This window comes from Nicotiana tabacum, chromosome 3 (assembly GCF_000715075.1).
Source record: "Nicotiana tabacum cultivar K326 chromosome 3, ASM71507v2, whole genome shotgun sequence".
Lineage (NCBI taxonomy): Eukaryota > Viridiplantae > Streptophyta > Magnoliopsida > Solanales > Solanaceae > Nicotiana > Nicotiana tabacum.
This window is the reverse complement of record NC_134082.1, coordinates 155,516,237-155,588,325: the sequence shown is the minus strand read 5'-3', so window position 1 is coordinate 155,588,325 and position 72,089 is coordinate 155,516,237. Positions and strand designations below refer to the sequence as shown.

The 72,089-nt window shown below is 37.0% G+C and overlaps 2 protein-coding genes across 5 annotated transcripts; both read right to left on the bottom strand.

Annotated features, from left to right (window-relative positions):
• Positions 1-28,242: 28,242 nt before the first annotated feature.
• Positions 28,243-38,659, bottom strand: LOC107809550 (uncharacterized). Of its 4 annotated transcripts, none has more exons than XM_016634209.2 (9): positions 38,300-38,659; positions 37,162-37,407; positions 36,756-36,844; positions 36,541-36,679; positions 33,570-33,644; positions 31,404-31,525; positions 31,235-31,310; positions 30,709-30,768; positions 28,243-28,781 (listed from the first exon to the last, which is right to left on the bottom strand). In XM_016634209.2, the coding sequence occupies exons 2-9, from the start codon at positions 37,318-37,320 to the stop codon at positions 28,653-28,655; spliced, it is 849 nt and encodes a 282-aa protein (XP_016489695.1). In that variant the 5' UTR covers positions 37,321-37,407; positions 38,300-38,659; the 3' UTR covers positions 28,243-28,652. The 4 variants fall into 4 exon arrangements, with proteins under 4 accessions (XP_016489695.1, XP_016489708.1, XP_016489700.1 ...); XM_016634222.2 differs by lacking the exon at positions 38,300-38,659 and adding an exon at positions 37,984-38,101; XM_016634214.2 differs by lacking the exon at positions 38,300-38,659 and adding an exon at positions 37,921-38,037.
• A 23,836-nt stretch (positions 38,660-62,495) lies between these two features.
• LOC107816483 (putative RNA 3'-terminal phosphate cyclase-like protein) lies at positions 62,496-65,429 on the bottom strand. The gene is made up of 6 exons (XM_016642206.2): positions 65,137-65,429; positions 64,895-65,044; positions 63,656-63,837; positions 63,362-63,537; positions 63,043-63,256; positions 62,496-62,935 (listed from the first exon to the last, which is right to left on the bottom strand). The coding sequence occupies exons 1-6, from the start codon at positions 65,339-65,341 to the stop codon at positions 62,726-62,728; spliced, it is 1,137 nt and encodes a 378-aa protein (XP_016497692.1). The 5' UTR covers positions 65,342-65,429; the 3' UTR covers positions 62,496-62,725.
• Positions 65,430-72,089: the final 6,660 nt, after the last annotated feature.

Here is a 72,089-nt window from a genome sequence, read left to right as displayed (position 1 = left end):
TAGGATGCTACCGCTCGCCGATCTCCTTGTTACATTGTTCCGAAAGGAAAAACAAGAAGCTAAGCTAGACTATGGATCATGAGATCTCATCTATCTTCAACTTGTTCTTGTTGCCTTGCTTTCTTGTCGGCTAGCACTTTCCTCCGATGCCTTTATTTTGTGAACTTGGGGGATGATACTGGTCCTTTGCCTTTTCTGAATGCCTGTTTTCATCACTTCGCTTGATCTGCTGGGAACATGGCCCTCTTCTTTAAGCCTTTCAATGGTTTCTTCAGTGGTATGGCTTTCTTCATCAAAATTGTTATGCTGGGCATGCTATAACGTTCCCAAGCTGCTTCTTTCGAGACGCGTTCCTTCTTCCTTTCGAATCGCGCGCTTGCCTTTGCAGCCTTCTGCTTTTTGGTGCTGGGGATTTTATTGTTTCCTGCTTGGGGATCTCTGTTGTAACCTTCCGCCTTCAGGTGGGGTTACTGATTCAAAAATCTGTAATATAAGACCAAAAGTTGCTTAAATGCAAAATTATGAAATGTATTCCCGCATTTTACTGGTGGGCGACCTAGAACTTAAAAGTATTCCCGTATTTTACTGGTGGGCGACCTAGAGCTAAAAGTATTCCCGCATTTTACTGGTGGACGACCTAGAACTTAAAAGTATTCCCGCATTATACTGGTGGGTGACCTAGAACTTAAATGTATTCCCGCATTTTACTGGTGGGCGACCTAGAACTTAAATGTATTCCCGCATTTTACTGGTGGGCGACCTAGAACTTAAATGTATTCCCGCATTTTACTGGTGGGCGACCTAGAACTTAAAAGTATTCCCGCATTTTACTGGTGGGCGACCTAGAACTTAAATGTATTCCCGCATTTTACTGGTGGGCGACCTAGAACTTAAATGTATTCCCGCATTTTACTGGTGGGCGACCTAGAACTTAAATGTATTCCCGCATTTTACTGGTGGGCGACCTAGAACTTAAATGTATTCCCGCATTTTACTGGTGGGCGACCTAGAACTTAAAAGTATTCCCGCATTATACTGGTGGGCGACCTAGAACTTAAATGTATTCCCGCATTTTACTGGTGGGCGACCTAGAACTTAAATGTATTCTGCATTTTACTGGTGGGCGACCTAGAACTTAAATGTATTCCCGCAATTTACTGGTGGGCGACCTAGAACTTAAAAGTATTCCCGCATTATACTGGTGGGCGACCTAGAACTTAAAGTATTCCCGCATTTTACTGGTGGGTGACCTAGAACTTAAATGTATTCCCGCATTTTACTGGTGGGCGACCTAGAACTTAAAAGTATTCCCGCATTTTACTGGTGGGCGACCTAGAACTTAAAGTATTCCCGCATTTTACTGGTGGGGGACCTAGAACTTAAATGTATTCCCGTATTTTACTGGTGGGTGACCTAGAACTTAAATGTATTCCCGCATTTTACTGGTGGGCAACCTAGAACTTAAAAGTATTCCCGCATTTTACTGGTGGGCGACCTAGAACTTAAAGTATTCCCGCATTTTACTGGTGGGCGACCTAGAGCTGAAAAGTATTCCCGCATTATACTGGTGGGTGACCTAGAACTTAAATGTATTCCCGCATTCTACTGGTGGGCGACCTAGAACTTAAATGTATTGAAATTATTTCCTCGTTCTTCCGAGAAAATTTTTTGACAATCGGCAGAATATTTTCTGCCCCGGTTTTGGTGATTTCTCTGGCATCGCGTCCTGCTGCCATCATCAATCCTTTGTGTTCCTGCAGCAGACAAAAAGTATTGAGTTAGTTTTAAACATGGTGGGAGGAGGTGCCTTTCCGGTGGATGATTTTTCCTCTCTTTCCCTTTTCTTGCTTTGTGCCTTCATAACTGGTTGGTGGACAGAATTGCTTGCTGGGGGTTTCCGTCCTGCTGGGGATTGGTTTTCAATTTATCCCCTTTTCTGCTTTCTCTTTATAGTACATGTTGTGGGAGTCTGCTTTTACTCCCGAAAACACTCCCTTTAGGAGTTTACTTCCTCCAAAACTGCAGGGCACAATCATTGCATTGCCTGGGGCCAGCCTTTAGGACTGTTGGTGTTATCCTGCATTGGATGAATCCCTCTTCGGTCTCTGGTAGTAAGCTTTGAAAAATCCTTTTCAAGACAAATTTTAGAAAGAGAAATAAAAAGGAGCAAATCTTTCTGAACCAATACTTGGTGGGAAAAGAAATTCAGAAGAACTTATCTGGGCGACATGACTGGTCCCCGTGATCATGACATATACCATAGATTTCCGACCCAGTCTATTTGTATCAATCGACTTGCCCGATGGTCTGATTTGCTGGGGATACATGAGTGTCCATTTCTTTGCGAATGTGGACGCTTTTGTTGATCTGTCTTGTCGCCTCATAGTGCCCTTCGAGGGGTTTTCACTAATGAGACTCTCTCTCTTTTCTCTCAACTCCTGGCGCCTTATGGTGCCTGTGAAGGTTTTCACCAATAAGACTCTCTCATTTTATATCTCTCATCTTACGTCGCCTTTCGGTGCCTGTGAAGGTTTTCACCGATGAGACTCTCTCATTTTATTTCTTTATCGAGGAATCGGAGGGTTGTCGATACGACCCTCTCTTCTGGAGATTCCTTTGACCATCAATTCATTCTCAGTCTTATGATCCTCTTCTTTGCTGGGGATCCGTGTATTATTCTCGGCTTTTTTTGCCTGACTTGGCATCTCTTGGATATTGATCGGGAGGTCTTTTTGGACGTCGATGTTGGTTTTGGTGTGGGGCTAGAAGAAAGGCTTATGAAATAATTTCGACGGGTGACTTGCTACAACTTTTGGAATCAAACCTTTGTTGGAATTTTAAAACATAGCCTCTGCCCCATTTTTCTTGCTTGGGGGATTCTACTTTCACTTTATGTTGAGCTATGTGCGTTATGTACATTGTGCCTTATTATGCGTATTTATGTACACTATGCATCCTATGTACACTACGATGCACACTATGACCGAGCCGCGAGGCGCCTACGTATCCTCTTTGAGGAATCAGGTCAAACGTAGTTCCCACGGTTTTGTATTTCTTATGATTTTATCTTCTTTTTCTTTTCTTTATCCTTCTTTTTCATTTTCCTTTAAAGATTTTTTTTCTTTTCTTTTCTTTTCTCTTTTTTTTTCTTTCTTTTTTTTCCATGTCTTTTCCATTAGTGATTCCAAAAGAGGGGTATGAAAGAATAACTTAAGGCTCAAAAGGGGAAACAAGGGTAAAAAGTGTTTGGATAGAAGAAAGAATTGCCTATGTCATCTCATTATCCAATAAATACCAGATACAAACAAACGAACCAAAAATTGCCATAATTAAAGAAATTACGCATAATATCTCTTGACTGCATCAGAATTGATAGCCATGTCGACACATCTCCCCTCGATATCTGTCAAACACAAAGCACCATTGGACAATACTCTGGTCACGATATAAGGCCCTTGCCAGTTTGGGGCGAATTTGCCTTTTGCCTCGACCTGATGTGGGAGGATCCTCTTCAATACCTGCTGCCCTACTTCAAACTTCCTGGGGCGCACCTTCTTATTATATGTCCTCGCCATTCTCTTTTGATACAGCTGACCATGGCACACTGCTGCCAATCTCTTCTCGTCTATCAAGCTCAATTGTTCCAATCGAGCTTTGACCCATTCATCATCATCAATCTCGGCTTCAACGACAATCCGGAGGGATGGAATTTCGACCTCCGCTGGTATTACGGCCTCAGTTCCGTACACCAACAAATAAGGAGTTGTACCTATAGAAGTCCGGACGGTAGTGCGGTAACCCAACAAAGCAAAGGGTAATCTCTCGTGCCATTGTCTGGATCCTTCCACCATCTTTCGCAGTATCTTCTTGATGTTCTTATTGGCTGCTTCGACCGCTCCATTCGCCTTGGGAAGATATGGGGTGGAATTGCGGTGGGTAATCTTGAATTGTTGGCATACCTCTCTCATCAGGCTGCTATTAAGATTCGCACCATTATCCGTGATGATTACTTTTGGGATCCCAAATCTACAGATGATATGGGAGTGAACAAAATCTACCACTGCCTTTTTGGTTACCGACTTGAAGGTTTTAGCCTCAACCCATTTGGTGAAGTAATCAATGGTCACTAGAATGAACCTATGACCGTTGGATGCTGCCGGCTCGATAGGTCCAATGACATCCATGCCCCATGCCACAAATGGCCAGGGTGCTGACATCGTATGTAACTCTGTTGGCGGAGAATGAATCAGATCTCCATGTACCTGGCACTGATGGCATTTCCTCACGAAAGTGATACAGTCGTGTTACATGGTGAGCCAATAACACCCTGTTCGAAGGATCTTCCTTGCCAATATATATCCGCTCATGTGTGGCCCACAAACTCCAACATGTACCTCTGCCACAACCGTCGTGGCTTGACCGGCATCTATACATCTCAACAATCCCAAATCCGGGGTTCTTTTGTACAACACTCCTCCGCTGAGGAAGAAACCATTCGACAAACGCCGAAGGGCTCTTTTTTGGTCTCCAGAGGCCTGTTCTGGATATATCCCCATTATGAGGTATTCCTTGATATCATGAAACCAGGGTTCGCCATCTGCTTCTTCTTCTATGGCGTTGCAGTAAGCGTGCTGATCACGGACCTGGATGTGCAGAGGATCAACATACATTTTGTCAGGGTGGTGCAGCATTGATGCTAAGGTGGCCAAGGCATCCGCAACCTCATTGTGAACTCTCGGGATATGTTTGAACTTCACCGATCGAAATCGCTTGCTCAGATCATGCAAGCATTGTCGGTATGGTATGAGCTTTAGATCTCGCGTTTCCCATTCACCCTGAATTTGATGTACCAAGAGGTCCGAGTCTCCCAAGACCAAGACGTCTTGGACATCCATGTCCGCAGCCAATCGTAGACCCAAAATGCAAGCTTCATACTCGGCCATATTGTTGGTGCAATAGAAGCGTAGTTGAGCCGTAACAGGATAATGGCGTCCTGTTTCAGAAATGAGTACTACTCCTATTCCAACCCCTTTCGCATTTGCAGCTCCATCGAAGAAAAGCTTCCAACCCGGTTCTTCGGGTAACTTCAGCTCATTTGTATGCATTACCTCTTCGTCAGGAAAATACGTTCTTAAGGGCTCGTATTTTTCATCAACGGGATTCTCTGCCAGATGGTCGGCCAGCGCCTGGGCTTTCATGGCTGTCCTCGTCACATAGACGATATCAAACTCTGTGAGTAGAATTTGCCATTTTGCCAACCTTCCCGTGGGCATAGGTTTCTGAAAGATATACTTCAATGGGTCCAAACGGGATATGAGATAAGTAGTATACGAAGACAGGTAGTGCTTCAACTTCTGAGCTACCCAAGTTAGGGCGCAACATGTTTTCTCGAGTTGAGTATACTTGACCTCATGTACTGTGAATTTCTTGCTAAGATAGTAGATGGCCTCCTCCTTCCTTCCCGTGTCATCATGTTGCCCCAGTACACAACCGAATGAATTTTTCAGGACCGTCAGATAAAGAATTAAGGGCTTCCCTGGCTTAGGCGGGACCAATACGGGTGGATTAGACAGATACCCTTTGATTTGGTTGAAGGCCTCTTGACACTCCTCCGTCCAACTTACCGCAGCATCCTTTCTCAGCAGCCGAAATATGGGCTCACAAGTTGCTGTGAGTTGAGCGATGAACCTGCTGATGTAACTGAGCCTACCCAGTAAACTCATTACCTCAGTTTTGTTCTTTGGCGGTGGCAAATCTCGGATGGATTCAATCTTGGATGGGTCTAATTCAATCCCCCGTCGACTGACGATGAATCCCAACAACTTTCCTGATGGAACCCCGAATGCGCATTTGGCCGGGTTAAGCTTGATATCATACCTTCGGAGTCTTTGGAAGAATCTCCTTAGGTCTGCTACATGGTACTCCTGACGCCAAGATTTTATGATCACATCATCTACGTACACCTCAATTTCTTTGTGTATCATGTCATGAAACACAGCAGTCATTGCTCGCATGTACGTTGCCCCAACATTCTTCAGTCCGAACGGCATTACCCGATAGCAGTAAGTTCCCCATGGCATGATAAATGCTGTCTTTTCCGCGTCTTCCTCATCCATTAGGATCTGATGATAACCCGCATAGCAATCCACAAATGATCTGATCTCGCGCCCAGCGCAATTATCGATCAGGATATGAATGTTGGGCAACGGAAAATTGTCCTTGGGACTTGCTTTGTTGAGATTGCGGTAGTCGACGCAAACCCTGATTTTCCCGTCCTTCTTCGGGACTGGTACCACATTGGCCAACCACTCGGGATATCGAGTGACCCGAATGACCTTCGCCTGCAACTGCTTAATCACATCTTCTTTGATCTTTACACTCATTTCTGTTTTAAATTTCCTTAGTTTTTGCTTGACCGGAGGGTATGCCGGGTCAGTGGGCAATTTGTGAACCACTAAATTGGTGCTTAATCCCGGCATATCGTCATATGACCATGCAAAAACATCTTTGAATTCCATGAGGGTTTTGATCAATTCTTCCCGGACACTCGGCTCAATATGGATGCTGATTTTGGTCTCTTGGACGTTATCAGCGTCTCCTAGATTCACAGCCTCAGTGTCATTTAGGTTAGGCTTGGGTTTCTCTTCAAATTGGCACAGTTCTCGGTTTATCTCTTCGAAGGCTTCACCTTCGTCACATTCAGATTCATCGTCACAAACGACCTCTTGCATCATTGAGTCGGATTCAGATTGATTTATTAGACTAGGTCGAAGATCCGCTGTGCATGCCATGTCATTAGAACCAGTAAAAAGAGAACTGTTCAGAAAGGAAAAGAACAAAACAAAATTAAAATGGGCAAAAGAAGAGAACTTTATTAAACTTGCGGGATAAAAGGGTTCACACTTTTACAAAACAAAAGTAAAATTTGGATTACACCCTGGAATAATCCGAACAAAACAAAACAAACAAAACATAAATCAAAGCCTACTACCAAGACTCCCCTCGGACAGGAAGAGGAGTAACTGTCCAATTGTTGGTTTTGGCCTCCGGCCCCACAAACTGTATCTCTGTTTTGCTAGAACCTTCTCCAGCTTCTACCATACTGACATCAGCGAATAGCCTCTCGAAATCCTGATTCAGGTTCCCATCCATACCAATCAATGGTCCTAGAATCTTTGGGACTGGCGACCCCTTGGCACTTGCTTTGACAAAAGACCTTGAGAGACGTGGCACCGGTTTGGGCAGAAACCAAACCCTCTTCTTCATTTTTCGCGCCTGCTTCCTATCTGCTGCGGTTGGTTTGAACCCCAATCCGAAAGTTTCCAGATTTTTAGGAAGGGAGACAGGTTGGACAATCCCTTGAAGCTCGACTCCCAGGCCTTTTCCTGGCACAAATCCATTACCCAGCATTTCTGAGACCATCATGACTGTTGCGGCAGCTACCCTAGGGTGCGGGATGATTTCTCCTTCAGAAATTTTGTTGGCTGACCCTGTATCGAAAATCTGGTAGACCCAAGGACCTTTGTCATCAGCGGTCTCTATGAAAGGTACAATGGCTCTGCCCATGGTGCACGTTGTGTCCTCGCCGTGTAACACGACCTCTTGTCTTTCCCACTCGAACTTCACCATCTGATGTAGGGTGGAGGGCACTGCTTTGGCTGCATGAATCCATGGTCGTCCTAACAGCAGGTTATAAGATACTGTGGCGTCTAACACCTGGAACTCCATGGTAAACAAGACTGGACCGATGGTCAGTTCAAGTACAACATCCCCCACAGTGGCTGTTCCGTTTCCGTCGAACCCTCGGACACAGATGTTATTCTTGTGGATTCTTCCGTGGTCGATCTTTAACTGGTTCAGGGTAGATAGTGGACAAATATTGGAACTTGAGCCGTTATCCACCAATACTCGAGTTACCACCGAGTTTTCACATTTGACAGCTAGGTATAGAGATTTATTATGCTCCGTACCTTCCACCGGCAGATCATCATCTGAGAATGTCACCCTATTCACCTCGAAGATCTTGTTGGCAATGGTTTCCAGGTGGTTTACAGAAATCTCATTGGGTACATGAGCTTCGTTCAATATCTTCATCAGGGCCCGCCGATGCTCCTCAGAATGGATCAGTAATGATAGCAGTGAGATCTAGGCCGGTGTTTTTCTCAGCTGTTCAACCACGGAATAGTCCTGCACTTTCATCTTCCTCAGGAACTCCTCAGCCTCTTCTTCGGACACAGGTTTCTTGGTTGCAGCTGGGTTGGTTCTCCTTAGTTCCACCGGAGCAAAACATCGACCTGATCGAGTCAGCCCTTGCGCTTCACAACTAACTTCTTCCACCTGTTTTCCTTTGTACATCACCACCGCCTTTTCATATTTCCAAGGCACAGCCTTGCTATCAATCATCGGCAGCTGGACTACAGGCTTTATGGTGACCAGTTCTTTATATACCCCTTTCAATACGACTGCGGGTGTGGGCGGAAATCCTGATATTACCAACTTGTTTGGCTCGGGTTTGCTCGTTATGGCGGACGGGCTCTTTCCAAATATCACTATTGGCTTGACGCCTTCCCCCCACGACTGTACCCTCGTTCCCCCACTGGTTGAGACTTCTTTTGGGGCGGCCTGGATCATCATCACTGTTTGTGAGGGTTTTCTCAACTCTCCACCCTCATACACTAACTCAATCATGTGAGTCTCGTGGTGCGCTGGCAGTGGGTTCTGGTTGATGTTAGGAGCTTCCGGTGTCTGGACCTCGATCTTATTGGTGTCAATAAGATCCTGTATGGCATGCCTCAATTTCCAACACTTCTCGGTATCATGCCCGAGCATCCTTGAGCAGTATTCACAACTTATTGATCGATCCAAATTCTGAGGTGGGGGATTTGGTTCTCGAGTCTAGACAGGACTAACCAAACCCAATTGCCTCAGCTTGTGGAACAAAGCGGTGTAGGTTTCTCCTAACTCCGTGAAAGTTCTTTGTTTCCGAAACCTGTCATTCCTAGCATCTGGATTTCCCCAAAAGCCTGCCCCTGAAGGGTTTCTATACGCCCTCGGTGGAGGGTAGGTGTTTTGTGGTGGTGCATATATGTTCTGGGGAGCCGGCGCGCGCCATTGCGGGCGGACCGGAGGCGGAGTGTATGCCTGGGCCTGGTGTACGGAACAATGTGGTTCTCGAGGTGGATAGAAATTTTGTGGTGGATTGTATGGGTAGTTTGACCTGTGAGGTCTGGGTTGGTTGTAGTGTGGCCTGCCAGCCCTGGCCCAACTGCCTGCCTCGATCGTGGCAACCTCTTCTTTCTTTCTTCTCAGCGCACCTCCCGTGCCGCTCTGAATAGCCTGAGTTGTGGCCTTGAGTGCCGAGTAGTTCAAGATTTTGTCAGACCTCAGACCCTCTTCTATCATGACCCCTATCTTGACCACCTCGTTGAAGGATTTTCCAACCGTTGTCACCAAGTGACCAAAGTAGGTTGGATCCAATGTTTGCAAGAAATAGTCCACCATCTCTCCCTCTCTCATGGGAGGATCGACTCTAGCTGCTTGTTCTCTCCAGCGGAACCCGAACTCGCGAAAACTTTCCCCGGGTTTCTTCCCAGTTCTTAATAATGTGAGACGGTCAGGGACTATCTCGAGATTGTACTGAAAATGACCTGCAAAAGCCTACACCAGATCATCCCAAGTATACCACCTACTGGAATCCTGCCTGGTATACCACTCTAGCACAGATCCGCTCAGACTTTGGCCGAAATAAGCTATTAGCAGCTCATCCTTACCGCCTGCCCCTCTCATTTTGCTACAGAATCCCCGCAAATGTGCCATGGGATCACCGTGCCCTTCATATAAATCAAACTAAGGCATCTTGAACCCAGCTGGGAGTTGGACGTCTGGGAAAGGGCATAGATCTTTGTATGCTACGCTGACCTGGTTGCCCAAACCGTGCAGGTTCCTGAAGGACTGCTCCAGGCTTTTGAACTTTCTCAATACCTCATCCTGTTCAGGGGCTTTAACCGGCTTTTCAATCTCTGCCGGTGCTTCCAAGAGCGGATTGTAGGCCTGTGGGTCGGGGGCATGGAATGTGGGCTCAGGGGGATAGTATTGCGTATCGTGAGCCTGAAACAATGGCTCACTGGTCGTTCTTTGCAAGGGGGCTGATGTGGGTCCCACAAAAGTGGGAATATTGGGTATTGGGAGAGGTTGATGGGGTGGTGGAGCTTGGGAATCATGAGGGCTTCTTTCTTGATGATAACGGGGATTTGGGAGGCTTGTGGAAGGGCCGGAGTGAGGGTATTCCGGCATGTGCCCCAGTGGCTCAGGGCTCTTTTGTGCTTTGGCTAGGGCTAGCTGCATTGCATTCATCTCTAGCCCCATCCTTTCAATCTTTTCCATCGCTTCTTTTAACAACTGGCTCATCGGCCTTTCTTCCTCATTACTATTCTCTGAAGTAGTCATGTTTGTTGCTACCGGTCCTTTGGATCTGGTTTGGTAGGAGTGTGTTGCCAGAGTTCTTTAACAACTAACTTGTCTGGATTCAGACAACAACAAACTTTGTTAGCGTTAGAGCTTAACAGATTTGATCATAACACATAGAGGATGCAATGCTCCTAGGCAGTTAACCGTTTCTACATGCTTTGCTTCGAACAACATGCGTCATCCCGGCTTGCTCATTTATCCCCTTTTTTAAAGTACTTTGGGAAACCCTGCGTTTTTATTTTATTTTTGTATTTTCTTTCTTTCTTTATTAAAAATGGTCGAATCTTATGGGGATTGCCTATGTATCACGTCCCCGCGCGAATCAGACCAGGCGTAGTTCTGCCATAAAGTAAAGAAACGCAAAAATTCTTTTGGGATCATTAAATTCATTCTCAAAGTTTTTGCTATTACAAATTACTTCAAACAAAGAATAGCAATAGTACAGACTCCTCAGTTCTTAATCTGATTTGACTAAAGGAAAAGAAAACACCATATGGGAAAACATCAAAGCCTAAATAAACAAGACTCGACCAAAGGCTAATTTCCCAACTTAAGGACCCGCGAGGCATCATTCGGCCTTTTCGCGGTTCTAGGTGCGAGATCCCTTTCGAGCTGCTCCAACTCGTGCATGGTCTGTTTGACATAACCCATCACTGCTGAGAGAACGGTAACGCTGGTCATGTTCTCACACTGCCGACACCGTCTGATGATGGCGTGGGCAATGGCCCTGATCTTATCTCTGGTTTGTTTCTTCTCTATGAGTAGGTGTCTTATCTGATCACTGCACGTCTTGAATACCTGTGAATCCTGTATATGCTGATTCTTCAGCTGCCGCACTTCTGTCTTCATTTGGTCCAACAAGTCGTAACGGTATCTACTCTCCAATTGGAAATCCTTGGCCTGCTTAACTGCTTTAAAATCGAGTGTAGCCATCTCTCTCTTTATTTTGGCAACAGTCTTCTCGTGGTCACGTTTCAATTGGTTCAAGTATCGGCGATGCTTATCTACTCTTGTTCCCCACTGTGCCTTGAGCTCTGCCATGACCTTTTCGGATTCTTCTAACCCATCTCGCCATTCCGTGATTTCTCTTTTCAAACCCTTTATCAACTGCTGGTCTGATCGACTTCTGGGCTGCTCATCAAGAGACAATCTCAATTTTTGGATTTGGGCCTTAAGTTCTTCATTCTCTTGGATCAATCTATTCTTTTTGCTTCGATCCGCCGCGATTTGTACGCTGTTATCGAATTTCAGACTGTCCATTTGTAGCTTCAAATCACCGATCTCTGCTCGATAACCCTTCTCTTTTGCTAACCAGTTCCATTGCCCTTGGGACGATTCTACGAAATCTTTGAGATGCGGTCTCTTAGCCGGTCTTTCGTAGGACAGGCTACCTCTAAACCAAGCGTGATATCCCGGGGCGACTTCCCCTTTTATTGTATCAATCACACAAGTGTTTGCTGTCAGATGTTGGCACTCACTCCAGATTTGGCGAACTTCTTCTTCAGGGAAATGACCGTTCGGACTGATTTCAATCACTTGGGTACTCAAATCTTCATCTTTCGGCACCACTTGATACCTCCCAAGTTGCCTCAAAACCCGATACGGTGCATAGGGTTGGATGCTTTTCAGTCCCATCAACAGAAAGTGAGGCCGGGTTGCCGGCATGTATATGATTTCCTCAATAGGTGACCATCCGAGCGTCCACTGGATTTGGCTGGCAGTGAGAGTTCGGAGAAATGAGGTCCATGATGTGACTCCCTCAGGTAAATTGAGCCCTTTGATTCTCGTGTAGAATTCTCCAATACAAGTTTTCTCGGGCGAACCATAACCCAAGAGCGAGGAGCGATGGCATAAATGATCGGTCATCCACATTTGCAACAGTAGGTTACATCCTTCGAAAAAGTCACCCCTGGCTCGACAAGCAGTGAGAGCCCGGAAAATGTCAGCCATAATCATAGGCGCCAGAGTACTTTTATCTTGGGTAAGCAAAGTATTGACGACCCCGGTTACCTTTAGATCAATGTTTCCATCTTTCCTTGGGAACACTATAAGACCCAGAAAGGCTGTCATAAAAGCAACTAGCTTGTGTTTGTCCCACTTTTGTCGGTTGCCTCTACTGCACAGTTTGAAATCCGGCTTATTGAATCCGCCCACGTGGCCGTATCCAGCATATATGAGGTGGAGACTGCAGAATCCTTTGGCAAGATCTGGATGGTGGAACGTTCGAGGTATTTTTAGGAAATCCAGAAACCGGTGTACCGTGACAGCTCTAGGTGCAATCAAGTATTTGAACCTTAAAGGGGCTTCATCACTTCCGATGTACCCTGCTATTTCTTCCAATGTCGGGGTGAGCTCGAAGTCCGAAAAATGGAACACGTTGTGTGCGGAATCCCAACAAGTGACCAATGATCTGATAATATCACCCTGAGGCTGAACGTTTAGTAGGTCCGGGAGACCTTTCAGATATTTCCTTACTTTGTCTTGCCCTTCTTTGCCTAAGTCGTTCCACCATAATCGCAACTCAAAAGGGATCTTGGTCATTACTGAAAAAGGTTCGTTTTGTATCGTGCTCATCCTGCACATTTATTAGGGTGATTATGCCAAGTGAATAAAATAAAATAAAAACTTTATTTAGATTTTTTTTTCTTAAAAAAAATTTTTTTTTTTGAAATTAGGGGTCTAAAAACTTTTCAAGACTTTTGGCAAGACAAATATTTTTGCAACAAATAAAGATATATATATCTTTTGGAAATAAAAAAAAAACTTTTCGGATTTATTTATATATATATATATATTTGCGACAAATAATGAAAGACTCTTTTTCAATAAGACTCTTTTCATCTTCATTTTTATGACAAGACAAACTATATATTTTTTTTAAAAAACAAAACAGAAAAACGACCCTTTTTTCTCTTCTTTTTTTCTATTTTTCCTTTACTTTTAATAAAACAAACTAATAAGACGTTTTTTTTTCTCAAAATTTCGACAGAGTTTTGACAGTATTTTGGCATTGGTTTTTCCCAAAAATAAACAATTAGCTCCTTAACCGCTATTTCTTCTTCTTCTTTTTTTTGTTTCCAATTTTATTCAATATTCAAACACCGGTCAGCATGCGGGCGCGAGACAAATAAATGCACGGAAAACAAATAGGATGCATTAGGATGGTCCTTTCATATCAGGTTGCTAGTCCTAGACGGACCCAACCCCTGTGTTGAGTCCCCTAAGTCAAATGCAACGTGATGCAAATAAGCGTTCCTACTAGGGATCCGGCATGGAGTTTCGTTATACTAGGTTTATAACCTGGGTATATGTTCTAGACTGTGTACCCGAGCGGACAACTCGAGTCGAGGAGGGGCAACTTACCGGGAACCAAAAGGCCGTCCGGCTTCGTAACTTATCCGTCCTCTTTCTTATTTTGGGTATTGACACTAACAGAATAGGGAGCCTCGACCAGCGAGCTTCTCCCCGGAGGTGAGAAGAGAGAGGTTTCGGCACAGTTTATATACAGTTCAAATAATATCGAAGCGGTAAAAGCGACATTTAGCACATTGAGCCCAAACATATAATAAAATCAGATAATAAGTAAAGCCAAATAATAACAATTATTCTAAGCTCAAATTCTTAACCCTGAACCAGTGGTTCTGGGTAAACCAATCCCCAGCAGAGTCGCCAGAGCTGTCACACCTCCTTTTTACGCACCCGTGGGGTGCAAGGGAGTTTTTCCAATTAAAGGATAATCGAAACGGGATTAGTTTAGTTACTTCAGAGTCGCCACTTGGGAGATTTAGGGTGTCCCAAGTCACCAATTTTAATCCCAAATTGAGGAAAAGAGTGACTCTATATTACAGTCTGCGTACCAGAAATCCGGATAAGGAATTCTGTTAACCCGGGAGAAGGTGTTAGGCATTCTCGAGTTCCGTGGTTCTAGCACGGTCGCTCAACTGTTATATTCGGCTTGATTATCTGATTTTTATACAAATTGAACATATGTGCAAATTTTTAACTTTTAACCGCTTTTGTCGTAATTATTATTTTACAAGAATTGCAACGTCGTGAAAACATATCTCGAACCACGTTACATCAATGCACCCGTGGTTATCGACATATCTCGACTCGGTTGAGATTTGGATTTGGGTCACATAAATGTGCACCCGAATTAAGGAAAATAAATTGTTAAAGGCGCGCCTAAAGCACTAGCGTCTTGTTATTTTGGGGAAGGTCGTGAAAATTCGTTAAACGGCACATCCCGAATTCTAAATACTTTAATATATACATACATTTAGAGGGCCCCGCAGCTTTGTACATTTTTGTTTGTCGAGGCTCGTCTCATTCTTATTTTTAAAAGGAATTTGCGACGTCATGGACACGCATCTCGAACCACGTCACAATCAATGTACCCGTGATTAGAAACACATCTCGAATCCGTCGAGATTTGGATTTGGGTCACATAAATGTGCACCCGAATTTAAGAAGGTAAAATTATTAAATACGCGCTTAAAGAGGCTATCGCGTTATTATTCTGGGAGGGTCGTGAGATTTGCTAAACGACCCACCTTGGAAACTGAATGCTTCGATATATACACTTAACGAGGGCCCCGCAGCTTGTGCATTTTTTTTTTGTTTTTTTTTTATTTTGTCGAGGCTCATCTCGTCCTTATTTTAAAAGGATATCCTATAGCAACTACGTTTCTTGTCGCGTTTGTCTCTACTAATTGAAAACAGAGATAGTCCTAGTTAATTACATGCTTGCGGGTTATTTATAGCTGGATTCCAAATGCTTGCGCAAAATCAGAAGCACGGCCACGTACACAGTTAGCCGATCAAATATTAAGGGCCCAAACCCAACCCACACAGTATCGGCTGGGCCTGGGCCACTGTTTTTCCGATGAGAGCCTGCTTGGTTCGCTCGACTTGGGCTCAACCTTCGTGAAGTTGAGATTGTAAGCTTTGTGTTCTTTTTCTTAAAGTATGGTTTACCAATTACATGAAATAATTTATCAGAAGAGAAAGAGCTTAACTAGTAGTGTACAGTTTTCATGCTTGGCATACATTAAAGAATATACTACACAATCAAACTAAATCTAAGATACAACCTACTGCATTGGGAATACTTTTATCTACCAGCCTGCATATACAAACCAACATTTAATCACCCTACATTGATATCTACTAGGCATGCAAGCTATCTTCAGTATCCAAACAAAATTGCACACTATCATACGTTACATGAGGTTAAACATAACAGTATATGTATGAAAAAAAAACATCTTCAGATCTTCTCTTTTGTATTCATGCTCAGCTTTCAAGTTACATTGACAATGTACTAATCGTGTACCTGGTATAGCCAAGCAAAAGAAGAAGGGGAATGATCAACTGAGTAGTATGCAACAAACACAGCAACAGCAGATACACAGCAACAACACAGCAACAAAAATCAACCAACAATGATGAAGCTCCCGAGTAGTCGAGCAACAAACAACAATCCCAGAAACAGAGTAATGAACCAGCAGAAATAGCAGAGTATTCAATGTAAACACACCAGCAGTTCAACAATCACAAGCAGCTCAAACAGGCAACCAACAGCAATTGGCCAAGACAGCTAGACCAACATAAACTCTTATGTAATTTTCAGACAGTGTTTGGTTACAATATTCTGAGACTTTATGTTTCTTGTTTTTCTTCTCTGAAGACTAAAAATGTCCAGCCCCTTTTAAGTTCTGAAAATAGCTTATTTATAAGCCAAACAAATCAGTGCAGTCAAGCTGCCTGGATTCTGCCAATTGCAGACTGCCCATACCTATTAAACCCCATGCCTAAGCATCTTCTTGATGCCAGCCATTTTGTTCCCCACGCCTGGCTTATTCCTTTTGTTCAAGAGTTATGGGTTCATTTAAGTATTCATTTTAATTCCCATGCTCTTATGTCTTGTTCCCCATTGACATTAATTTAATCCTAATTCAGTACCCTACTTGTCAGCTCACTTAAACTAAGCTTTTTCTGTTCTTTTCGAACCCCAGACTAACCTTGTTAAACCTTGATTATTACTGCCCTAAACCTATTGCAGCATCAGGGCATTTTGAACTTCTGAAAGTTCTAATTCAGAACTACCCTGGACTGAATCTTTTCAGTCGTTTTGCAATGCAAACAAACCCATTTCAAGCAATGTTGGGCATTCAGTCAGTGACAGGGCTCAATTAGTCATGTGAAATTATCAATCCATTTGATCATTTAGTCATAGAAAACTAATCGACGACGCTTATCGAGTCGACTATACTAAATACAACAGGTAATAATCAATCGTTCACATAAACAATACGTACAGGGACCCAAAGGGCTTCAGTCAACTTTTGTTCAATTACTAGGAACCTATATGAATTATTTATGCGACGACTATCCTAATCAAACATGTTTATCACAGGATACGTTCAAAGCATACACAGAAAAAAATCGACCAAATAAAAGGTCTTTGACAGAGATGGAAGAAATTAAGAAAAATACCAGACAATAACAAAAAATCACAACAAAGCATGCTAACAACTTAATTATCACTCGAATAAAACAGAAAGGCAAAGAAAAACTTACCGAAAAATGTTTAGACCAAACTGACCCAAGTCTGACTCAGCTTTGACCATTCGAGGCCGAACAAACTTTAATCAGGGTGTTCTCACACGAGAACACCTTGATTAAGGTCTATTAGACCTCAAACCCCAGTTAAGACTGGCCGGTTTCCAAGGCTATTCGTGTTCTAGGGTTTGGATCTTCAGATCTGGTTTTTTAGGAGTTGTGGGTAGATTCGGACCAAACCAAGCCTGGTTTGGTCATGATGGGGGTCGGGGGAGTGTCTGGTATGAAGATGGTGAGGTTTGGTATAGGTCAGAGTTCGACTCGAATCTTCAAATGAAGATTCGAGACGAAGGAAGGTGATTCGAGGCAAAGCGATGGCAGATCCATGTTCAGGACAGTGAGGTGGTCCTAGGGTGTTCGGGAGGTGGCCATCGGCGTTCATGCCGCCGGGTTCTGGTGAAAGGGAAACTAGGGCGGCTGCTAGGGTTTCGGGGGGTTCAGGGCTTGGTGAAGGAGATGAGTGAAGGGGGGTTCGGATAGGGGGCGTGGGGTACGATAGAAGGTTTATATACGATCTAGGGGTTTAGATCCTGGCCGTTGGATCAAATGAGATCTATGGCCAGGATCCATTCACTTAGGGAAGACGGTGTCGTTTGGGTATGATGGTGGGTGAGACCGGGTAAGGCCGGATCGGGTCAGAATTTGACGGGTTTAGGGGGAAGTCCTGGGTCCATTGGATCAAGGGGTTGGATGGCTCAGATCAATTTCCTAAGACGACGTCGTTTGGGGTCGAATGAGTGGCTTGATCGGGACCGTTCATTCGAATCAAATCAAAGGCTCCAATAAGGACGCTGATACGGCGTCGTTTGAATTAATGTTTGGGCAGGCCGGACTTGGACTGGACTTGTGTGCCGGTTTTGGGCCTATTTTTGTTTCATTTCTTGGGCCCAAACCGATTTTCATCACTCTTTTCTTTTGTTTTCCTAATTTTAAAACAAAAATGAAATAATATAAAATAAAATGAAAAATAAAAACAAACAACAATGTAACACTTCAACACAATTATCACACCATATTAAAATGTTTAAGTAAGTTAAATCACAACCTAGAACGAACGATGCATATATACATATTTTTTGAATTTTCTTTCAACGACCGAATTACGGTTTGATTACCATGACAGACATACTTTGTATTTTGATTGATAAGATTAAATGCAAAATGGGCCGAACCACAAATGACTAACAGCACATGTCATGAAAAATTGAAAATTTGTACAGCGAGGTCACTGGTCACTATTTTTGTTTTCTTTTGGAGCGATTGTCCGTGAAGCAAAAATCACGTGCTTACAGACCAAGTCCGCACATTTTATTCCAATCGGTACTATTTATTCTGCGGAGCGGTTGGCTGAGATTTATATTGGCGAGTTGCCTTCATGCTGTGCCGGTGTCCATCATTTCAAATCGGAGCATCTTCATTAACTTGAAAGTTTCCCTGGGCTTGAATTAACCCGGTTCCACGACAACCTATTCATCCCTCCGAGTATTTTCCTGGGACTATTCGGGCTCGACCCTGTTAGGGACGTGGCTTTAGTTCTGCAACTGTGCTATCACCTCTTGTTGAGCCTGTAACATTCCGAAAATCAACTGCAGGCTCACCCCATCACTTTCACCTTCATCTTGCAGCACTTCGCAAGCAATTGGTTGGGGTCCCCCACGACCGTTGTTTTCAGAATCAGTTGGTAAATTGATGTTGATGGCCACCTGTGAGTTAGCATTGACCAGTTCGGCGGCTAGGACACTATTGGGATCGACCGGAGGCACATCATTGGCAGGCATCACGTTATTATTTTCACCATGATGGCCTGAATCAGCATCAACGTTCAAGTGAACAAACTGAGAATTGGACATCATTAGGCTAGCCTGAAATCAAATTTTAAAGAACAAGCGTAAAATATGGTGTGTTATGGAGATTCGTATCAAATCACTACTATTATCCTTAGTCCACGGTCGACGCCAAACTGTTTACCCCAAGAATGAGTAATAATTAAATTTGTACGCGGTTTTAAGGATATGTGATTTAATTCAATACTAATAATAAGAATAACAGGTAAATTGGTTAAAGATAAAATAAATGATCAAACCAATCACAATATGATGACCAAGCCTGATCTTAGGTTGAACAATGAAATTCGTCCTCAATCGGACCTTCGGTACAAGCTCGATCGCGAATAAATAAGAGAACAAATGAAGAACACTTTGAACAATAACTAGAAGGTAAAAACAAACTTTATTACTTTAAACTGTGTATCACAATGTATCAGAATAAAGAAAATCTTTCCCTTTATATAATAGGGGAATTTCAGTTCTAGTACAAGTCTAAATAAGGTATAAATCTTCTTTTTCCGATAAATGTTGATCCGCAGTTGAGATCGGACGGGATTCGCACCGTAATATCCGGTTGATGGTGAATATTAAGGCCTCGTACTTGTCATGCATAACCATTCTCCGCGTTTCCAGAGTTTCAAAACTAGGTCTGAGTATGTTATTTCACCGTTTTCGATCTCAAGTACATCGTTCATTCCTCTCGGATTTCGATATCAGAGGTCCTTGGGACTCGATTATAATTACGTTAAGTCGTGTTTCCCTTTGTTTTCTCATTGGGGAATTGGGGAAAACTCTGCCCCTAATTTTATCCGTACACAGTTTTAACATGAAGATCTACCATGGAATAAACTATGAAGAAAAAAATAATATATATATTACTACTATATATAAGAGGGAATGTGTGGAGCTTCTAGTCAAAGTGAATTGACAAAAAAACCAAGTCATTCTATTTATTCCCTAAAATACTCTTCCAACCAATATACGCATTCACAGGGTTATTATTGCCTTTCATTCGGCCGCAATTTTGCAAACATGGGCCCATCAAACCTCCATTCACATACTGTAAACTCAAGCGTATAATAGAACGTGGTCCCACATAAACTTTTCACACAGTTTTAATAGCCTATGTTATGCGTGGTAAGGTTATTGAGCAATTTACTGTGTAATCTCAATGTATTCACTAAGCCATTAATGGGTTGCCTCATTTTGTAAGGTGAAAAAAGTTAAAGTTTCATACGTTAGTAGAAGATTATTTTATAGCTAAAGTACTTTGGCTATAGTATGTGCTGCTTTAAAAAAGAAAACACTTAATTATACTTTTTGAAATCTATCCTTAACCAATAAATGATCTATAAAATATGAGGACATATAAAGAGTAATTTGAGAATGTATAAAAGGTAAGTTAGTTAAATAACTATTATTCCCTCCGTCTCAAATTATCTGTCGTAACTTTTAAAAATAGTTATCTCAAATTCTTTATCATTTTAAAAGTTCATGACAAACTTAATTATTTTTTTCTCATTTTACTTTTAGTGTAATTATTCTTGAAGATTGAGATGGCATATAAAAAGAATAAATATTTAATGAAGATAGATTATAGCTTAAGACATAAATAAAGGTAAAATACTAAAAAACAAAACTACAAATTAATATTCCTTAAAAGCTGTGTAAAAGAGAAATATGACAGGTAAATTGAGACGGAGGGAGTACAATACTATTAAATGATTAAGATGTGCCAAAATATTAAAGAACACTTATTTTTGAACGGAAATATGGCATTGCTTGAGAACCTATTTATAACTGTTTCAAGTAACTTCACATTGTAAGTAAAACTTTATATTATCAGTACGTATAAGTTGAGCAGAAGATTTACTCATGCTAATTAGCACACCACGATAATAAAGAAAGCATCTTTTAAAATTAGATTTGAAGCAATTGATCCTGTCACAACTCCTTTTTGCGCGCCCGTCCCGAAGGCTAAAATGCGCGGGTGGAGTTTTTCCAATTTAAGTGACAATATTCGAAATGGGATTATTTATTTAATTCAGAGTCGCCACTTGGGAAAGGTTTGGTTTTTGGTGTCCCAAGTCACCGGTTTATCTTGAATCCCAAATCGAGGAAATTTTCGACTTTTCCAAATGAAGTCTGCGAACCAGAAATTCTAAGTAAGGAATTATGTTGACCCGAGGGAGGTGTTAGGCACCCTCGAATCCCGTGGTTCTAGCACGGTCGCTTAAATTGTTATAATGGCTAAATATCTGATTTAAATACATGTTGTGACTTATGTGCTTTTATTAAGTTTAAACCGCTTTTATTATCATTTATTTTTTATAGAATTGCAACGTCGTGAAAATGCATCTCGAACCACGTCGCAATCAATGCACCCGTAGTTATTAATACATTTCGACTCCATCGAGATTTGAATTTGGGTCACATAAATGCGCACCCGAATTTAAGAATGTAATTTAATTAAGTCGCACCTAGAGAGTCTAACGCGTTATTATCTTTGGGGAAGGCCATGAAATTCACTAAACAGCCTGTCCTGAATTCTAAATATTTATTTATGGTTAGTTATTGAGGGCCCCGCAATTTGCATTTTTATTTGGCGAGGCTCGTCTCATTATTTTAGAAAAGGATGTCCTAAAGCGACTACATTTCTATTACATTTGTCTCTAAAAATAAAAGAGAAAGACCAAACTTACTTGTTTAAGCAACCACATACTAAATATCTACTATGTTTGACGAATCCGAATTTTGTTTGATTACCTAATTGGTTGTTTATGAGATGAGAATTACCTCATGCCTTGTCTTCAAGGAGTGAATGAACTTTGTTAATTTGCTAAGGGGGATTGCAAGCAAACTAATAACGTACACTAAATTTACATTAAACGACCTTCCAGTTTGAATTTTAAAACTAGCTCATTTGGGCTTGATAAATGAGATCAGTTGTTTATTAGGAAAACTACTATTAACCTAAAGGGGTTTGGGTCGGTTCGGGTGGAATGGGTCGGGTTTTGTTTAGGGTTATGGGGAAGTGATCTTGGCCGTTGATCAATCTGAGATCAACGGCCCAGATCAGGCACGACCCAAACGACGCCGTTTGAGATAGTTAGGGGCTGAACTGGACTGGACCGGGTAATTTTGGTTTTGGGTTGGGTTGTTTGGGCTTGTTTGTTTTAAAATCGGACTGGCCCAAGTCCGAAACTCTTTTTTTTTTTTTTTTAATTCCTTAAATTAATTTGCCAAATAATACCATGTAAAACATTGGACAACAATTATCACACAATTAACATTTAATTATACTAAACACTTAATGACAAAATACAATGAAGGATGCACACATTTTATTTTTCTTTTAATAAACGGATTACGGTTCACACGACATATAGACATATATATTTTTTTTTTATTTTTTTTTTGAATAAAATAACCACGGGCAAAATCACAAATAACTAGCAAAAAAAATGCCACATAAAAATCCAGGAAATGTACAGCAAGACCAATTGCTATTATTTTGTTTCTTTTGGAGTGATTGTCGCGTAAAACAAAAATCACGTGCTCACAGATCCTAATACTCTTCTGTAAATATATATCTAGAGAATTTTTACATGGCTAAAAAAGGGTCATGAGCATGCTGGACCATGTGCTGCGTGGGCAAACTATGATCTCTTTGGATGACATAGAACAATTTAATTGGTTAACAGATAGAGCCGTCAAAATGGGCTTAGCCCGTAAGGCCAGTCCAATCTAGTCCGCTACTTGGGTAGGGTTGAGCTCGAATTTTTTGAACCCATTTAAAACGAAGACTTATAAGCCCGGGCCAAGTCTGTCCGCTAGCCCTTGAGGCTTGACCGAGGCTGGGCCTGGGCCAACCCGTGGGATAAAAATTATCAAATATCAAGCTTTTTTTACGCTCTAAGCAAACAGAAGTTATTTACATGATTAATCGATTATGTCACGAAAAAATATTTAAGGATTTAAAACAAAATCTTTTTTCTTAAAAAAAAATCGAAGGGCCGGTCCGCCCTAGCCCGCGGCCCTCTTAGGGATGGGTTGTGCTGGCCATTTTAAGGCCCGTTCATGTGGCGGGTCGGCCCGTCCTAACCCACCAAATTTAAAAGCCCGCGAGACTTGGACTGAGCTGGCTCGTTAACAGATAATTTTACAATAGCTCCTTACCCAATAGTTTCGCCTTGACTATTATGCTTTTCTACTTTGGACTAATTAAGTTGTGTCAGGTTTGTTGCTTATATATCATTTCATTGGCGTTGCCTTTTTTCAAAAGTTAAGTCTACATATACCAGGCTTTTTATCATACTGGGTCCACTTGAATTTCCATTGCACGCCAAGCAGTCGACTTGAGTTGCTTAAATCCAAATAAAATAAAACTTATTTATTTGGGAGTATTTATATTACCGTTTGAATTTTCACGTAATTAATTAGATAACTAATAATAGTTCCTTTGTCAAGGGCTCTAACAGTGCTACTAAGATAAACCAAAAAACAAAAATAATAAGAGATCTTAACCAATATTTATTTATTTGACTCTTGGATAGTTATGGTTATTTTTTTATTTTTTTTGGGGGGGGGGGGGGGGACGAGGGGGTGTATTAATGAAGTATTTGAGAATATAAGTGGCATTTCAGTATAAGTGGGGTTAAGCTTGAAAGCGTAATTAAAGGAGTACATGTAATTAGATAATCATAAAAGAAATTGACTATTTTTCTGGAATTGAAATTTGGACATCAATGGATAAATAACTAACACATAACTAATTGGATAAACATGATAGAATTTCATAATTTTCCTTGTAATTAGGACTATGCTGAACTACATACAAAAGTTTAAACCATTATAAAATGAGAATTGCATTCGAAAGTTTTAAAGAAAATTTTACTTTTTCTTAGGATTTAGTTTAAACACTTTTTGTAGAACCCAATTTTTTACTCTGTCTCCATAATTGTATTTAATTTTTTTTTTTAATTGTCTTATATATAAGCAAGAATAAATTTATGGTAGACTCAAAATCAAGTTGAGAAGACGGTAGAATTTTGTAGAAGACACTGTATAATGGCAACTTTCTAATATGCTGATAAGACATATCTTTATTACATGACCAATATAAAAACGTATGCCATAAATAATTACATAAAAAAAATTAGATGAACTAAATTCTGATTTTACATATGTCAATAAAAATGGAGTTGAAATGGTAAGATACAATAAATTAATTAAGACTAACAATGAATGGGATAAGTCACCTTGTGACTCACGCTTTGCTTGATGTTTTTTATCAGCGCATACTGATTTTCAACCTTTAAATTTGAAATTTTAATTGGGTTACTACCAACTACGGGTAGCTCCAAAAATATATTTTCATATGGCGTTTGCACCAGATTAATGCTATACTTTAATTCTAAGTATAAAGTTAGAAAAAGTTTGAAACAATATTTACGCTTTGCAGAACAGAGAACTTAATGTTTTCACTCTTAGAAGCTATTCTTAATTTTATATATATAATGACGAAAAAGTAGAAGACATGATTCTCAAATGATTATGAATAAGAGAAAGTGGCCACTAAGTTACCAATGTTGATTTTTTTTTGTTGTATTTGAAAACAAAGACGCCATAATTAAATCAAAGTACGATGGCAGCTGCAGCCTCTAGATAGATCATAATGCAGCAAGTTTGATCTGATGTGGACATGACGCTAAATTCCTTAAACTGCGCCATCTTGTCGTCATCTCTTCTTCTTTTTCTTTCTTTTAACAAAAAAAAAAAGTGCTTTGATACCCTTTGTAATTCTGCTTTTGCACTTCACGCTCCTACAGTTCGAAGAAAAAAAACACTTAACACACCTATAGTTTGAAATTTTTTGTCATTAGCTTCCTAACTTACTAGCTACAAAAACAAAATTATAGGGGAAAAACCTTATTGTAAGAAATTATTATTTCCTTATTTCCCATCCGAGGTATATTCAAAGTACTAATAGAATATTTTATATTAACCAGTGAGACCTTATTTGAGTTGAATGTTACGATCTCAAGTTTATTGAAATTTTGAGTTCAAATTTCCTAAATAATGGTGTAATTAAGTTTTATTCTTCTAAAATATAATTATCTCCCTGTATTAGTGTGTGTATTGGATTTGTTATAATTATTGGGAAAGGAAGTTGTAATCTCTATGATAATAGGTGAACCATGCTTTCATCACTCTACTTGAAAGATAAATGAGCATTTGTTTGAAAAAATCATGTTTAATTTCAACATTCCCAACTATTTCAGATATTGATATGTGCGTACTGAATGGTCTACATTATAGAATAACAAGTGGGCTAAATGCCCAAGACCTAACTACATGGGGCTAACGCACAAAACTTGAAAATGAAAGGGGTTAGATAGTATTTTTCAATAAAGTTTGAAAAAGAAAAAAGAAAAAAGAAATCAGAGGGAAATATTATTAACTATGCAGCATGTCTTTTTCTATTTGTAGAAAAACGCCACTGATTTGACTGCTTTATACTAATTTTGATTAAATAATGAGTTAGTCACTTTCAAGAATATGGTGTATACAACCCATGAATTGTACTTCCTAATATTTATTAAATAAAAAGGTGGCTGTAAACTTAGGATATTGGAAAATGACATGAACTATTGGAAATTGGAGAATCAAAGTTAAGGTATGTAACTGCCTGCACTTGTTCTTGTCTAACTAGATAGAACATGTCTATTTTAAAATACATTAGATTTTTGTCACTTTGCATTATAAAATTTAACATAATTATTTGGATATGCTATAGGTCAGCCAAAAGCCAACTAGTATTGAATTATCTAGAACAACCTTTTTGTGTTATCTGTAAATTATAATATTGTTAGGGCATGGAAAGATTCGACGGATTTTAGCTACCTCATTTGCCTTGGCGCAAATTCGCATACCTCTGGCTCTAGTCTTGCAAATTCAATAGAGCTCATTTGGATGGGAGAGTTAGGTCTATATATGTTAAATTCATAAGCTTAAATTTTTGTATTTGCATACCGAAGAAATTTTTTGAGTTGAAACCCAAAACGGAATAACACTCGAATAAAAGTTCATTGCCACCCTTATTTTTACTTCATTTGAGAAACTATAAGTTATGGGCTCGAGCCATGAAACAACCACTAATGTTTGTATTAGAATAGGTTGTCTACATCACATCCCTTGTGTGGTCCTTCCTCGAACCCTGTGTGAACACAGAATGTCTTGTGCATCAGACTGCCCATTTTTTTCCAGATGACATCTAAATGTCATTTTACAGTTTTTATATTTTGAAAGGGATTTTTACCTAGCTATAATATAATAGAAACATATTTACCTCCTTTATTTAGGTTCCTTATTAATTATTTTATATATCTATATTTACAAGTTATATACAAAACCATTAAAAAGAAGAAAATTCAAGACCCCTTAAATTTAGCCTATCAGTAATATGACACCTATCCCCATTTCCAATAACCCCTACATTTAAGATTCTGTTCCTTTTCTCAAGAATTTCAAAAATATTTTCTCTCTCTTGATAATCATCCAAAATCTCTCTTAATTTTTTGTACTCATTGTTATCCCCTCAAAATTGTCGATTCTTTTCCTTTTCCAAAACTTTTCAAACCCAATTTTCCTCTTTCTTACTACTCACCCAAAATCTCTCTTTCTTATTGATACAATGCAGACGAAATTCGAAATATTGCTTTAGAATCAAGTTGTGGGTAAGTTTTGAATTTTGTTTTCTTTCTTTCTAAAGTTTTTATTGTATGTGATTGTATATGATACATCAATACCCTACATAATACTTGATACAATACTAATATAATTATAATACGATTATATTAGATTTTTAGTATAGAGTTGTGATTGAAACTTGAAGATCACAATTGTATCACAATTTTTCAGAAATGTATCGCGATTGTACTATAATTGTATACGTATCATAATTGTTAAAGGATTGTTTTACAAATGCATGATAATTGTATGTTCGTTGTATATTTTTATGATCGAGCAGTTGTGAGTTCGTGACTAATTTCACATTTTGTTTCACAAATATATGATAATTATATATTAATTTATTAGTATTGTATCAGGTATTATTTTGGGTACTAATGTACCATATTGATACAATTGTGATACAAGAATGATATAATTATGTTTTAAGCATTGATGTATCTTATACAATTCAAATACAATTATGATACAGTTATCATACAATTCCTAAATATTTCTTCATTTTCAGTGTTGTCCAGTCTCCCAGCAAAAGAACGATGCAATTGCCAATTTTTTAATAATATAAAGTTGTCGCCAATGGTGGAAAGAGAGAAGATGGAGATTCTGGGCATAGATTAAGGGATTTTGATGTAAAAAAAAAATGAGAGAAGAGGAGAGGGAAAAAAGAAGAAAGAATGTAATTGAATCCCTTAATTGAAGGCACTAATAATGGGGTGGGAGCCTTTTAAGGAGCAACCTACATAATTTGTAAGAAAAACCTAGATATTTATTAAAAACTACAAAACATAGAGAACATAGGTAAATAAGCTTCTAATATATAGTATAGCTAGGTAAAAATCCCATTTTGAAATCTCCTCTTAAATCCACATTCTTACCTGTTTGGATGGAGGGATTTTGCCTTACGTATTCCACATTCACTAGTGTAAATCCACTATACTTGTTTGGTTTTATATTCAAAAAAATTAGATGTAAAATACAAAGTCAAATTATAGATAAAATGGTTGAAACGTGGAATCCAAGTCCATTCCTGCCAATATAAGTGTTTGGTCTTGGAAGTTACACTAGAAGGGAAGCAAAAGAGGGAAAACTAACACTTGCATCTTTTGCTTTCCATTGGGAAGAAACTTTATGCCCGAAATTAACATGCCAAACCAGAGGGGGAAATTTACAAATTTCTTTTCCTTTCCCTCTTTTCAAGGTAATTGGAAACATGCCAATATTCTGGCACATTCTTCCTTACCATAACAATAGCTAAAGATATGGATATTTAGCTAAACATGAGGACATCTTTAACTTCAATCTATCTCCAACATAATTTATTTCATCAGTATGTACAGTTAGCAGTACTATCAGGCATTTTCTATGAAACAAAAACTCTTGAGTCTCTGACCAATGCAACATTAAGCAAATACTCACATGAGAATCCAAAGTTCATATCTTTCACTTTTGAACACTTATATCTTTTTACAAATAAATGAAAATCCTGGTAGTTGACAAAAAATTTCCACGCCTTCAAGAGGTGAAGCCAAACAAAGATAGAATAAAATCAAATAATAGGAGTAGAATATGGAACTAAATAAGATGGCCCGTATACGAGTAAATGAAAGTTGAAGGAAACAACAAATATTATATGAACACGCTAACATGCAAGTGGAGATACTGGCTCTGGCATGTTTATCGCATGGAAACAACTGTATCATTTGAACAGATCACATATACAGGGCTCATGTATTACTTACTTCCCGTGGTGTTTCTCATTGCATTGTTATACTTTCCTTCTCAAAACAGATATAGGACATGTGAACTTCTTGAACATGCTTTGCCAGTAGCCAATTACATGTGTTGATTCTACTAACCCTCTATTCTTCCGACGTCTTTAACCCTTCTCTCTTCCCCTTGCAGCTACCCTATAACCTATTTGTACAGTATAGAGGAGTTCGTGGGAAAAATGCATCAATGGGAACTGATCATACTGACATCTTGTCACAGCCTTTTTGCAAGATTCTTTTTCAACCCCTTAATGATTTTGCCGAACCACATCAGGTTCATCACACCAAGAGCTGAGGGGACTCCAAAAACCAAAAGAATACCGAAAATGTGCATGTGAATGACCTGCAATTATTTATTCATATTTCAAAAAAAGAAATTTTTTAGTAATTAAATTAGAAATCATTTGATACTAGCACATAATAAGAGAAGATAAATAGAATGCACTTCTTGGCAAAGAAAGGAAATGAAGCTAGATTCTGGAATTCCAGATACTGCCCTAAACTCCTTGAAGTATGCAAAAGGAAAGGAAAAAGGAGGGGAAAGAAAAAGAATATTAAAAGAAGATCCTCGTATACTATTTCCAAACCCCCTCTTCTATTTCCAAACCTCGTACACCATTGCAGAGATATTCATGTTGATCCATGTGTCAGAAATAATAGAGTGATAAAACCCCTTGATCAATTTCAGGAACAGCATTACACACCAGCCAATAACTTTTTTGCAGTAAGCACATACTTTTACCAGCAAAAGGTTTGTCTCATCTACTGTGTAATCTATACAAACTATAAGTGAAGAACATGGTTTGCACTGAGCCAAAATTTCAACAAGGGAGATAGACAATCTTAAAATTACAGGGTTAAGCATTAGCTTACTCCTTCACGTGAATTTTCTATAGATCCATACAGTTCTCTTTACTAGTATATCAACTGTTTAAACCGTATATCTTTACTTCGAATTTTCTCAGTTAATAAAAGATTAGATTGTCTACTGCTGTTTTTGGTTGATCTGCATTTGTAACTATGCATATATTTTATTTTCTATTAGTGTTGAATAATAACAATTTTAAAACTTAGGTGTTATACAAACTTGCATTATGATGTATTTACAATTTATATTTTGTGCAACTACAGCCCCACGATTTATTCGTTCAAAACTAAACAACATTAAAATAGAAATGGAAGGCACGTATTCTGAAAGAAAAGGTAATGTAACAAATAGTCATCATAAGTGAAGGATTGACAGCATTCTAAAAGTAATCACAATGATAGACTTTTTGATGATAAAACTATATTGTTATCGGAGGGAAGAGGCTTTACTTATAATAAAATCCATATCAATGAAGTTCGTGGATATATGGGAAATCACCACAGAATCTTGCCTAGAGAATACTTTTAAGAATATAATGTGTTTTTGAACAATTTCTTCAAAATCCTTTACTGCAAATAACGGCCATTTTAATTCAAACTAACGATAATTACGCCTCAATTCCAAGCTAATTGATGTCAGCCATATGGATCCTAACTATCCATTTCAATAAGGACCTATTTCATTCCAATATTAAATAGTTTGGGATTTTATAACCCTACAAGTTCTGTACATAATCGACAGACATATAAATATGTAAAGGATTAAAAGAAAACCACCAAAAGATGGAGATAATGTAAGCATACCATTATGTCTAAGTCTTCATCCAAGCTAATGGGAATAACCTATATGAATCTTTTGCTTCCGTTATGTTTTACTTTTCCCAAGTATGCTTGGGTTCCAAGAGATTGTAGGTCTTTTAAGACAACAGACAACTCTGTTCCATGTGATTTTAGTCTACCCCGTCCGCTTACAACGCCTTCAATCAACATGGTTTCACTTCCACGGACGGCGCATTTGGAGGTCCACGTAAGACATGACCAACTATCTCAAGCAACCTCTCAATTTATCGTCTATGTAACCTTGTATTATTGCACATCCATCTTAATATTTGCATTTCTAGGACACTCATCTTAAGGATGTGTTGAATCATAGAGGATTCACTCTCATATAATATTGTTGGTCATACAATTCAGGCCATAAAATTCTTAAGATCAAAACTTTAATGGCTTTTTCCGTCAAATAAAGTTAACCAAAATAGTTGGATTTTAATTATGGGAATTTCTTTGGGCATTTAAAGAGGGTTAGTAAAACATATTTCAGAATAGCCGAATTCCTCAGGAAGAAAAAGTTAAGACCTTGTTGAGAGAGAGAGAGAGAGAGTTGGCGATAAACAAAGAATCACCTGATCATAGTGCAAATAAACATGGTAAAACATGTAAATGAACAGCAAAATTCTTGCAACCTGCATTTAGTAACAGAATTCAGTTAGCAAATACTAAATAGGAATCAATGAAATGGTTAAATGTCTCAAAGACAATGGAATCATGGCATGTGTCAATGATAAGGAGCAATCATTCCAAGTCACTACAAATCACCTCTATTCCTCACCGCCTCCCCACTCTTATCTAGAATAGAAAATTTTGGATGAGAGAGGGGTAGCAATGCACTGCAAAGTGTAACGGTCCCTTCTATATGTCATGCAGCTTATGTTAAATGGACTCTTCATTTGCTTTGACATACCCATGTTAAACGGTTATGACATGATTCAGGGTACATGAGGCGGATTCTTCAGCATATAACAAAACCTGCTAAAAATAGTGTACCCCAGATAATACCCGTTCCTACATCCACGTAACAAACCATGCTACAAATCCTTCATGTAAAATGACATTGTATCTACCACATGAAGAATTGAAGACATCACTTACCAGCCATGCAAAAAATATCACCACGCCATTAATCAGATATGCACTAGATCTTTTCAGTCCAGCTGTATCAAGAAACCTGAAAGAAAGCCATAAAGAGACATAAGTTCATAGGGTGCTGCAACATGGATGCTGCCGAACTTCACCAACATGTCTTCTTCTTAGCACCTACCATCTCATGTTGATCTCTGGTGTTGTCACCTCAGATATCAGTACCATGAATGTATAAAGCTGTCCTTCTCCAGAGTACATGGAGTATGCTACAGCAATTGCTGAAAGAGAATGATGGACAACCTGAAATCCAACAGTTAAAATTTGACATACTACACATAAATCTGCACATCGTATTTCCAGAGATTTAATGGCCACTCTTCCAATTATACTAACGAAACACAAGACATGACTGTTTTTCAGTTCCAATCAAAACGGAAAAGTCCAGGGAAAACTAGTTGCCATAAGCTGCATTATACATCAGAACTACATTGAATTGGTCACTGCAAACTGGTAAATATTATTTACCTCCAATCCACTAAATGCATTTTCTCTCCCTTTTTTCCTTCCCATAAGAAGCCCCTCATCATTTTTTCTGATCTGTCCGACAGTACTCTCGGCATATGAAACAAATACAAGTAGGTATATTATCTAAAATAGACCTCCATAGTGTATTTTTTTCCCCTTTAAGCATATATGTCTCTTTCAACTGTTCAACCTCTTAAAATTATCAATTACCTGTTGTTAGAAATCTTTTGAGTTCTTTTCTGAGTGGTAATCACAGATAAATGATCTGTGATGTTGTTGTCCTACAACCACAAAATACTCGCCTGTGTGAATATTTTGCAAATCTCACATCTCTACCAACTCAGACTTCTGTGTGTTAGTATATAGTCCTAATTCGGCTGCAAACCGAATCAAGTTCTACACAAATATTATAAGTTTCTGCATTATGGCCCACAAAAATTAAGGCATCATTCAGGGAATAGCAAAAGATAGAAACCCATAATCCATTTCCTTTCAATCCCCACTTCAAACCCCTTTAATATACAACAGAAACTCCTAATAGAATATGATATGCCTTTTCAATATCTAACTTGCATAATACTCCCCGAGGTACTTCACTATTTAATCTCGAGTCCACAAATTAACTTGGTGATTAATCATCACTGCACCTGAAATTTGTCTTCTCAACAAAAACATTCAGCGAGACTAAATTTAGATTCTCCATTACCAACTTAAGTCTCCAGCAAGTAACTTAACAATTATTGTCCTCTAAAGTCCTACATATGAAACACTTCTTGAACATTGTTAATCACCAAGTCAATAAGGAGTGGTCAATCTTCTTTTCTATCTTTTTCCCAGTTTCCACTAGAAGTGCACCAGAACTCGTTAAACGAGCCTAAGATTAGAACAAGGAGATAAATGTCATCCCTTTGTCACTTTACAGAAACTACACCCTGCCAAAATAATTTGTCATTCCTAAACTTTTTCCAAAAGAATATTTCGAGATGGAAATCAATGTGGAGTACCCAGAATCCAAAACATAATCAAATTTGTGAATTTACTGGTGATTTGCAAGCTGATTGGCAGAAGCATTCATTGAGAAACAGATGTGGTAGGTTAAACGTTAAATTTTGTAACCCACCACCCAACACGTCTGATTTTAATTAAATTATCTGGTTAGTACTTCCATCTTACGACCATATTATTTAGTCCATATAACAACAAAATAAAAAGATCCCTTTTACTTTTCTTTCCACTGTACAAATGTTTAAAAACCAACCATGGCTGTCTATGGGTCAATATTTCCAGCATACAACACAGCATCTACTTTAAAGGTATGAACTTTTTAAACTTTTCTAGTGGTTGTTGAAGATCAAATGCTGAAGTCTTCATCAAGTGAAGTTCCTTGTGTTTCTTACTTGTACAACAAGCTAAAAAACTAGCATGTATCACAAACACGTTCATATCTACCTAATATTACGTAAATATTAACACTCAACAGTATTTACAGGTATTTATGTTTATTTTTCATTTCCACACCTAGACCCAAGATCCAAACAGTATGGCATCTATCCTTAAATTCAAGCATTTAGCCTAGCAACAGAAAGATCCTATCAGAGAGCAGGGAACAAAGGGGATCACTTGCCACATAACACAGATAACCACTTTGTGATGCACCGCAACAGGGAAAAGAAAGAAAAAGAAAGAAAAAATGAATGAGATAGATTGGTGGAGATATCTGCCTGGCTGATTTCAGGAAACACAACTATTGCTTGTTCAAAACTAAGAAAATAATTTCTATGTTAAGTGAAGTGTCTTCCACTTGAGAATATATACTTACATACTCTAATCCGCCCAAAGAAGGATAAAACCAGCAAATCATTCCAAGGTCTGAAAGGAAGTACCCAGCTGATACCTGACAATGTCACAAGCTGAGGATTAAAATAGCCAGATGACAAATTTGACATCTAATTTACTTACTGACACATGAAAATAAGAAAGGTAAATCAAGTTCTAAGCTAATTAGGTTAGCAAGTCCTGACCAGCATGCCTGCTATATTGACTCTATCATGTTAAGCAAGATAATGCAACATGACCACATAGCCCAATCCACAAAACCAAATGATATAGTGCAAATACCATGGTATAAAGCTAATGAGCCACATAATGGAATTCTAAGAGACATAATACCAGCTTAAAGAAATAATAACCAACTTTTGGACCGATTTATTTGTTGCTGAAGCTATATATCTTTCAGGAAACTGTTGCAATAGGATAACAAGGAAACAAAAGAAACAATACGTTTTTGTATTTTGTATTTATAGAAAACATTTTAAGAAAAAGGAAAGACTTTTAGTTCTCGGCTATCTTAATATTTTTTTTGTGTGTGTGCGTGGTGCTGGTGGTGGGGTGGGGGGGCTGGTTGTAAATAGAAAAGTCCATCCCTTGAGATGCCAAGCTGGTGTGGACAATATGTAAAAAAGTGAGAGTGACTCAACCACAGTTCATTTGATCTGTCCTAATCATTTATAATGCTGATATTTTCTACCCACACCAATAAATTACATGAAACAAAAGATATCCTTTTCCCCTACTTCTGTTCCTCTAAATATTAAAGTAAATAAGGCAAAAAAGTTCATCTTATACTACTTCTGTTCCTGCACTACTGTAGAACAATCTCCTATTTCTTTCATCTCTCATTAGCTTAAATTAAAACATAGTTCTTCATACTGTCTCTCTTTGCTGATATTTAGATACCTCCAGCTCATGATGGTTTCTTTTGTTGTTGTTGGTGCTAACCAAGCAAACATTGACAGAGAACTGGCAGAATACCACAACTGTGTAGTGAATATAAAATGTAACAGGAATTGGTCGGTGTTTTCACCAATTTCCTTACACAAGCAGCATTAAATCACCACAATTCTTCTCCTCCTCTTCCTTATGTTGTCCACCTTCAATATTACGTTGTCCACCAAAGTGAAAATTACAACCTTCTTACGTGCTTTGGTGTCATACACGTTCTTCCACACCTTCCTCCTCTCTCGATATATCTTCCAATTATATGATTTCACCAACATCTTCATTCCTTTGACCCTCAGGCCTCAACAACATCACATCCTTCTTGAATTCCCTCCGGACCAGTTAGAGCTTCCAAAATAGTTCCTTATCTTCTCTTTTTCTCAATCTTGACTAACCTCCTTAAAGTAACATCCCGAACCATGCAATTAAACCGTGCATAAATCAACTATGCCTCATTCTGAATTACTTAGTTCATCATATGAATCATCTACATCCATTTCGCTCTATCAAGTCCATTTTATTCCAATTCTGCAACACCACATATCTTCCAAACTCAAACCCTCACCCCATTACACAAGGTGTTGATACTCCAAAAACTGGTTTTTCATCTTCATTATTCCCTTCTCACTCAATCCTGTGTGAATCTAATATATCCATGTATGAGACCAACCTTTTCATGTAGGTTATAAATCTTAATATATTATCGTATAACCGATTTATTGATGTATTATTTCACTTCAATAAGTGGCTGGTTTACCCGGGGGGAAAAACAAAAGTGCTAGACAATTTGAGATGGTTAATAATAGACTATTTTAAGCTTATTTCGAAGGTAATTAGTCAGTGTCAAATATCGTCCCCCAATTCCAAATATAAGTGTCCATATAGAAATATGTGTGTGTGTGTGTGGTGTGTGCATGTATGTGTTCTGTCCTGGAAGGCCAGGCCACAGGCAGTGGTGGAGACAGGATATTTGTGAAGGGGATTCAAAAATTTAAAAGGATAAGAACTGTGCTCAATGGGAATTAAACCTGCAAACTTTTAGCAAAATTTGGACCCCTTGACCATTGATCTAAGTTTTTTACTTGTGTCAAGCGGATTCTGCATATTATATATATATACATTGATCTAAGTTTTTTACTTGTGTCAAGGGGATTCAGCATATTATATATATACATAAAAAAGAAAATTAACCCTATATACATAGTACAGTTTTCCGACAAAGGGGGGTCGGACAAACCCCCTTCCGCCCCCCTAACTGCCCCTGGCCACGGGGATTGCGGTCCAAATATGAGACTCAGCAAATGTCTATATAACAATGCGGGTCTTCAGAATTGGGATATTGCTAAGAATTTTAATATGTTCAACTCAAAAGATGATTTTAGTCCGTATAATTGGGTTTTTTTCTTTGGTTAATATTTCAGTATCAAATAGTTGATGCAAGGAAAGTTATTCGAGTTGAAATCAGAGAACAGTCTTAAAAGGAAATGTCGCCATATTTCAAATAACATGCATCAAGGCTCTACCACTGCACCCTCACCTCCTGGTTTGCCCACAAAAAAAGGCAAGGGAAAAAGAAACAAAAGAAGAACATAAAAGACACATAAGAAAACAAGCCTTAGCTTAGCTGGCACCAAAGGGATTCTACCCCGTGCAAAGTGTAAATTTGAATCCCTTTAAACCCAAAGCTCAATTGTTTTCCCCTAAGAGTAATAGGTCCATACAGGAAACAACAAACCAATAACGTTTTTGCCAAAGAAAAACTGAGCCCTAACTTTTTCTAGTTAAGAAGCATACATAGAGGTGAATTCAGCTATTACATAATTAATTATTTATAATTGAAGTTCCATCTACATTAGCATTACAAGGATCAATACCAGAGTCATCTTTTTTCTACAACCAGAGAGATACGTCACTGGATTTTGAATGCCTGAATCAAGACCTTTCAAGGAAACCCAAAAGGGGAAGGGGTATAACAAGACAATACTCAGCATATACAGTTGAAGATTACTTACCCCTAACGTAAAAGTTGATAGCGGTGAACTTCTGGTGATTAAAAGGCCATCAGGATTGTGATCGGAGAAAAGATTGGACCAGAAGGCAAAATACGTGGACACAGCAGATATGAAAATGGCATGGACTGTTGACATGCCACTGCAGAAAAATAAGTCTCACAAACATGAGTAGTGAATTAATAAAACCTTGGGAAGTATAAAGATAGAATATTTACCGGTTGTTCCACTCAATCCTTTGAATTTTTGTTAGGGTAGTGTACGTCCTGAAGTAAAAACTGCTGATCAGCTGACATAGATCATAGACCTGTGAAGAGCCAAAACAGTTTTACAAGGAATGAAAGTACAGGGGAAAAATTGTGCAGCAAATGAAAGTAACTTATGTAGGACATGCTCTATACTTCTATTATTTTCTGAAAAACCAATTAGAAATATTATAATTTTCTCCAAATCTTTACATTTTCTTTCTTTTTCTTTTGTATGTTTCATCACTACTGTGACAAAGAAGATCAAGAACATGTAAAGTTTCTTCATCAAATATGTGTCAGCTTTGAATCAAAAAAGGGAAGTCCTTTCTTCAATAGTCACAAGAAAGATAAAAGATATATGATCGATAAACATTACCATTTTGCAAGCAAATATGCCAGCAAAGACGGAAGTGTAAGGTATAAAAGGATCTGCTAACAAATAAGTTTTAACCAATGTCTCAGCCCGACTCTGATAAGATCTAAATGCAACTATATTCCGTGCAGGAGCTGCCTTTCTACCCATTGCAGTTGCCATGTCTTTAGCTCTCTTTTTAACTACTATCTCCGATTATAAAATGAACATCACCTACACATGTACACTGCAAATACATCCCCCAGCTTCCTGAAATGGAAAATTTAGCAATATATCTATCAGCCTGCAGAGTTATTTGATATAGTATGAGCATTATAAATATCAGTTTAGTGAGGAGTTTGAGCATAATAAATGTATTGGATGTGCGTTGTGAAAAAGACTTGGAGTGAAACTTTCAAAATCTTTCAAATAAAATGAGTAACTGCAAATATCTTACAGATCAAACCACATACAGGCAGTATCCCAAATGGATTTCAACTAAACTAATGACAAACTCAAATATAAGCAACAAACATCATTTACTATACTTTGCCTTATATTCCCTCCTTTTTTTGCCTCCTAAACTGTTGGAGGGCCCGAGCCTCCAAAATCACAATTTACAATCATGATCCAACTTGACTCGATCTTTTTGACCCCTTACTGGAAGTAAAAGAGCTCATGGTAAGGATCATGCACAACTTAAAATTACTTGTCTGCGAAGACTCCTAAGCCACTTGGTAATACTAACTCAAAAACAACAAGTAGTCCTGCAAACTATCATACCACTAAAATCACTAGAAATTCCAGCTCAAAGAAACCTTCAGATAAATAGAGAACAAATTGTACCTAAATAACCCAAACCACAGCATTATGACATTATGGACAGTGAATTAATAGCAAAGTAATTTAACCTTCTTTCCACACAAAACCTCCCCACCCCCTTCCCTGGTCAAAAAACAACGGCACTAGTTGCTATATTCACGGACCCCATTTTAAAGATTGTGTTTTTATGACCACTAGATGCTGCCAAATCAAAGGTCAAATCTTGAATAATGCAAAGGTCAGATCAATACCCAGAAAAATAAAGCAAAGATACATAAGCAATATACATATAAAAGCTTGTAGATCAAAATTAAAAACAAACACACACATTGCTTCTTACCCCGCGAAAATATGCAGATTTCAGAAATCAACAGCATGCAGCCCACCACATTACAGAAAACCCAGGGGGGGAAAAACGGATAAGAATGCCAAATAAAAAAAGAGTATTTGGAGAAAGATTTGTTGCGAAATGGGGTGTAGAAGAAAGTGACCGAAAGGAAAATGATGAAGAAAAGGCAAAGAACCCGTGAAAGGGGGGCAAAAACGTGAGATACAATCAATATGTTATGATTTCGTGATTGTTAGTATTATTTTGCACTGTAAAATGGAATCTGACAACCGAAGCAATGAATGAAAAAGAAGGGCGAATATGAAAATGTAATTAGTTACTCATATGTGGGAAATGGTGAAATATGCAATCAATTAAAGTATTACTAGTATGTTAAAAAATAATAATAATAATAATAATAATAATTGAAGTGCCATGATAGCTGTATCTTTGGTTCTTAGGATTTACGTGTGGGCTTGTGTTTGGCTGTTATTTGACTGTTTTGTGTGGATGCAATTGTATCTTATTTTTCTTTCAGTTCCCTTTTTCTGCTATAAAAGATAAAGATACATGAGAAACAACCCAAAAATAAAAGGAACAACGAAAAGCTAATGAAATACAGTACTAACTTAGTACTACTTCTGGATGAAAAGATTCAGGAGGATTTAGGAAGAAAAAAAGAAGATTAGACAAATATTGGCATCCATTTCCTTCCTCTTTCTTTTTATTTCGGATTTAAATAAAAGGGTCAACGCATTAATTTTGAAGGTCAGAAATTTTGTGACCTCGTTTGATAGGAATATAAAAATAATACTGAATATAGCGTATTAGTAATAGTTGGTTAATAATGGCATATTAAAGATAACATGCATTGCATAAAAATTACTATATTTGTTTACAAAAATACTCTCGCATTTTTTGGAAAGAATTTGGAAAAGGTTTTGAAAGGATAATTTTATTTTTATACATGTTTATCGATGTATTAAAACTCATGATATTGCTAATGACATGATTTGTTATGTATAAGAATATAATTGTATTAGTTATATATAAATTAAAAAATACTACTAAACAAAAGATTAATAATACCAAAGTTAATATATATATAATTTTTTCTAATATATCCTAAGATCCCTTATTGTTTGTCGTCTGATTAAAATTTTATTGACAACTCGATATGGAAAAAAATAAATATTAAAATAACAGAGTTGATGGTCCATCTTTTTGAGTATTCAAGAAAATTGGACGATTGACCAAATGCATTTTTTTTTTTTTATTAAAAATTACCTGTCTTGTTTTAGAATGGGAGGTAGGACTGCGAAGCTTCTCTGTCTTACCGAATTTGTAATTAAAAAATGACTTCCAAATTGAAAGAACCTTTCAAAAGGAATAAACAAAGGTCAGTAGGACAAGCCGGTGGGTACTAAACCTACCGGCAAATTAAACTAGTAGAATATTCGGTTGATTCCAATAAGTATATCTAAAATATTTTGAAAAAGATTAGGTTTATAGAAATCTAATTAATCTAATTGTATCTTAAGAAATGGCTGTCGCATCAACAATCCATGTAAGATAATATTATATCAACTATTTTAACAGGTTTCTAGGGGAAGTATAGTCCATGTTATAAAATAAAAGAAATATAGCAATAACCATGTAATTAACTAGAACTAATAATAGAAGAGAATGATAACATTAGAAGAGAAAATTTATTCCTTTGTTTTAGAGTGTGGAAAATAAGTTCATTAGTGAACCTATTTATAGAACTATTTCGTTGTTACAAAACCAATCCAAAACATGTTATGAATACATAACCAATCTAAAACTTGTTATGGATACATAACCAATCCAAAACATGTTATGGATACATAACCAATCCAAAACCTGTTATGGAAGACATCCATCGTTGCAAGTGGATGGATCCATTTGCAGGATTTATAACACTCCCCCTTGGATGTCCACTAACAGATAATGTGCATCGTTAAAACCTTACTAAGAAAATCCAGTGGAAAAATCTTAGTGAAGGAAAAAGAGTACACATATCTTGTAATACGCATTAAGAGTTGCCTCATTAAAAACCTTACCAGGAAAATCCAAATGGGACAAAACCTTGGTTAAGGAAAAAAGAGTACAACGCGTATTTCTCCCCCTGATAAAAACCTTATTTGATATATTGGAGACAGCGCATTCCAATCTTGTATCTTAACTTCTCAAATGTTGATGTTGGCAATGCCTTAGTGAACAAATCTGTCAAATTATCACTTGAACGAATTTGTTGAATTCTAATTCACCATTCTTTTGAATACTGTGCGTGAAAAAGAATTTTGATGAAATATGTTTTGTTCTATCCCCGTTAATATATCTCCCTTTTAGTTGAGTTATTAATGTAGCATTGTCTTCATATAATGTATTGGGATATCCTTTCCCCATGAAAGACCACATATCTCCTGGATATGTTGAGTTATTGATCTTAACCAAATGCACTCTCGACTCGCTTTATGACTGGCTATTATCTCTGCATGATTTGAAGAAGTAGCAATCATAGTTTGTTTGTTGAATGCCATGATATGGCAGTACCTCCACATGTAAATAAATAGACTGTTGAGATCGACCTTTATTTGGGTCAAACAAATATCCTGCATCTGCATAACCAATCAGTTTTGACCTAGATCCATTTGAATAAAATACTCCCATATTAGTAGTCCCTCGTAGATATCTGAATAGATGCTTAACACCATTCTAGTGTCTTTGTGTGGGGAAGAATTAAATCTTGCTAACAAGCTTACAGAAAAAGCTATATCTGGTCTAGAATTATTAGCAAGGTTCATTAATGCCCTAATTCTACTAAGATATGGTATTTCAGTTGTCACACCTCTTTTTTTCCTACACCCCGGAAAGGGTATAAGAGAGTTTTTTTCAACTTAAAGTGACAACGAAATGGGATTCATTTATTATTAAAAATTCAGAGTTGCCACTTGGGATAATTTACGGTGTCCCAAGTCACCGGTTCAAATCCTGAATCGAGGAAAAGATTGACTCTGTTTTACAGTTCGCGAACACAGAAATCCGGGTAAGGAATTCTGTTAACCCGGGAGAAGGTGTTAGGCATTCCCCGGTTCAGTGGTTCTAGCACGGTCGCTCAACTGTTATAATTGGCCTATTATCTGATTTTAATACATGTTTTAGCCTATGGTTAAATTTTAACTTATTAACCGCTCTTATTCATTTTTTAGGAAGATTGCAACGTCATTTAAAATATGTCTTGAACCACGTCACATAAATGCACCCGCGGTCCACGACACATTTTATTTAACGTTGTTCGGATTTGGATTTGGATCACATGAAATGCACACCCGAGTTTAGGAAGGTAATTTTAAATTACGCGCCTAAAGCAACTACACATTTTTCAACTTTGCGAGGGCCATAGAAAATACGCTAAATAGTATGCCTCGAATTCTATAAATTTAAAATTAATTAAATGAGGGTCATGCGTTTTGAGGTTTTATTGTGGATGGAGTAGTATAATTGATAAGTACAAAAGACCTAAAGAAATGAGTTAGCTACATGTATATCACTGGAGCCTTTTGTTATAGCATACTACAATTCAGAAAGGTAGAGTTGGCATTTATGTGAAAATAACAAAAGACAGGTGCCAGCTTTGGGTTCATCTCCATATCATCTTCAAAAGACCGACTTTCGATTTCAAATTCTAGAAAGAAACTAACAAAATTTTATAGCAAAATAATGAATCTTAAATGACCATATGAGCACAAAAAGAAAAAGAAATCATGCTGAGAACTATTCGGATGAACCAGAAGGAACAAAACAAACATGGACATACAAAAATGCATTTTAAACTTGATTATAACAAAGAACACGTAAAGTAATTAATTTATTTAACACTATGCTAAAGAGAAAGTTGTAGTATCACCACTATAACTTCTACAGTACCATTTTGAAGAAGAAGAAGTTGAATCTTCACATGGTTAATTTAAGAAAATATGCAGCCAATAACATAAATTGAAGATTAGATCATTCCACTAACGCAATCTATTTTTTTTACATCTTAACGTTGACAAATTGTTCTAAATTTCAAAATATGAACATGGTGCTACATGATCTTGAAATCTAAATATAAACAAAACAATACCTGCTAGTTACAAGTCATGAGTCAAGAAAAATAAAATAAAGAAAAAAAAAACGAGACAGTGTCATGAACATACTAAAATAACGTTAACATTTGCAAATCTCAATTCACTCAATCAAAGAAACATCATTCATGCGAACAGATCCAATACGAAAGAAACTTTATCAAAAGAACCAAATCAATTTACTTTTACTTCAATAAAGATGCTCCGACATTTTTTAACTCAAGAGCTTGAATTGCATACCTACAAGAGAGTGAATTCAAATGAATAAAATCTGAAAGTTGTAGAGTCAATACAGCAGCAACAACAAAATCTCTATCAACTCTTCTTCAAACCCAAGATTCAAGGCCCGAAATGTTGAAAGAAATATTTAATGAAAACATTCAACCTAAATTTCTCTCCTCCCCCTCTCTTCTTCTTTTTTTTTTCTTCTCAAATTTTCTCTTCTATTTATAGCAAAATTTTCGAGATTTTTCAGATTTTTTTTTAAAAAATATTTTATTATTTTTTAATTAAAAGAAATCCCACTTACAAATTGCTTTTATTATTTTTTATAAAAATAAATCCCACATTTCTTTACTTTTATTTTTTAAATTCCAACTTTAATTACTTTTATCTTATTTAAAAATCTCACTTTTTTTACTTTTTAAAAGAGAATTCCACTTATTTAACTTTTCTTTAAAAAATAATCCACTTTCTTTTGCTTTTCTTTTAAAAATGCTACTTTCTTTTACTTTAAATTTTTTAATTTTCAGATACCTTTATATTTTTTTTTAATTCCAACTTTCTTTTACTTTTTATTTTTTTAAAAATTTCCACAAAACTTTACTTTTATTTTTTTAATTTTCTACTTTCTTTTACTTTTTAAAAGAGAATTCCACCTACTTTTACTTTTGTTTTTTTTTATTCAATACTTTCCTTCTTCTTATTTTTTAAATCACTCCTGAAAATTAAAAAAAAAAAATTTTTCGGATTGTTTTTATTATTTTAAAATAAAAATAAAATAATATTAATAGTAATAATTCACCTTTTAAAATTTTGTATTTTTACTCTATAATAAAAAAGTATAACAAAGCTAAAAATTGTAGGTTAAAACCACTAAAATATTTACATAGAAGAAGTGATAAAAAATTAAATATTGTCAAAAATTAGGTGCTCACAGCTGCCCCTCTTTGCTTGGAAACATGAAGAATTTTCAAGTAAAGATAAGGTGGGTCATGTGACTAATTTTTATTCAAAAAGGAAGAAATAAGGATAAGAAAAAAGAGAAAGGGTGCAACCGAGTCTTGGTTTTGGACAACCTACATATTTCGGGTTATAGGGGAATCAGGTCGCGTGTAGTTCAAGAAGTTTTGGTAGCTGGTACTACCGAAGAGCTGTAATTTTGCTGCTATTTCTGCTTACTGAACTCCTTATTACATCGTGACAAAATAAAAGAAACCAGACTAAACTATGATATACGAATTACAAGAATCTTATCTATATCTTCAAACTTGAACTTGCAGTTTCTGCTGCCCTGCTGACTTGTACTCTCTGAGTGAGATTCCTTTGTTGCTGACTTGAATTACATCCTGAGATGCTTTCCCTTTGTTCTTCAAGTGGGCTTCTGATTGTTGTCTTCCTTTGAACCTTGCTGCTTCCCTTCGTTCTCTAGGTGGGCTCCTAATTACCAACACTTGCGCTGCTTTTTCTCGAAACTTGAACTGCTTCCCTTCGTTTTTCAGGTGGGTTCCTGATTGCTGAACTCCTTTGAACCTTGTTGCTTCCCTTCGTTCTCCAGGTGGGCTCCTGATTGCCAATACTTGCACTGCTTTTTCTCGAAACTTGAACTGCTTCCCTTCGTTCTTTAGGTGGGCTCCTAATTACCAATACTTGAATTGTATTCCCTTGCTCTCCAGGTGGGCGTCTGATTGCTAAAACTTGAATTGTATTCTCTTGCTCTCCAGGTGGCGCCTGATTGCCAAAACTTGAATTGTATTCCCTTGCTCTCCAGGTGGGCGCCTGATTGCCAAAATTGGAATTGTATTTCCTTGCCCTCCAGGTAGGCGCCTGATTGCCAAAACTAGAATTGTATTCCCTTGCTCTTCAGGTGGGCTCCTGATTTCAACAAAATAGACAAAAACAAAGAAAAATTTCGGCCCCAGTTTGGTAGTTGGGCACATATGTGAGTGTAAACTGAATCATGTTACCAAATATCAATAAGAACTTGAAAGCTGAAACTTGAACTGTACTCCCTTGCTCTCCAGGTGGGCGCCTGATTGTTGAAACTTGAATTGTATTCCCTTGCTCTCCAGGTGGGCGCCTGATTGCTGAACTTGAACTGTATTCCCTTGCTCTCCAGGTGGGCGCCTGATTACTGAACTTGAATTGTATTCCCTTATTCTCCAGGTGGGTTCCTAATTTCAACAAAAATAGACAAAACAAAGAAAATTTTCTGCCCCAGTTTGGTAGCTGGGCGCATATGTGAGTGTTAAACTGAATCATATTACCAAATATTACTAAGAACTTGAAAGCTGAAACCTGAACTGTACTTCCTTGCTCTCCAGGTGGGCGCATGATTGCTGAAACTTGAATTGTATTCCCTTGCTCTCCAGGTGGGCGCTTGATTGCTGAAACTTGAATTGTTGTTCCTTGTTATCCAGGTGGACGCCTGATTACTGAATCTTCAACTGCTTTTCCTTGTTCTCCAGGTGGACGCCTGATTGCTGATACTTCAACTGTTGTTCCTTGTTCTCCAGGTGGACGCCTGATTGCTAGTACTTGGTCACGCTCTTATCTTTAACATCCGTGTTGCTCTCCCTGTTCTTCAGATAGGCACCTGATTTCAACAAAAATAGACAAAACAAAAGAAAATTTTCTGGCCCAGTTTGGTAGCTGGGCGCATCTGTGAGTGTTAAACTGAATCATATTTCTAAGAATTTGAAAGTTAGGTCCCATTATCCAGGGGGTCCTGACAACTCTTAACTAAACGACAATTTTAAGTCTAAGCTCTATCTTTTAAAGGTATGACTTCCGCTAAATCTTGTTATCTAAGAGGGTCTTAAACTACTCCCCATTATCTAGGAGGGTCCTGACAACTCTTAACTAAACGATAATTTTAAATCTAAGTTATATCTTCTAAAGGTGTTACTTCTACTAAATCTTGTTATGCAAGCCAGTTTTAAACTACGTCCTATTATCTAGGAGGGTCCTGACAATCAAAAATCAAGTCTTATCTTAAGAGTGACAATTTTACGGCTAAATTATATTACCATACAACAAAACTTATGCTAAACCTTGTTAATGGAAATCTTAAAGTTAGGTCCCATTATTCAGGAGGGTCCTGAAAACTCCTAATTGAATCATATCTCAAACATGCAAACTTTGAAACCAACTTATATTCCTTGGGATACATTTATGCTAGATTTTGCTACTTATGATTGTTTCGATTTTTCAACTAGGTCCCATTTTCCAGGAGGGTCCTGAAAATTGCAAATTAAATCCTATCCTAACAATAAAAGCTTTAAAGCCAACTTATATTCTTTTGGGGTACATTTATACTAGATCTTGCTACTCATGATTATTTTGAATTTTAAACTAGGTCCCATTTTCCAGGAGGGTCCTGAAAATTTCAAAATAAATCTCACCTTAAGAGTGACAATTTCAAATCTAAATCTAATTTCCTAAAGGTAAAACTTATGCTAAATCTTATTTTCTATGAAGGTCTTAGAACTAAATCCCATTGTCCAGGAGGGTCCTGAAAAGCCGAGAATGAACTTACCTGAGCCATGCTTTCTTTCTGGAGGATCTCTGCAGAACGAACAAAATTCTTTGCCTATGAACCATGCTTTTCCTCATGGAGGGTTCCTACAGATCGAACAAATTTTCCTTTCCCATTCTCAAACTGCCTTTGGGCTGGCAAAATTTTGGCATGACACTTGAAAAAAATCAAACTTCCAAGCTTTGATTTGGACACAATTTTTGTCCCTGTTTCAAACAAAGAAAACTTGTGAGTTTATAAATATGGTGGTTGGTTTGTGGCATTGACTTTGAGGGCGATTGATCCTTCACTTCCTATGATAACTTTGGTTTCAACTTGAAAGACCTTGCCTGTTTATTGACTGGCTACTTTCTCTGTCACCCTTATCATAGAAAATACCTCTGATCCGTTCAGACCCAATACTTTCTATCTGTTGCATTGCTCATGAATCGACATCTACCAAACCTTTGTGTTTCACATGATCCCCACGGTATATTGATTGTTACCAACTTCAATGCGCACGTTGTTCTTTCCTGATTTAAATCACTTGCATTGGTCTTGAGGTCTATTGCTCCATCACTTGCCATGATAGCTTTGATTTATGCATGGAAGATCTTGTTTGTCACTGGTTTACCACCTTTTTTGTCCCTTGTATTTCACATGGATCCTAACGCATGTTGATTGTTACCAACTCAGTGCGCTTGTTGTTCTTTCCTGACTTATGATGCTTTGATGTGCTAGCCAGATCTCATTTTGTGCACTTGGAAAGCTGGTGGAAAATTTTGAAGTCATTTCTCACTTGTTTTGACCAAACAGACTCAGAAAACACGACAAAAGAAACAGAGTAAAGGACAAGGGAAAGAGATGATTCCTAACAAGAAAATTACAAAGGAGAAACCTATCAGATTGGATACCAACTCTAACGACCATGACATGCACATGTGGCCTATTCTGTCAAGCAAGTCTGATGTTCAACTATTGTTGTACCCTCTAAGTCGTGAAACTGGGCTTCAATGCTCTGATTATCCAATCTGATTTACAATCCTTATTCGACTTGTAGTGCCCAAAGGGTTTTCACCATCAAGCCTCTCTCATTTGATTTTTTTCTCTCAACTTTCGTCGCCTCAAGGTGCCCGTGAAGGTTTTCACCAATAAGACTCTCTCATTTTTATTTCTCTCAACTCTCGTTGCCTTACGATGTCTATGAGGGTTTTCACCGATAAGACTCTCTCATTTTCATTACTTTTCCTGCTTGGACCAGAGTGTTACCCTGATATGAATCACCTCTATTTGCTCGACTTGGCATCTCTCGAACACTGGTCGGAAGGTCTTTCTTTGGACCGTAATGTGGGCTTTTGGATAGGGTTAGAAAGAAAGGGTATCAAAGGCTCAAAACAATTTCGACATGGGTTTAAAATTACAACTTTTGGAATCAGATTTCTTACTGCAAACACAACTTCTGCCCCAGTTTCTTTGCTTGGGGACTTTTGGATTTTTATTTTGATGAGACCGAACCGTGAGGCTGCCTACATATCCTTAAAAGGAATCAGGTCGAATGTAGTTCATGTCATAGAAATTACTTTGTTGTTGTTGTTTTTTTTTCTTTTCTCTTTCTTCTCTCTTTTTTTCTCTTTTTCTTTTTATTCTTTTTCTTCTTCTTTTTTCTTCTTTTTTTCTTTTTCTTTCTTTCTTTCTTTCTCTTTCCTTTTCTTTCTCTTTTTCTTTCTTCCTTTTCTTGTCTTTCATGCTTGTGTTTCTGATATTCGCTACTGATTCTGAAAGAGGGGTATGAAAGAAAATAAATAAGGCTCAAAAGGGGTGACGAGGGATAAAATGTTTAGATAGCAGAACAAAATGTCTTTATCATTCCAACCTTCAAAACATGCAAAGTACAAACAACATAATTAAACAAACCAAGGAAAACATTCGTAACATCTTTTGGTTGCGGCAGACTTGATGATCGTACCCACACATTCGCTTCTACATTTGTTATATACAAAGCACCATTGGATAACACTCTCACTCTCATTAACGGCCCCTTCTAATTTGGGGCAAACTTGCCTTTAGCTTCGACCTGATGCGGCATGATGCGTTTCAATAGTATTTCTTTTTGTTCTATCTTCCCTAGTTTTACATGGTTCGGGTTTCAAATGATCTCAAAGTGTCCAAATCTATTCTTATTTCCACCAAGTGCCCCTGTCATCTTCAAAATTGTTTCATTCATTGCTTTATGACTAAACTGACTTTTTAAGATCAGGCCGAGAATTACGCATACATGTCATGTCACTAGAGTCAATCAAGAAAAGAACTATAAAAAGAAAAAGAACTAAATGAAAATGACTAGAAATTACAGAAAACAGAAAATTGCATTAGACAGATGGTGAAAGGGATTGAACAACAAAACAAACAAACTAAACTAGGGACACAAACCTAGAACAAACTTAGACGATGCTAGACGGGCTACTATGACTAAACAAACTAGGCAAAATAAAACGATAGAAGGGTTTGAGCCACAAGATAATGTCTGGCTTACAACCCTGAAATAACTCGGACAACAAAAATGACAACAAAATAAACCACCAAAACTCCTCCCTGGCTAACCAAGAAAGGAGCATCTCTCCAATTGTCAAGCTCGGCATCTTAGCCACTGAATTCCGCATCAATATTACTAGGACATTCACAGATTTCCATCACATTGTTCTTAACAAATTGCTTTTGGGTTCCCTTTGCTGGCTCGTTCTTAAGATCAACCTCTGATAGCACTGAAAGCTTAGTAGCACGTGGACCTCCGAAGCTCCCAGAAGAATTCTCACATTCCTTTTCAAAATAAACCATACCCACCATATGTGTCTCATTATGCACAGACGATGGACTTTAGCTAGTGTCTGCTGCATCTGGATTTTGTACGACAATGTCGCCTGCATCAATAAGCTTCTAAATCGCATTCTTCAGATTCCAACACTTCTCTATGTCATGCCCCGGGGCATCTGAGCAATATGCGCACCTTTGAGAAAAATCAAACTTCTTTGACAGAGGGTTTGGCATTTTTATATGAATCGACTTCAACATGTCCAATTGCTTCAACTTTTGGAACAAACTGGCATATGATTCTCCAATAGGGGTGAAAGCCTTTTCTTTTTTCAGCAACCTCTCATTCTTAAATGTTTGATTGGGCCAGAAACCTGATTCAGGGGTTTTCGGTAGGCTCGTGGGGGTGGATAGGCATTTTGTGGAGCTGGGTACTGGGAAAGTGATGTACGATTTTGGGAGTTCCGTGGAGAGAAGTGGCATTAGGGAGGATCATCTGGCGCACAAGGATATCCACGGGGACGATGTCGAGGCTGGAAGTGTTGATCGAGAAAGCCCATCGAATCATCTTTTCTGTTTCTCTTTCTTCCACCCAAGCTTACTGGGATGTTCTGAATGTTTTTCGAACAACTCATGATTTTGCATGACTTGATTCCCTCTTCTACTAGCTCCCCCAGTTTTAACATATCATTGAAAGGCTTCCCCATGGTCGGGATCAAATGACTGAAGTAGGTGGGCCCCTAGGCTTGTAGGAAAAGCTCAACCATTTCTTCTTCACCAATCGGGATATTGACTCGAGCCGCTTGCTCCCTCCACCTGAGCCCTAACTCCCTAAAGCTTTCCTCTGACTTCTTTTCCATTTTAGATAGGGAGGAGTGGTCTGGGGTAACACCTGATCTATATTAAAAGTATCGAACAAAATCTTGAGCCATGTCACCCAATGTAGGTCACTTACCAACATCTTGACGATTATGCCATTCCAAAGCTGCCCTAGTCAGGCTCTCACTGAAGTACGTCATCAACAAATCATCTTTCTCGTCAACACTTCTCATTTCACTACAATAATCCCTCAAATGGGCTACCGGATCCCCACACCCATCATACAAGTTAAACTTTGGCACTTTAAACCCCGCAGGCAAACGAACGTCGGGGGACATAGACAATTCTTTGTAAGACATGCTACCCTGGTCTCTCATTCCTTTCTTGTTCTTTAGGGACTGTTCTATGCCTTTCAGCCTCCTGGGCATCCCGTCTCGCCCTTTTCTTCCTGTGAACTCTTCATTTACAACATGAGGCCCATCCCGCGGACCCTGCTTGTATGAGTTGGGAACCTTGTGGGCAACCTCTGAGGGGTAATATTGGGCATCATGAGCTTTGAGTGGGTGTTCATTATTGGGGATGGTGAATAAGGCCGGAGGGCAATTTTTGGGAAAAGTAATTGGAAGATGAGTGATGGAGCTACTAGGGTGGTTGGGAAAGCCATGATAAACGGGTGGATTTGGAGAGTATGGAGGATCATCTGGCACTGTGACCGGTGTTTGGGTAAGGGTAGTATTTAGGAAGCTAGGTGGTGACGGGGGTGGTGCCTTCCCAGTCATCCAAGCCTGATACATGCCCGCTATGTGTTGTCTTAACATCCTCACCTCTTCAACCAACTCATTGTCCTGTTCAACCAATTGTTTTTGGGCACCTGTATCAACCAACTCAGTTTTGTTGTTGTCTGCCATTGCCTTTTGACTTTATGTTGTGGAGAGGAGTTACTACTTCGAGGACCACAAATCAACCACCTTTCTGCTATGAAGATATCAAAAGGAACAAAATGGGGTCATCCTGGCAGCGTTAGGGCATTTAACAGCAAAAATATCACATTGCGTGCAATGCACCTAGCAACAATTAATAGTTCTAGAATGACTTCGAGGGTCATAAGGTCACTTGGCATCATCCCAATTTGTCCATTTGAATCTTCTCTTTTCTTTTCTTTCCTCGCACTTCTTATCTCACTCATTTTCTTTCCCTTTTTTTCTTTCTTATTATCGCTTTTTTTCTTCCTTCTCATTTCTTACATCCCATAATTTCACCATTTTTTTTCCTTTTTTTTTTCTTTTAACAGTAAAAAAATGATTCGATCGAACCCTATTTAGGTTGCCTACGTATCATGACGCCGCATGAATCAGATCTTTGCTTAGTTCTGAAAAATCGGGAATAAAGGAAACAAACTGACGTTCTCTGTTTCTTTTTCTTTTACCTTAATGACTACTCTGCTGAGAAAAGAGAAATAAATGAAGCAAATCTTTTTTTTTTTTTGAATTTTCTAAACTTAATGTTCTATAACCTATTTTAAACTCAAGCTTAACGGATTTTTTTTCTTTTCTTTGAAACAAATACTCTATTAAGAAAAAACTCTAGAAGAGAAAGATATTTTTTTATTCCTTTTTTTTAGGAAGAAAATCTAAAGAGTGAACCATAGAAAAATATTTAGAATTTTCATTTGATATTCTGATGCAAGGTTTCGAAACAAGCAATGAAAAAGATAAAACAAAATATTTTTTGGATTTCAATTTTGATTGCCTAAAGAAGAATTTCTAATGATAAACAAAGGATAAAGTATGTTTTTTTTCTATGTACAATATCCTAAAGTTCTAATAAAAATAAAAAGAATATTTTTTCATTTTTCACTAATTTCCCCAAGAAACACCTCAAAAGAAAATCTTTTTGAATTTTGGAATTAATACCTTAAAGAAGTACTAAAAGAAAATTCTCTTTTTTTTGAATTTTGGTCCTAATATAGTAGAAGAAATATAAAAATAATTTATTTTAAGTCCTAGATATTAATTGCCTAAAGGAAAAACAATCTCAAAGGAGAATTTTTTTTATTTCTTATAACAAAAATGCAATTTTTTTTTCTGGATTTTCGACTTGTAACACATTTCCACATATAAAATAAGAAATACCATAACAAAAGACTCGGCAAACTTAACCTGACTATTAAAAACTCTAACATCACCTAAAAGACTAAATACTACTATACAAGACTGGAAAACAAAACAAAAATAATTGACTCAAAAACATAAAATGGCTCCTCGAGCAGCTCCTGAATGCAATGATCCTGGGATATCTGTCATGCTCAAAATCCAGTAAGTAGATCCACACCTGTATGAGAAAACTTAAACTAGCACTATGTGAGACAATAATATTCCCTAAGACACATGCAAGACATGATTGAGGCTATTTTTGCAAAATGACTTATTTGACCAAAAGGTGGCTAGAAGTGCAAAATTTGGCTATGACCCTGCAAAACCAAGAACCTAAGATTTACTAGAAAGACCGGACCCTATGTGGGTTGCCTACGTATCACGCCCCGAAAGAGGAGAATCAGGTATGCGTAGTTCGGGCAAATTGGATACGGGCAAGAAATAAAAATAACAACTAATATAGAGAAAATATTTGTTTCTTCTTTTGCTTCTTTCTTTTTTTTGAAAAATGATGAAACATGTAAACTCTTCTTCTTTTTTATTTTCTTTTTCCCTTTTTTTTTGATTTTTTATTTTTGAAAAAATGATAAAAAGTGCAAAATCTTTTTGAAGTTTCCATGCTTTTTTTCTTAATAAAATGTAACAAAAATATAATTGGGCCCTACTCGCTTCATCCTCATACTTCACCCTCTCTTTTTTTTATTTGCCCTCAACTATCATTGGTCCTCCAAATGACCCTTTTACCCTTGAATAAATGCAACATGTAGCACATAGGATGCATCAAGATGGTCTTTTCATTTCAGGTACACCTGTCCTAGACAGACTCAACCCCAGTGTTAAGTCTCTAAAGTCAAATGCACATGATGCAAACAAACGTTCTTACTAGGAATCCGACATGAGGCTGAGTTATTCTAGGTTCAAAAACTGGGTATTTGTTCTAGACTTGTGTACCCGAGCGGACAACTCGAGCCGAGGAGGGGGCTACGTACCGGGAACCAAAAGGCCATCTGGCTTAGTAACTTATCCGAGTCTCTTTCTTATTTCAAGATATGATACTAACAGAATAGGGAGTCTCAACCAGCGAGCACATCCCCGAAGATGAGAAGAGAAGGGTTTCGTAGCAGTTTATATACAGTTCAGATAATATCAAAGCGGTAAAAGCAACATTTAGCACATTAGGCCCAAACATGTAATAAAATCAGATAATAAATAAAGCCAAATAATAACAATTATACTAAGCTCGAATTCTGAACCCTGAACCAGAGATTCTGGGTTCTTTTCTCTAGCAGAGTCGCCAGAGCTGTCACACCTCTTTTTTTCCTACACCCCGGAAAGGGTATAAGGGAGTTTTTTCCAACTTAAAGTGACAATCGAAACGAGATTCATTTATTATTAAAAATTCAGAGTCGCCACTTGGGATAATTTACGGTGTCCCAAGTCACTGGTTCAAATCCCGAATTGAGGAAAAGATTGACTCTGTTTTACAGTCCGCGAACACAAAAATTCGGGTAAGGAATTTTGTTAACCCGGGAGAAGGTGTTAGGCATTCCCTGGTTCCGTGGTTCTAGCACGGTCGCTCAACTGTTATAATTGGCCTATTATCTGATTTTAATACATGTTTTAGCCTATGGTTAAATTTTAACTTATTAACCGCTCTTATTCATTTTTTAGGAAGATTGCAACGTCATTTAAAATATGTCTTGAACCACGTCACATAAATGCACCCGCGGTCCACGACACATTTTATTTAACGTTGTTGGGATTTGGATTTGGGTCACATGAAATGCACACCCGAGTTTAGGAAGGTAATTTTAAACTACGCGCCTAAAACAACTACGCCTTTTTCAACTTTGCGAGGGCCATAGAAAATACGCTAAATAGCATGCCTCGAATTCTATGGATTTAAAATTAATTAAATGAGGGTCATGCGTTTTGAGGTTTTATTGTGGATGGAGTGGTATAATTGATAAGTACAAAAGACCTAAAGAAATGGGTTAGCTACATGTATATCACTGGAGCCTTTTGTTATAGCATACTACAATTCAGAAAGGTGGAGTTGACATTTATGTGAAAATAACAAAAGACAGGTGCCAGCTTTGGGTCCATCTCCATATCATCTTTAAAAGACCGACTTTCGATTTCAAATTCTAGAAAGAAACTAACAAAATTTTATAGCAAAATAATGAATCTTAAATGACCATATGAGCACAAAAAGAAAAAGAAATCATGCTGAGAACTATTCGGATGAACCAGAAGGAACAAAACAAACATGGACATACAAAAATGCATTTTAAACTTGATTATTACAAAGAACACGTAAAATAATTTATTTATTTAACAATATGCTAAAGAGAAAGTTGTAGTATCACTACTATAACTTCTACAGTACCATTTTGAAGAAGAAGAAGTTGAATCTTCACATGGTTAATTTAAGAAAATATGCAGTCAATAACATAAATTGAAGATTAGATCATTCCACTAACGCAATCTATTTTTTTTATCTTAACGTTGACAAATTGTTCAACTTCACATACTTCTTTAAATTTCAAAATATGAACATGGTGCTACATGATCTTGAAATCTAAATATAAACAAAATAATACCTGCTAGTTACAAGTCATGAGCCAAGAAAAATAAAATAAAGAAAAAAAAACAAAAACGAGACAGAGTCATGAACATACTAAAATAACGTTAACATTTGCAAATCTCAATTCACTCAATCAAAGAAACATCATTCATGCGAACAGATCCAATACGAAAGAAACTTTATCAAAAGAACCAAATCAATTTACTTCTACTTCAATAAAGATGCTCCGATATTTTTTAACTCAAGAGCTTGAATTACATACCTACAAGAGAGTGAATTCAAATGAATAAAATCTGAAAGTTGAAGAGTCAATACAGCAGCAACAACAAAATCTCTATCAACTCTTCTTCAAACCCAAGATTCAAGGCCCGAAATGTTGAAAGAAATATTTAATGAAAACCTTCAACCTAAATTTCTCTCCTCCCCCTCTCTTCTTCTTTTTTTTCTTCTCAAATTTTCTCTTCTATTTATAGCAAAATTTTCGAAATTTTTTCAGATTTCTTTTTTAAAAAATATTTTATTATTTTATTATTTTTTAATTAAAAGAAATCCCACTTACAAATTGCTTTTATTATTTTTTATAAAAAGAAATCCCACATTTCTTTACTTTATTTTTAAAATTCCAACTTTAATTACTTTTATCTTATTAAAAATCCCACTTTTTGTTTACTTTTTAAAAGAGAATTCCACTTATTTAACTTTTCTTAAAAAAACAATCCACTTTCTTTTGATTTTCTTTTAAAAATTCTACTTTCTTTTACTTTAATTTTTTTTTAATTTTCAGATACCTTTATATTTATTTTTTAATTCCAACTTTCTTTTACTTTTTTTTTTTAAAATTTCCACAAAACTTTACTTTTATTTTTTAAATTTTTTACTTTCTTTTACTTTTTAAAAGAGAATTCCACCTACTTTTACTTTTATTTATTTTTTATTCAATACTTCCCTTTTTCTTATTTTTTAAATCACTCCTGAAAATTAAAAAAAATAATATTTTTTGGAATTTTTTTATTATTTTAAAATAAAAATAAAAATAAAAATAATACTAATAATAATAATTCACTTTTTAAAATTTTGTATTTTTACCCTATAATAAAAAGTATAACAAAGCTAAAAATTGTAGGTTAAAACCCCTAAAATATTTACATAGAAGAAGTGATAAAAAATTAAATATTGTCAAAAATTAGGTGCTCACATCAGTATCTAGAAGTTCTTCATTATTTTTATGAGGACGAAATGGATCTTTATTTATATCAAGCGATCTCACAACCATCGGGGTACTCAATGGATGTGCTTTATCCATATAAAAGCGCTTCAAAATATTTTCGGTGTACGTTGATTGATGGATAAATATTCCATTTTTCAAATGCTCAATTTGTATGCCAAGACAAAATTTTGTCTTTCCAAGATCTTTCATTTCAAATTCTTTCTTCAAGCATTCTACTGCCTTTGGAAGCTTTTCAAGAGTTCCAATGATATTCAACTCATCAACATTCACAACTATTATGACAAATTCAGATCCAGATCTTTTTATAAAGACACAAGGACAAATTGGGTCATTCTTGTACCCTTCTTTCAAGAGGTATTCGTTGAGGCGATTATACCACATGCGCCCTGATTACTTCAATCCATACAAGGATTTCTGAAGCTTTATTGAACAAGTATCCCGGGAAGCTTTGTATGTTTCAGGTACTTTGAATCCTTCAGGAATTTTCATAAAAATTTCATTGTACAGTAAGCCATATAAATAGGCCGTGACAACATCCATAAGATGCATATCAAGTTTTTCATGAATTGCTAGACTGATAAGATACCTGAATGTGATTGCATCCACCACAGGAGAATACGTCTCTATATAATCAATGCCAGGATGTACGAAAAAAACTTATGCCACAAGTTGTCTTTATATCTATAGACTTGATTTTGCATTTTACTTTTGCACAAGAAAATATGTTTACCTCCACTGGGCTTTATACTTTCAGGTGTTGAGACTATATGTCCAATTTCACCTTTTTCAGGTGAAGTCAATCTTGATTGTGTATTTTTATTTTGGCCAATCATTTATCTGTCCACATTCTATGATAGATTTGAGCTCAAGATCCTCGTCAATATTAATATTGAGCGCTACATTATATCAATAATATCGTCGATGATCATTTTATATCGGTTCTATCATCACTCAATAAAGACACAACTTATCGAGATCTCATTATTTTCAGGTACCTGAGCCTCTTTTATGAGGTCTTATAAAGTGTTATGTCGTGGTGCTCTTATAGAGCACCTGCCTCCTTATTATGACCATCTTGATCATTTGCTCCTCTCCTTCTTCAAGAACTTTTATTTTTGAAATCGATTAGTCAATTATACTTCATGTGTGCTATAGACTCTGTCCTTCATGGACTTTATCCCTTTTTTTGGAGCACTAGCAGCTGAAATATGATTTTTAGCTTTGGGTCAACAAATGTGCCTAGCAATATTTTGCAAATGAATTATCACTTGAACTTCAAGTTCATATTTTCTTGTGTGAGGATCTAGATGTACTCAAATTAATTCATGTCATGTAATATTTTTTCAGTTGCACATTTTCTCCCCCTAATGTTAGATCACCAAGACATATCCCCATTATTCTTTATGGACTCATCTTTATGAGTTATGGTGGAGCAATTAAATCATACAGCACATTCATATTTCTAGATGAGATTTATTTGGTTCCTGACCATAAACCAATTGTGATAGGGGAGAATTTATTAATAATTTATTGGCTAGATGCGTACAAGTACTGCTATATATTAAATAATACATCTCATACCAAATTTTATTTTTGGGAGTTTATTCTCATAACCAATTGGTGAGCTATAGTTGGAGGGATATAATTTCTACTAAACCAACTTGGATTTAAACCAGCATTATCAAGATAAATCATCATAATTTACGTTCTGGAACTGTGCTCTAATAATTTGAGCAAGTAACCTTACAAAAATCAAATTGCAAGTTGATAACAAACGCACATGTGACTATACAATAGATGCATCTAATAAAATCATATAATAGTAAATGATCCGCATGGCATGTGACTAGGTCCATATATATATATATATCACCTTTTATTCGTTCTAGAAATCAAGAGATTCAGTCTCTACTTTAGCTGGTATATCATGAGAATAAGCAGCATAAGAGAATTCTTGAATAATATTCTATTTCTTCAATATATGCCAATGAATTCTCAATCATTTGCGCATCATAATTGAACCGGGATGGCCTACCAGTCATGCCAACTAATATTTGTTTCAGTAAACCTCTAGTTTACATGTGGCATGTGATTGCATCATCATACTTATACTTGTGTAGTATAAATAGAAGGAAAGTCGGGTAACCTTTTATATTTACCCGGTATGATTATAGTAATAAGAATATATTCAACCTTCCTTTCATTTATAGTCGCAATATGCCAACCACTTTGGCTTGTACATTTGAAACTCAAAAAGTTTCTTTTGAGACTTACTACAATATAAATGTCATGAACAATTTTATTCATCCGGGTAATAATAAATTAATTCTTCCGGAGCTCTTAATTAATTTTATACTACAAGATCTTTTGTCACACCATTCATATGGTGAATGTCTCTTTCACAAAGAAAGTTATAGTATAATAAATTGTCATGGTCAAAGTCATCATAAGAAAAATTATTTCTTACTTGAATTTGGTCTTTAATAACCTTTTATAAGGCATGTCAAAATATTTTTGACATACCACATGTACGCGAGACATATTCATGTAACCACAGTAATATTCATTATCTTTCTTCCTCTTAAACCTCCCTTAAAGGTTTGTTGTGGTATGTATCCAACACGTCTTTGTTCATTACACACATATTGCTACATTCACCTTAAGGAATGAGTCTGTATTCTAAATGTTTATCACAAGTCACATTCTCTTCAGGGAATGGAGTATAATCATTGCGACGTGACTTTATTATTTTTCCATACCAATTTGATGGTAAACATTGCCTTCACCTTTTGAAGGATATATTGAGAACCCTTATTGTTCTCCCTTTTATAATTACTACCATGATGACGATTATTATTTCGTTTCTTGCCACGACCGTGCCAATTCATATGGCCATCATAAATATATTGTCTTCTTTCAGAATCATCATCAATATGGTGTATTGGGACTCAAATCAAAGTCTTATCCATATAAAGGCATATCAGGCCATAATACGTTGGGACTCGCTCTTGAGCCTTTAAAATTGTTAAGTACCACTTATCATAGACATACACATAAATAATTTTTCGTCATGATAAGACTTATAATGTATAACTATTTTATAGAGATGTATAACTAAAGTTTATAAAGCAGTGTACACAAACATGATGTTGGTAAATTTTGGTTGATTCTGTATAATAGTGCTTAAAGAAAACTAAATGCATGTATCTTTTGATTAGGAAGTACCATATCTAATGTTGTATGGTGGGTCGGGCTGGGACCGGGACTAGACCGGGCCCGCGGTCCTAACAGGCTAAACGGGTCTGGCCTGGTGTGCCGGTCCTTAATGGTGCAAAAAGCCTGTGGCGGGCCGGGTCACATTAAATAGCCCACGAGCCCGGGACCGGCTGGCGGGCCTGGGCCGGTCTTACCGGGCCTAATGGGCCTATAACGGCTATTTTTAATTTTTTTTTTTAAAAAAAAAAATAACAACGGTCAAAAATTTTAAAAGTAGCCGTTGGGCTGCAATTTTGACCGTTTGGAACTTTCAAAAATAGCCATTTGGCCCCCAAACTTTATTTTAACCTCAAACTTTATATAATTACACTTTTCCCAATTCTCAATTATAAATACCCCCTCATTCTTTCATTTTTACTCACCAATTCATCAATCTCTCTCAATCTCTCTACTATAATTGCTTATTTTATTGTTGAAATTTCGTGAAAAATTGTGAAGTTGGTGAATTGAAGTATTCAAGTCTTCAACGATTTTCAATTTTCAAGAAGTTGTTCGGCAATACGGTAAACTCGTTTTAACTTTTAAGTTTTAAGAATATATTTTTGTGTGTTTTAGTTTGCATAATTGTAATTAATATGACATCTTTGATAAAAATGTTTGGTGGTAAGGGAAAAGCTAAAACTGGTGAAAGTAGTGGCCAACCTACTACCCTTCCCCCGGCTCCCCGACCCAGACCTGGTAGACGTCCTGCTGCTCCTATTATTCTTGATAGTGATAACCCCTGTTTTCAATTTTCCGATAGTCAATTTTGCCATAATGTTGCACCAGGTGAAAATTTAGATGATGAAACTATGAATGCTCTTTATCCTAATCAAACTATCTTTGAAAATGATGAGGAAAATGAGGATGAAGATGAAACCCAACCGAATTTAGATGATACACCTACTGGTCCTTTTAATAACCCAACTGATGTACCGCCCGACCCACCTGTAGAAACCCCTAGTTTTAATAGACAACCTCCTAAACGCCTAGAAACAACATTAGTTTGTGCTCATTCCATTTGGGGGGGAGGAAAACTAAGAAAGATATGCCATTTTTGGTAATAAAAATTATAAGACATGCCCTTAAATATCTTTTTGCAATATTTTTTTGTCTTTAACTTGCAATTGTTTATAAGCTATAATATATATACATAACATACAATATATACTACAAGAAAATATATAAGGGAATATATATACATAACATACAATATATACTACAAGAAAATATATAAGGGAATATATATACATAACATACAATATATACTACAAGAAAATATATAAGGTAATATATATACATAACATACAATATATACTACAAGAATATATATATATACTATACTAGTATACTATATATACTACAAAACAAGATTTTTCAAAATTCAAAATGAGGGCCCCACCCCCAATGACCACCAACGGCCATATTGCACAAATAGCCATTTTTTTCAATTTACAAAACTAACCTTCTCTAACACTATAAATACCCCCCTCCCTCTTCTTCATTCCAATACTCAATACTCATTTCTCAATCTAAATTTCTCTCAATCTCTCAATCTCCAATTTTCAAGACTTGAAGTCTCAATCTTAATTTTCAAGTTACATCATGCCTCGTTCGGAAAGAGTGCGCTTATTTGTTTCGCATTACTATGAAGTGCTTGAAGAAAATGAAGAAGGCCAAATATTAAAGTGCAAGAACTGTGGAAGTCTTAAATTTTCGTTCAGGGTGTACCACAGGCATTTTAAGGAGGCATATAACGTATTGTGTTGATGGTATTTATCCGCAAATTCGTCTTTAAGATTTTTCAACAATTTGTGTTATTTTAAAATTATTAGACGTATTTATGCTTCATGTTGTACTTTCTTATTAATTTATTATTATGCATGGCAATTTAGTTTTACTATTGTTTTGTTATTTTACTTTTTCGTCAAGCACTTTAATAATTAGATTTCTACATATATATTTTTTATATAGCCATGATATGGTTTACAAGAAATTACCTTAAACAAAAAAAATTAAAAAAAAAAAAAGCCCGGAAATAAAAAAGCCCGTTAGGCCCGCTAAGCCCACGAGCCCAGCCCGTTTAGTCCAGGACCATATGGGCTTAGGCCCGTCACGGGCTGGTTCTACCCGTTGAGCCCACGAAGCCCGGGACCGCCAGAGCCCAGGCCCGCTAAGCCCGGCCCGTTTGGCCCATTTAGGCACGGGCCCGGCCCAGAATACAACATTAACCATATCTTTTAAAATCTCTTTAACAATATGGCTACTGCTTGTGAGATTAAAGAAGTAGTATATCTTTAGGAGTAGTACCAATTTCGATGACATACTCGTTGTGCAAAATTGAAGAATCAGTAAACAGTACCCTTGGAATTGATCACCGTAGGATGTTATCATTATTATATATGCATGTAATATATGTGCCAGTAAACTGTAGTATATTTTTACAATACATGAATTTGACATCTCATTTTTTTGCTTGCTTAACATCAATCGTAATAATTTATTAAATTTTCAAGAATTTTGCAACACACCATCACGTATATATTTGAAATACTCATACTTCTCTTTTGTGCTTGAGACTATAGAAAACGCACATGTACCATAAATTTGCTTTTCTTTCAGTTTCATGGAAAAATAAGTATTATAATAATATTCACTCCAGGTCATGCATGTAGTTACTTATAACATTGAGTTGTAGGTCAGAAACATGAGAAAGTTAATAAAACTGTATAAACAAATTGATGTATACCTGAATCGGAAAGAAGACTAGCTCCTTTAGGAAAAAGATTAGATGAGCTGATTGAATCATTTGGCTAGAGATTCGTGTTGATCACGTATTATAAAATAAAAGCAATATAGCAAGAACTACGTAATTAACTAGGACTAATAATATAAGAGAATGATAACATTAGAAGAGAGAATTTATTTCTTTGTTTTAGAGTGTGGAAAATAGGTTCATATTTATAGAAATATTTCATTGTTACAAAACCAATCGAAAACTTGTTATTAATACATAACCAATCCAAAACATGTTATGGATACATAACCAATCCAAAACATATTATGGAAGACATCCATCGTTGCAAGTGGATGGATCCATTTGCAGGATTTATAACAGTCCACCAAATATAGACAATTTAAAAGGAAAACAAGTAAAATGCTAGGACCTTTTAATATTTCATGTAATATTAGTACTCCCCCGTCTCATATTAACAATCGTGATTATTAAAAATAGTTGTCTCAAATTATTTGTTATTTTAAAAGTTAAAGACAAAATTAATTATTTTTTCCTTTTTTAGACTTAGTAATAATTGTTCTTGAAGATGGAGTAAATAAAATAATATATTCAATGATGATTACTGGGTTGATGATGATTCAATGAAGAGAAATTATATCTTAAGACATAAATAAGGGTAGAATAGTCCGATCTCTTTCTTAAGGGAATGTAAAAGAGAAACATGACACATGATATGAGACCGAAGGATTAATATTAATGTTAATATTTAATAAAGGTTACATTGCAAAATTTCATGCTTGCTTTTCACAGCACACACTCATTACAACTAGCGACCACATCAAAATTGGAGCCTGTGACACATCGTGCTTGAATTCTCACTCTAAAGTCAAAACCACCCATTGATGAATTGAAGCCATTCGATCCAAACTGTCACTCTAAACCACCACATTATGCTATATCTTTATCATGATACTTTTCTGGATAAATTCTGAAATCCAGAGCCAAGACACATCATAGTGACAGTTCCCGTCGAGGCATCAGGTTTCATGACAAACTTAACATCCAAAAAGTCTCTTATGTGCCTTAGTGCTTCTATTCCATAGGGTGACAGCTTCCCAACCCGAACTTCTGAAACATCTTTTGGACACAAAGCACATAGAAGAAACAGCAGTCCCTGTTAATATACACACAACCAAGAGATTGGTAAGACGAGGAGCTTGAGGGAAGTATGATCAGCTAGAACTCATAAAGAGATTAACGTTGTCAGTAAGTTCTACACACCTGATGTGTTGAATCTACTACTCCCCCCTGTTTAATTTCCGTAAGTAGTGCAGAAGCAATTTGCTCACCAACTTCCTCAGCAGGGATCAGATCTTTCCTATCATCCTCTAAGTCTGCATCATCTTCTCCTCTTGCATAAGAAACTGTAGTATCAGCAGATATAACACAACCAGAGGTAGTCTCTGCAACTAGAGAAATTCCATAGCCAGGTGACCTGCAATCAATTCAGATATAGTCAGCAGAGCCCAAATTAAACATGTTCTGGATGGTTACTACATAAAAAGACAGCAAGTGCGAGATATCCACAAAATGATCATACATTCCAGCTTGTGCTCCAGCTTTATGATCTGTAAAGATGTGAACATCTGAAAGAAAAGGATTCAAGATTCCTCGAGCAGCATGTATAATGGTATTCTCAAACTGAACAGATACCCTAGTTGAAAAGGAAACACCTCTAATTCTCTTCACCAGACCTTCATCAACCCATTTAATAGCCTGTATAATAGCGGTCGCCAAAAAAATTGGTCAAAAGAATCATTTATAGTTTTCTGACTGACTGTCATTTGGCTGCCCGCAGAATACAAAACAACGAAGTGAAGGAGAAAAAACTCACTTTCAAACTATTCGGAACCATAGGAACTGAAAGAAGTACTTCTCCACCACCTTTAGGAGCAACTCCCCGACTCTCAATTTTCAGGTCCAATCCTTCTGCAGGGACTCCGAACTGCTTCAGTATAGGCAAAGTAGTTGATCGAAAAGTATCAATAGATGGGTCCTTCGAATCATTTGTTATCCCTGAAAATGTTGTTTCAAACTTTGAGATAATAACCAAATTCTTAAAATAATTGCGGCATTTACTATCACATTCAGTTACAAGGAAATCAATGATTTGAACCGCTAACCTGTTAGACGTTATCAAAGCACTGAATTAGTGGATCCTAAGTCATAACTAAAGAGGCCAACACAATACAATTTTTAAATTGGAGGGACGTTGTTGCTTCCTTTGAAATTTTTTTTGTTGGTTGTTTTTTAAAATATGATATTATATTTATTTTTTCACGTCTAAGGTGACACCGCTTACAAAAATTCATGCGTACGCCACTGAGGATTGGAGTGCCAAAGGTAAAATTTGGAGCACAAAACTGCCCTTTAACTCATCCTAGTTGCAAAATTGTGAAAACATGTGATAGAAATTGTAGCAATTATGGTATGAAACTGACACAAAGAGATAAGATGTCATAGTCGACATTCCAGACTGATTAATCCAGTTAAGTGTTAGTTTGGACAAATCTTAGCTATAAAATGATACCTCAATTCAAGCGTCCTCTTAGTACTTAATCTCCTTCCATATACTTATCCCGAGTTTTAATGCACTATCCTTTACAAGAGTAAACAAAATTAAAAAAAAAATATGGCCATCTGAACATTCTTTTTTTCTGCTGATGACGCTTCATGAATTTTAAATCATGGGAATTGAATTGATATCACAACATGTATTCACTTTTAAATGGGTCATCATTACATCCATTCCTGAGCAAAAGATACATAAAACAGAAGATAATGCTGTTAGTTACCCTGTGAAATGAGTTATTTTCAATATCCAGCGAACTCAAGGAACTCCACATAGAACATAATCTAGATATTTTCTTTTGTATAAGGAGAACATAATATTGTTTTACCAAATACACCTCATGTACATCTCAAAGAACAGTTGGACTTTCCCTTTTCAATCAAGACGAACGCGTTACACTCTGCTTGCTACTGTTTTGCAAATTAGACTAAATTGTGATGATTTCCCGGATATAAATTAGTAAGTTACTGCCTGGCGGATAAAAGAGGGTAAAGGGCATACCTTTGAGCCTAATGGTGAGTGGTTTCTTCCCAAACATACCAAGCACAATCAACGGTTCCAAAAAGTAGCCGATGGAGCGACTTACACCACAATCATGAACTAAATGCCTTCCTCCCATTATAATTCCTGGTTTATACTTTAGTTTTGTTCCTGCCCAAAAATAGCACAACAGGTTCAAAGAATCAATTTTAGAACACGATATACGCAAAAAATGGTATGGTGGGGGGCTGAATAATTTTTACCAGTTTCATTGATTTCAACGACACAATCATCGCAGATTTTTTCAAGGAGGCGGAGGAAAGAGACCTCGTGAGGACGAAGGCCAGGCCAAGTAGCCTCAGAACGAATATCCTCAATAACAATCGATTTGGATGAAAGGGTCGCTAGTAAAAGACGGAGTCTCAAGTTCTGGCTTCCTTTCAGCTTCATGTATGATACTTTCCCCATCTTCTTCGTCTCTGTCTCTAGGTAGGTAGCGGCAAGGTTCAGAGCTGAAAGATGTTTAGGTTTCTTGCTGCTCTTTTCAAAAGGGATGTACCCTCGTATGAATAAAAACAAAATTTTAAAAATAATATAAAATTTATTCAAGATATTTTTGTGTTATAATACAAAAATCAACAAAAAAATATAAGCTCTAAAATAATAAAATATAATTTGTGTTATGAAAATAATTATATTGTGGATGTTCATTTAATACTCCGTTATAGATACATTTAATACTCCATTGACGTTTATCTACAAGCAGCTGATGAAGGCAAATTGCAAGCAACTTAATGAAATGATTTGCAGCAGCTTCTTATTAAACAAGCATGTTACAAGTGGCTCATGCAGACAGCTTACAAGCAGCTCAAGAAAAGCCTTGCAGCTGCTTCCGGAAAAAACTCGCAACTGCTTCATTTCTTCTATAAATAGAGGAATTTTTAGTTCATTATGTACATCAGCTTGAAGTTGAATAATATATCAATCTCTCCTTATACTTGCCTTCGATTTATTTACTTAGTAGTCTTTATTTTATAACACGTTATCAGCACGAGACTCTGCCATTTTGAGCACTTACTTTGAATTTAATTTCTATTTCAGTGTCCATCTCCGATGTAAAGCGACACTCTTACGTCCGTGGTTAGATCTTGTTCATTCCGAGCATCATAAGGTAGATTATACCCTTGAGGTGATGAGTTTTTCTTCTTGGCAGTAGTGATGTAAATATTACTTACATCTGGAGTGGCCAAATTTGCGTAAATTAAATTGAGCATTTTGCTTATATTTTAATATTGCTTGGTTATATGTTACGTATGCAATACCTATTTTGGTATTTGTTTTCTTCCTAATTATTTTGATAAAGGATTACAAAGTGGATAACATTGTTAGATCCACTTATACTCCAACAGAGTTTGCAAGAAATATACAACCACCAGAAGTGGTTATGTTTCGTATATCTCATTGTAACTAATTTTTTTGTTAACAACCAGAAGTGGTATATGCCTATGACCACCAGAAGTGACAATTTCGGCTTTCTATGGTTACAATTTCAGATAAGCTAGAGAAAATTTCTCTATATAACTTGCATGCCTCGATTTGCTCATGAAGTAGCATTATCTTAAAAGAGGTTGAAGCATCACACGATGTGGTGTGATTAATGCACGTTCAAATAATTATGTTCTGTTCCCTGAAGGATGAGAACTTTTGATAAATATTAATTCATTCCCTAGAGTGAATGTGACAATATTAGTAAAGCTCATAAATATGAACGCGCTCTTGATGTAAATATATTACAATTCACCTCCAGAATAGGTAATATGATTAAGAGAATATATACTCAATATTTCGTATTTTAATTTGTTGTTGAAGTAGTAAAACAATTGAAATTTACTCCTGAAGCAGAAAAATATTATGAAACTATGTCTTTTTGTGCTTAAATAAATAATGAACTATTCAAAGTTATTTTTGAAGCACATTTTTATTCCATGGAGTAAATAAAGAAATACCACAACTCACTTCGTGAAGAGGTAGAATAACAAAGGATATAAATATCATTTTTGTGGCATAAAGATCATTGCTGCACGTACCTGTTGTAAGTAAAACATCTTGGGTAATTTATTAAGTATCATTCTAAGGCAAAAACATTCTTGTAGAATATTTTCTACTACAACCATATTAATATGTTATGATTAGTTATCGAGTTCCCCGAAGGAAATAACAACTCATGTATCTTTCCCCGAAGTATATAATGACTATGTGGTTGCCGATTTGATATAAAATTTTCAGATGTTAATGGCGTCTATCCCTAAATGAGATATTTGTCACAAAGTTGGTGGTAAAAATACTGAAACTCTTAATTTCTTACATTTACAAATTTAGAATTGTTTTTATAGTATTCATTTGATTATGATTTTCTCTCATGATACCAGAAGTTTCTGAGAAATATTTGGTAGTACAAAATATATCAACAACTCCTGAAGAGCTAACTGTTTGTCTAGAAATATATGACATTAGTAGTGTCCGATAAATATTAGATTGTGGATAATGAATGAAGGCTCTTGAAGTGTGATGAATTTGGGTCATTACTTGTTTTTAAAATGAATTTTGCATTTCGAGGCCTTAAAAACCTCTTTCAGCATCACCTCGATTTGCGTGCGTAGTCCGGACGCATAGTCGGAAGCTATTATGTGAAAATCTGTGAAAAATATTGTAATTTTGACTTAAAATGCATTTAAGTTGACTTCGGTCAATATTTTGGGTAAATAGACCCGGACTTGTGATTTGACGGTCTCGGAGGGTCCGTAGAAAAATATGGGACTTGGGCGTATGCGCGGAATCAAATTCTGAGGTCCCAAGCCCGAGAAATGAATTTTTAGAGAAAATTGTTTTCTAGAAATTTCTATGAGTTTTAGAAATGAAATGCATTTAGAATTTGATAGTATCGGGCCCGTATTCTGGTTTCGGAGCCCGATACAGGTCTTATATGTGAAATAAGATGAGTCAGTGAAATTTGGTAAGAAACGGAAGTCGTTTGAGGGGATTCAGACCCGTAGTTGTGAAAATTCCTACTTTGAAAGTTTTGAGATTTTTCTTAGATTTCTATGCTAAATTTGTTGTTTAAAGGTTATTTTGGCGATTTGATCCCACGGATAAGTTCATATGATATTTTTGAGTTAGTACGTATGCTTGGTTTGGAGCCCCGAGGGCTCGGGTGAGTTTCGGATGGGTTTTGAACTTATGAAAGTTGCAGGTTTTTGTTGTTCGGTGCACATGGATTTTGTTCTTCGCGTTCGCGTAGTCCCACTCGCGAACGCGTAAGGCAAATTTCTCACGTGCCAGTTTTCTTCTTCGTGAACGCGAAGCCTGCGACGCGAACGCGAGGCTAAGGGGGAGTACCCTTCGCGAACGCGTCCAGGCACTCGCGAACGCGTAAGGCAATTGGCCTGGGGGAGGGGGGTTCTCACTTGTTTTACGCGAACGCGGCCACTGGCCCGCGAATACGAAGGCTCGAGGGGTCAAAGCTCCGCGAACGCGACCCCAAGGTCGCGAACGCGAAGGTCACCTAGGCCTAATTCATCGCGAACGCGACAGGCCTATCGCGAACGTGATGAAAGCCTGTCTAGTGATTTTAAAACAGAAGCAAAACATGACTTAAACAAAATTTCATAACTTCTTCTTCCAAACTTCAAATTGGGCAATTTTGAAAAGGGATTTCACCACCAATTTCATAGGTATGTAATCTTAGACTCATTTTCTTCAATTTTCATTTACACCCATTAGATTTCTAGGCCTAAATCATGTTTTTAATGGTAGAAAATTAGAGATTTGGGTAGAGTTAGGGTTTTTTGTATAATTGGGATTTAGACCACGTTTTGGGGTTGAATTTTGGAACTAATTATGTTTTCGGGCTCGTGGGTGAATGGGTGACGGGTTTTGGTCCGAACCTTGTATTTTGACCAAGCGGGCCTGGGGTCAATTTTTCACTTTTTGGGAAGAATGATAGGAAAGCCATAATTAAATTGGAATTGGATTGTTTAGCGTTTATTGATGTTATTAAGTCAATTATGTATAGATACAATTGATTTGGAGCCAAATTCAAAAGGAAAAGCAGTGTTTGAGGCTTGAGTTGGCCGTGGAAGTTCGAGGTAAGTGTTTGGTCTAACCTTAGTTTGAGGGATTAGGAGTTGTGTTCTATTTGCTACTTGTTTCTTGTTGAGTACGACGTATAGACATGGTGATGAGTATCTATACATTGGTGTCGAGCATGACCGTGAGTCTTAAATTGAAATTTATTGTGTTCTTAAATAATACTACGGATGCTTAATTTGATGATTCTTTGTATTACGCAAGGATTATGATTATTCTCGTGGAAATTACTTATGATTGAGTATTGGTGTTAGTTGAGGTAGTTAGATGTTGGAACAAGTTTGGTTATAGCTGTTTCTCCCCTGCCGGGATATATTTACTTATACTGTCGATTTTCTTGCCGGGATAGCGTTGTTTCTTTATTGATCCTTTGTCGGGACTCTATTTGTGAATTGGTATTGAATTGTATACGTGGATCGGGTTGCACGACGCAATAGTGATAATGAATATGGATCGGGTTGCACGCCGCAACAGTGATAAATGATATGGTTCGGGTTGCACGCCGCAACAGTGATAAATGATATGGATCGGGTTGCACGCCGCAACAGTGATAAATGATACGGATCGGGTTGCACTCCGCAACAGTGATAAATGATACGGATCGGGTTGCACGCCGCAATAGTGTTATTATGTTTTGGATCGGGTTGCACGCCGCAATAATAGAAAATACGAATTGTTTATAGATTGGCTGCGAGTTCTTCATTGATTTGTTGTAGATTCTAAATTGTTCCTTATGCTTTTCTCTTAATTCTTCTGTTATTACTTGATGTTCCCCAAGGCATGCTTCCTCCTCCTATCCTTAACTATACATTTCTGCCTTTATTTTCCGATGTATATGATTTAACTGCACAGGTTTATTTGGTAGTCAGGTCCTAGCCTCGTCACTACTTCGCCGAGGTTAGGCTAGGCACTTACCAGCACATGGGGTCGGTTGTGCTGATACTACACTCTGTACTATGTGCAGATCCTGGAGCAGCTTTTGGACCGTAGCTTTGGGTGGTTGCCTTCAGTCCAGCTAGAGATCCCGAGGTAGTCCTACAGGCATCCGCATGCCCGACGTTCTCTTCTATCTTTTTATGTATTCTGTTTTCATTTACTTCCGAGATAGGTTGTACTTCTCCTTTCGGACACTTGTATGTAGTATTCATAGACAGTTCGTGATATTGTGATACCGGATTTCGGGTAAAGACATATGTTGGCATCGTCATGTAGGCTTTGGTTATTTTATCAGATTAAGTCTTCCGCTTGTTTTATTTATTGTTAATGTTTTACTGTTGATCACATGTTAGTTTAAATTGTTAAAAGGGGCTAATAAATGAGTTAGTAATTATACAATACGCGGCTTGCCTAGCTTTCATGAGTAGGCGTCATCACGACTCCCGAGGGTAGGAAATCTGGGTCGTGACATGAAGAGCTTATATACAAATATATCATTCATATGATATGATTATGATCAAAACATATGTTGTAGTAAACTTGAAGTTTACTAATACAAATGACAATCATACTGAGACTACAAATGATTGAAAGATTGAATCTTCATGTTTCCACAATCATAGGGGGTAAATATGTATGTGAGAAGTTACTCCCTTATTCTTCAATTTATACTACATCATGTATCACAGTAAACCAGAAGTTTACTAATGCAAAAACAGCTACAGTAAATCAGAAATTTGCTTATAGAAAAGTAGCCACAGCAAAACAGAAGTTTACTAATGCAAAAGCAGCTACAGTAAATCAGAAATTTACTTATGCAAAAGTAGCCACGGTAAATTAGAAGTTTACTAATGCAAAAGTTTGTGCCATAGTAAACCAGAAATTTACTAAGAGATAACACATGTCATGGTAAACTTGAAGTTTTCATTTGTCATTTTAAATGAGCTATTTGAGAATTCAGGTAAGCATATACTGAAGAACTAGGAGATTATTCAAGTGTTCTCTTGTGTTGCTTGTTCTCATAATAAATTGATTATACCAACTAAAGTTGGGATTAAAACCCCTGATTCTGAAATATATAAAAGGTAAATATGGGCGCATTCACCTGTCATGTGAACCACTTATAGATGCATATATAAGATGGTTACATGTATGTTTATTGTCAACTTGTAGTTTGACATTTGAGATTGTTTTCTCAATTAAGAGCATAACTTTCAGATTATGCAAGACAGTTCATCTTGATAATGCTGGTTTATATCCAAGTTGGTTTAGCATTGAATACCTCCTACTAATGGATAAACTATTGCTTATGAGAACAAAGCTTCATGTGTTGGTCTAAGATTTTCTAAATTGCATATAGCAGCACTTATATGCATCAGACCAGCAATATATGATAAGTCCTCCCCTCACAATTGGTTTAAGATCAGAAACCAAATATTTCTACTATCTTTTGATGTGTGGTATATGATTAATTTCTCTACCACAATACACAAAGATATGTTTCTCAAAGAAGATTGGAGATATATGTTAGTTTTTCTAACATTAGGGGATGGAATAAATAGTTGAAAAATATGCTATATGAATCGAATTATCATTAATATGATCCTCACTTAGAAGATAATTCAAGTCAAATTCCAGAAGCATTTGTTAATCTAAAATTAAATATCATATTTCAGCTCCAAATGCTCCTATTAAAATTAAAGTCCCTAAAGGATAGAGTTTACTGTACGCATGAAGCGTGGTAGACCAATCGATTCCAAATGTAACAATCCTTGAAAAATGATAGGAGTTAATGATCATAATGAGGAGGAAATGAGCTCTAGAAGAGCCCACGACATAACATTTCATGAAACTCCAAAAGAAGTTCAGATACCTGAAAATAAAGAAAGTGATGAGATCTCAACAAGTTATTTCACTTAGGAAATGATACAAATTATCATCGACGATATATTTGATGCAATATAGTGCACAATATTATAAAAGATTGTAAGGATCAGACCTATAGTCCAGACACCTGAAGATGTCATGTCATTTAAATGCAAGTCATAACCTATATGAATATCCCTGAAGGATTTAAAATGCATGAAACATATAGTTCAAAGTCTCGAGAAATGTACTCGATCAAATTATAAAG

Excerpts from the sequence above, each read along its gene's own strand:
- LOC107809550 (XM_016634209.2), bottom strand. The coding sequence starts at position 37,320 with ATGGCAACTGCAATGGGTAGAAAGGCAGCTCCTGCACGGAATATAGTT. Across the intron at positions 36,845-37,161 it reads GCATATTTGCTTGCAAAATG|GTCTATGATCTATGTCAGCT; the intron begins GTAATGTTTATC and ends GGCTCTTCACAG. Across the intron at positions 36,680-36,755 it reads AGGATTGAGTGGAACAACCG|TGGCATGTCAACAGTCCATG; the intron begins GTAAATATTCTA and ends ATTTTTCTGCAG.
- LOC107816483 (XM_016642206.2), bottom strand. The coding sequence starts at position 65,341 with ATGGGGAAAGTATCATACATGAAGCTGAAAGGAAGCCAGAACTTGAGA. Across the intron at positions 63,838-64,894 it reads ACTCACCATTAGGCTCAAAG|GGATAACAAATGATTCGAAG; the intron begins GTATGCCCTTTA and ends CAACATTTTCAG. Across the intron at positions 63,257-63,361 it reads GCTGGAGCACAAGCTGGAAT|GTCACCTGGCTATGGAATTT; the intron begins GTATGATCATTT and ends AATTGATTGCAG.